This window comes from Pteronotus mesoamericanus, unplaced genomic scaffold (genome assembly GCF_021234165.1).
Source record: "Pteronotus mesoamericanus isolate MK-2021 breed Mesoamerican mustached bat unplaced genomic scaffold, CSHL_Meso_final contig_752, whole genome shotgun sequence".
NCBI classification, from domain to species: Eukaryota; Metazoa; Chordata; class Mammalia; order Chiroptera; family Mormoopidae; genus Pteronotus; species Pteronotus mesoamericanus.
The window spans coordinates 50,380-121,532 of NW_026555251.1; the positions used below are offsets into that span (position 1 = coordinate 50,380).

The 71,153-nt window shown below is 48.2% G+C and overlaps 2 protein-coding genes across 2 annotated transcripts; one reads left to right on the top strand and one right to left on the bottom strand.

Moving 5' to 3' along the window:
- The first annotated feature begins 7,840 nt into the window (after positions 1-7,840).
- Positions 7,841-8,797, top strand: LOC129079089 (olfactory receptor 2B11). The gene has a single exon (XM_054584059.1). The coding sequence runs from the start codon at positions 7,841-7,843 to the stop codon at positions 8,795-8,797; it is 957 nt and encodes a 318-aa protein (XP_054440034.1).
- Positions 8,798-27,306: 18,509 nt separating this feature from the next.
- NLRP3 (NLR family pyrin domain containing 3) lies at positions 27,307-53,849 on the bottom strand. Its single transcript, XM_054584060.1, has 9 exons — positions 53,567-53,849; positions 50,383-50,487; positions 48,136-49,900; positions 45,986-46,156; positions 43,795-43,965; positions 42,330-42,500; positions 30,934-31,104; positions 30,287-30,457; positions 27,307-27,406 (listed from the first exon to the last, which is right to left on the bottom strand). Exons 1-9 carry the CDS (start codon positions 53,841-53,843, stop codon positions 27,307-27,309), a joined length of 3,102 nt encoding a protein of 1,033 aa, XP_054440035.1. The 5' UTR covers positions 53,844-53,849.
- Positions 53,850-71,153: the final 17,304 nt, after the last annotated feature.

Below are 71,153 nucleotides of genomic sequence, written 5' to 3' on the forward strand. Positions count from 1 at the left end.
CCTTAGTGCATTGTTGGTGGGACTGCATACTGGTGCAACCACTCTAGAAAACAGTATGAGGTTTCCTCAGAAAACAAAAAATGGAACTGCCTTATGACCCAGCAATGCCACTGTTGGTAATATATCTAAAGAATCCCAAAACACCAATTCAAAAGAACCTCTGCACCCAGATGTTCATAGCAGCATTATTTACAATCACCAAGATTAGGCTGATTTGGAAACAGCCTAAGTGCCAATCAGCAGGTGAATGGATAAAAAAGCTGTGGTATATTTACACAATGGAATACTACACAGCAGAAAAAAAGACAGAATTCTTACCCTTTGCTACAGCATGGATGGCAGTGGAGGCTGGAGACTATTATGCTAAGTGAAATTAGCCAGGCAATGAAAACCAAATACCATATGATCTCACTTATAACTGGAACCTAAGGAACAAAATAAGCAAAAGAACAAAATGAATCAGAGAGGCACAGAAACAAGGAATAGCGCTGGCTGGTGTGGCCCAGTAGATTGAGTGCTGGCCTGCAAACCAAAGGGTCACCAGTTTGATTCCCAATCAGGGCACATGCCCGGGTTGTGGCCCAGGTCCCCAGTAGGGGGTGCTCAAGAGGCAACCACACATTGATGTTTCTTTTCCTCTCTGCCACCCTTCTCTGCTCTAAAAATAAGTAAAATTTTTAAAAAAGAAAAAGAAACAAGGAACAGACTGATAGCTGTAAGGGGAGAGTAGAAGGGTGGGACTGGTTGAAAGAAAGTGAAGGGATTAGTCAAAGAACATATAGGCATCACTTATGGACACAAACAAGAGTTTGACATTTGACTCTACAAAGTGGGGAGAGGGAAGCAAAGGTGGGAAAACTGGGACAACTGTAATAACATAAACAATTTAAAATTATTTTTTTAAAGGACATAAATGTTAGATTCAAAACCATAAAAACCCTAGAAGAAACATAAGCACTAGTATCTCAGACATTTCTTATAGCAATATTTTTTATGTATATCTTCAAGCAAGGGAAACAAAAAAAGTAATAAAGAAACAGGGCTATGTAAAAATAAGAAGTTTTTGCACATCTAAGAGAACCATCACCAAACGAAAACAACCCACTGAATGAGAGAACATATTTGTCCATACATCAGATGATGCATTAATATACAAAATTTATAAAGAACTTTAAAAACTCAACATAAAAAACAATCTAAGTAAAAATTGGGCAATGGACCTGAATGGACACTTCTCCAAAGAGGACATATAGATAGCCAATAGACATATGAAAAGATGCTCAGCGTCACTAATCAGAAATGCAAATTAAAACCACTATGAGATAGTGCCTCACACCTGTCAGAATGGCGACCATTTATAAATCAACAAACAAGTGAACAAACCCTGTGCACTGTTGGTGGGAATGCAGATTGGTATAGCTCCTGTGGAAAGAATATGGAGTTTCTTCAAAAAGATAAAAATGGAACTTGTTATGACTCAGCAATACCACTGCTGGGAACTTATCCAAAGAGAGCCAGAACTCTAATTCAAAAGAATATATGCACCACCATGTTCATTGCAGCATTATTTGTAATAGCCAAGATTTGGAAGCAGCCCAAGTAGCTTGGAGACATCAGCAGATGAGTGGATAGAAGAACTATGGTACATAGACACAATAAAATACTAGTGAGTTGTAAAATAGAAAAAAAAAAGTCTGTTTGTTAACAGCTTGGATGGACCTGCAGAACATTATGCTAAGTGAGATAAGCCAGTGAGAGAAAAGCAGGGAGCAAAGGATCTCGCTCATATGTGGAATCTAAGGAACACACCAAACTAACTAGCAAAATAGAGAGACTCATAGATAGATGGAGAGCGGGCTTACAGCTCTAGGGGTGGGGGCTGGGGAGTGGAGGTACTTGAGCAAAAAAGAAAAAAGACTCATGAACTTGGACAACAGTGGTGATTGTGTGGTCAGAGGGTAGATGGTGGTGGAAGAAGGTATAAAGGAAAAAAAATAACAATAAACTATTTTTAAACATTTTTTTAAAAAAATTTAAAGAAGATGGAGAAAGGAAGATTAACAAATATTTCTGCAAGGTTTCTCAGCATCTAATTCAATGCATTCTCCTCCCGCATCCATCAGGGAAACTGGAAACTGTAACTCACAGGGAGCCTTGCTGTCTGGAGTCACAGGGACTGTCCTCAGTGCACGTGGCAGGACAGGTATCTGCAGGGGGTGAGGAGGTGATGTGACATGACCCAAAAGGGATCCTGCATCAGTCTCAGTCTTGAGAGTTTCCATCTACAATAAACCAGCCATTTCTCAGCACAAAACTGTCGATTCCATCTTGTTTTTTCAATGACAAGATATTTTAGCCTCACTATCTCTGGAAGTTATCCCAGCTGGGTGTCAGGGCAGTTCCTAAGGCATCCCATGCCCTAGGTCTGGCTTTCCATGGGAGAGAGCACAGCAATGCCGAGAATCAGGGAATGTTCCCACCATCGCTCAAGCACAACCTCCCAGCTACCTTTGGGGAGGCCCTCTCTCTTCCCTCTAGTCCTGGACAGAAGTCTTCCTGAAACCCCAGAATATGAAAATGAAACAGCTGCCGTGATCTCACCTGATGCCCACCCAACATCTGGAACGAGAGGCCACAGGTGGTCAAGTCAACTCCTGGAGAGGAAAAGGAACTCTGTAAAAGGTGTCACTGTTCATGGGGGTTCCTAGTACTAGCGTGGGTTCACGGGACTCACAGCTCATGAATTAAGACTTACACCATTTCATGCAGGCTATCACTAAGGACTCTTCTGTCCCTCTTCTCCATGTGACAAATAGAACCGGCACTGAGAGCATGTGTAGTTGTCAGGAAAAATTTTCAAAATTATTGCTCTGTGCCAATCACTATTCTGAGTGCTTTACAAAATCCACCTCATTCACACTTGCAGCAGCCTGCAAAGGGCAGTGCGCGTGCTCCCCTGCTTCTCTGATCTGTGCTGGAGACCGCCAGCCCCCGCTGGCCTGTGCTAGAGACGAGGGGCCAGTGAGGCACAGAGAGGCCAGGTAACCTGCTCAAAGGCCCACAGACATGAGTGGTGAGCTTGGTGCTGACGCTCCATGTGCAGGACCCACACCTGACTGAAGGATGTGCTATACAAGTTACGCTTCCACTCTGACCTTAGGGCAACCCCCACCTGCCCTAGAGAGTTAAAACTACAGCATCCTCATTCCTAATTATTGGTCCATCTCCTTGGGTCTTCTAGGATTTGCCATTAATTGCAAGTACTCCAAGCTCACACTACATCAATTACCAACTAACCCTCAGACACTAATTAAACAAAACATCAGGGATAATTCCCAGCCAGAGGAGAGCAAGGCTTTCCTCTCAATGTCTGGGGAGAAAGAGCAGAGCCTTTATAGAAATGAATGGAGAGAATGAGGTCAAGTTTAATCTGAGGGATAAACTTAAAAGGGAACACAGCACAAGGAAGGCTTGTCGCCTAAGAAGCTTAACCTCAGCAGCAACCTCCATCAAGATGAGCATGTGAGCTCGCTCCACCAGATCTGAGTCCCTGTGGGCACTCCAGGGGCGCCAGCTATAGAGGGTCCGCAGAGCTCGCCCGTCGCCTGAACGGAGCCCAGAGCCCCAAGCCTCCCCAGCAAGAGGGCTGTGATGGAAGGCAGACTTTTCTAGACTGAGAATACCCTCTCCACACCTGCTCAGAAGGCGAGACTCAGGTAAGGGCAGGGTCCCAGCAGCCTCATCCAAGAAAACAGGTTATGTCTTCCTGGAATTCAAAGAGCATTTCCGATGACCCATCCCTAAACATCCCTCCCCAGCTGTGACCATCACAGTCTGCCTTTGTCCCTCACCCAGGCCCTCTGGGAGCTGGGCCCACAAAGGTAAGTGCCTAGTCCTCTGCTCCAGACAAATGGAAGTCACAATACAGTAGGTGGATCAGGCCGGAGTAGTATGTGCACTGGTCTGTGCTGGAAACCAAGGGGCAAGGGAACAAAAGTCAGGTGAGTCAGGGACCCGTGGCTGTGCATGGCGCAGCAGCACGTGTAAGAGCATGTACTTCAGGCTAGAAGACAGATGGCAGGAGCAGTACATGCCATCCTTGCCTCTAGGTAGGCCAGCTGTGTAACAGTCATCAGGAGGGTGGGTGTTGCCCAGGTGTGTGAGGACCCTGAGCCTCGTGTCTGCTGCTCCTCAGTGTTTTTGATAGTGCTGAGTCACCGTCACAAAAGCAATATGAAGTCTAGCATGGCTGTGAAAGGGAGGAACAGAGTGAGTTATGAAACAGTACCAGTCCCCAGAGAAAATAGGTTCTGAGCTGAATTTTAACAGCTAATTGAAATATTTAAAGAACAAACAAAGGCCATGGAGTGTGAGTGGGGAGCTGGCATGTGCAGGAGGGACTGTCACTGTCACAGTGACAGGCAAGGTTTACAGGAGCTGGCAAATTCCCTGCGTGGTTTGTGTCCTGTCCTTGGGGTCCCAGGGGCCAGCCCTGCTGTGTCCCAGCATCTCCTCCTTTCCCTCCCGCCACCACCAGAGAGAACCACAGACAGGCCCTGGACACCGCGTGCCATACGGAAGGAGCTGTTTGTTAACAAAATCAGTGATCATTCCATGAATTAATTGCGTTACACATTTAAGTGCTCTGAATGACACATGTAAGACAGACGCTGGTTTGTAAGGAAATATACAATGTCCACAAGCAGTAAAATTCACCATATTGGAAATTACTAACAAATGATAAAGCGCATTATTAAGTTTTCCATTAGGCAAGTTCTTTACGTGTCAGCTCCACGGGGTATTTAATGAAAAGTCACATATGTACCTGGGTCACAGGTTACACATCCGGGACCTGCAAGGAGGTAATGTCAGCTTTGTGGGAACCGGCAGTGGGGCAGCCGTGGCTCAGCCCCTGGAGTCATGCCCCAGCACTGACCTGGAGGAGGAGGACGTCCCCAACCCTTCTGAAGTCTCAGTCGGCCTGTGTTCCACCAGGGTGCACGGCCGACAGAGGGCGCTCCAGTGCTGGCTCATTGCCCTCCCACCGTTTGTTAGGGAAATGTTGCTTAATGTCTGAAATTAAAGCCTTTTTAAAAATTATGCCCCAGCCCCTCATGAAGACACGGTTATCAGTGCTCCTCAAACCTTTGACGTGGAGACCCCAGGGGATGGTCCACGCTGGGGAATCAGCCAGGGTGCCGAGGAAGCTGCAAGGAGAGCCCAGGTGCCCTGGGCAGGAAGGGACACTCCCCACAACGGGACGCGGTGGGCCCAGCAGTACCGGGTGAGTGAGAGCAGATGGCAGCGAGCAGGGGCAGAGTGCACATGGTACCTGCAGACCCTTAGGGTGCCAGCCTATTCCTTGGTTTCAGTCTGATCAGAACTTCCATCCAAGAATCAGCTCGTCCTCTGGATGGGAGAGACACGCTACTCAGGAGAAAGGCACTGGTTTCTTTTTGTGGCGGAAGAGCCCCTGCTGATAGCTGTGAAGGAAAGCGTTGTCACTGTAAGCCTTGTCCCCCGGACCCTGCCTCCCGCAGCCAGCCGCAGCTGTGGCCTCAGCAGTTAATGGGTCCTGCCCCTGTCATCTGGGCGGTGGGTTCAGGCTGAATTTTAGGTTGAAGGGCGAGGCCTTCGGGGCTAATGAGCAATCGAAGCCCATGGCCTCCCCATCGTTTTCCCTCCCCATGAGCTTACACGTTTCCAGAGTCCTCTCTCGTTTGTTGGAGCAAATGACATGCTCTGTCAAGTGTCAGGCAATAGGATGACATGTCTGCATGTGTCCCAAGCATTCTGAGTGACACAGAGAACAATATACATCACAGGTCCATCCGTATGTTCACAGCCTGGCCTGCCAGCAGGCTGTTGTAAGGACGGTCATGAAAATGGCCCATGGGTGTGATGGTGTCAGAAGAGACTGCCAGGGACCCACGTGGAAAGAATGCAGCCCGTACTCTCACCACATGACTGTTGATGGAGACGGCCTCTTCTGTGTTAGGCACCTGGCAGACCCAACAACAGCCTGACTCGGAAAGGCGACTGTGCTGTGAAGGTGAGTGTCAGCTGGGACAGGGAAGGGACTCCTGCAGCGAGACAGCGGGCGCCAAGGGGTCCAGACGGCGCTGTCTGCCCAGGCCGGCGGGGGTGAGGGTGTGCACAGCTGTGCCTAGGCCACGGCCACTGATGAAATGCGGTGAGGGAGGAGCAGGACGTTGTTAGAAATCACCTGGCTGCTTTCAGTCAGGGTGACCGATGCAGAGACAGCAGAGATTAAGCAGAAGGGGCTGGCGGGGGTAAGGGGGCAGGAGGCCCAAGGAATGGCTGACAGTTCCATATGGAATGCCACCCCCTACCCCCCGCCCCCCGCACTGCTAACAACAACAGGGTGAGGGCTGGACATCAGTGAGGAGCGGGCAGCCGGAGAGACAGCCCTGGAAGGATTCTAGAAAGGGCTGACTCAGGAAGGATTGTGTTCACCCAGAAAAGCGAGGCAGCGCCTTGGGGAGCTCCTCCAGTTAGGGAGTAGGAAGACAGAAGAGGGTTAAGGGGGTGCGGAGGCTGGGTCTGAAGCGGAGCTCCCTGCAGGAATGGCTGGATGGTGGCGGGCAGGTGTGTGAGGGGCACGCACACCCACACGTGCCTGGTGCACTGCACTGGAAATTACAAAAATCATCTCCCCTCACTTCCCGCACCCCTTTCCTTCTGGTGACATAACTCTCCTCTCTCAGGCCTTCTCTCTGCCTCAGGCATTTGCACTGATGCTATTCACCAACTGCTTTTTAAAAAGCAAGCTGCTGGAGGGAATGATGGTGAAGAGCCACACCTTAGCTTTCAGTCTTGGCTTTGCTGCCTGCTGCTGGGTGAATGATCTAAGGGAGACCAGCTATTGTCCCCACACCACTCTGATCTCACTAAAACTGGGTAAAAGATACAGAAGTCACTGAGTCGTGAAAGGACTAAATCAGATGCCATATGGAGGTGTTATAGCGGTACCTAGCTCATGGTGAGCACCTAATAATTTGTATTTATCAAGTGTGGCCTATGTCTACCCTTCTAACTTTTTAGTCCCTTCACCCTTTTTATCTTTCCTCTTATCTCTGCAACTTTTATTTTTCCTCTTATCTCGAGCACACCTTTCACCCTGTGCTCGAAACCTCTCCTATGGGGTCATACCAGGTACCGTGATCAAGTCAGGGGCAGGAGTGATTGAGCTCGTCCACCCGAGGACCCAGAGGATGTCAGACTGTGCTCTCCTTGTTGCCACAGTGAGGGACAGTGCTGTCTGTGTGTGAGGATCATGGAGGGAGCGACCAGCGCGGCGCAGAGGGCCAGGGTGTGTCATAGTGAGGACCCCCCATTTGCTTACAGAGCCCCTGTGCTTGCTTCATGCCACCTTTCACCTCCCTCCTACCTCCACCTCCAAAATGCAAAACGAGAGCCTAAGAAACTGGTAAGTTCCTTGTCAATGTGTGTGTAGAGATAAACATTCTACAGGCAATGGAGCTATGGCAGACTTTGACCAAATCAGAATTGTCCACACACTATGCTTTCACGAAGGTCATTTCCCTGTATCATCTGGAGCTGAAGCAGGTGTTCTCTGACCTTGTTCCAGGTGCAAATATGAAGTTCAGACAGATTAAAAGGTGTAGTCAGGGTCACAGAATAGGAGGGAGAGCATGTCCTGTCCCTCATTCTGACCCCTCATCTCATTGTCTCCCAGAGGAAAGTCAGGTGGAACCTGTGTGGGGAAGCACAGGCACAGGCTGAGGAAGGCAGTTCCTTTCTAGGGTTTCATTCCTTCCAACTTTGATTCCTCACAGGTGCCGGAAAATGCCTCACCATGAGAGCTGACAACCAGAGCTTCCTGGGGGGCCCTCCGAGGGATTTCATCCTCCTGGGTGTTTCTGGCAGGCCATGGCTGGAACTCCCTCTCTTCGTGGTCCTCTTGGTGTTGTATATTCTTGCCATGTTGGGGAACATTGCCATCATCCTGGTGTCCCAGCTGGACCCCCACCTCCACAGCCCCATGTACCTCTTCCTCAGACACCTCTCCTTCCTAGACCTCTGCTTTACCACCACCACAGTCCCCCAGATGTTGGTCAACCTGGGCAGCTCCAGGAAGACCATCAGCTACGGGGGCTGCACGGTGCAGTATGCAGTATTCCACTGGCTGGGGTGCACCGAGTGCATCGTGCTGGCTGCCATGGCCCTGGACCGAATTGTGGCCATCTGCGAGCCCCTGCGCTATGCCCTCATCATGCACCGTCCTCTCTGTCAGCAGCTTGTGGCCGTGGCCTGGCTAAGCGGCTTTGGCAACTCCCTAGTTCAGGTAGTCTTGACAGTGCAGTTGCCCTTCTGTGGGCGGCAGGTGCTAGACAACTTCTTTTGTGAAGTGCCAGCTATGATCAAGTTGTCCTGTGCTGACACCGCCGTGAATGATGCCACGCTGGCCGTGCTGGTGGCCCTCTTTGTGCTGGTCCCTCTCGTGCTCATCCTGCTCTCCTACGGCTTCATCGCCCGGGCAGTGCTCCGAATCCAGTCCTCCAAGGCTCGGCACAAGGCCTTTGGGACCTGCTCCTCCCACCTGGCGGTGGTCTCCCTCTTCTACCTTCCTGCCATCTACATGTACCTGCAGCCCCCGGCCAGCTACTCGCAAGAGCAGGGCAAATTTATCTCCCTCTTCTACTCCATCATCACCCCCACCCTCAATCCCTTCATCTACACCCTGAGGAACAAGGATGTGAAGGGAGCTCTTAGAAAACTGCTGGTGAGGCTGTGGTGGCTCTGCAGAAGATAAAGACCTGAGCTGGGGCCCACTCCACGGCCACAGACCCAGCAGGTGGAATGGGTGCTCAGAGAACCTCTCACTTAAGGGGCCAATAAGGAAACAGTGTAAGTTGTTTTAGAGGTTTCAGAATTTTCCCTAATCCCCTGTCCAAAGCATCGTCTCCTGTGCAGTCACAGTGCCTATGTTCTATCTATACCCACAGTCTTCAATTCTAAGAGACCACATGTTTTTAGAAATTGTTAAAAGAGAATTGACATTCAGAAGAGGAGAAACAAGATGGCGGAGGAGTGAGTGGAAGTCACACTGACCTCCTCCCAGGACCAACCTGGAATTACAGCTAAATTGTGGGGAAATCACCTGGAAAAAAACAACTGAAAAATAGCGAGAGAGGAGCCTTATAACCTCGGAGACAGAAGAATCAGCGTTAGTGCAATCTAACTGGTAAGGAGTGTGGTAGAGACTCAGGAAGGTGGGCAGGGCACCCACGGTCAGCAGCACCAGAAGGATATTGAAATGGCCAGCTGGATCCCCCTGAGAAGAGCGGCATCTAAACCATAAGCAGGGATCTCCAGCCTACAGCACCAGAGCCCAAAAAATACACAGGTAACAGCCAGCTGCGAAGAGCAGCAGAGTTGCTCTCTGCCAGAGACAGCCGGCTGGAGATGCAAAGAGCTATTTAAAAGGCCAATGCATAAATTTTTATTTGCAGCCACTTGTCCTGGTCTCTGGTGGAGGTGGGGGCAGAGTGGGCTGGAGACGCCGGAGGAGAGACTGGAGAAGGAGGCCTTGAGGGGAGAACTGAGAGAGTGGCCAGCAGGGTCCCAGTGCTGACTCATCCCCCATACGGCCACAACCATTTTGCTCAGGCAGACCACTCCCCTGAGCAGCAACAGCGTAAGAGGACACAATAACCCCGCCCTCAGGAAGGACTCTACCCTGCCCTGTGGTGTCTCTAATTTGGCTTGCTGAGTGCAGAGTGATTAGATTAACAGCTGAAGGAGACAGCCACAGACAGTAGATTCCTGAAAGTCTCAGACTGCCTAAGGTCAGACAGGGGCAACATCTGACATCATCAAAGGCAGATCCAGGAAAAAAAAAAAAAAGCAGTCTCATACCATAGAAGTTGACACCACAAAGTCAGGAAATCAAGACATCAATTTAAGAAGCAGAAGCAAAAGAGAAGAGCCTCACAAATAATGGGAAGACAAACACCTCCACATTGAAGGGAAAGGAGGAATCCCCAGAAAGAGAACTAAATGAAATAGAGGCAAGTAAACTATCAGATATTGAGTTCAATGGTTCTAAGGAAGCTCAATGAGCTCAGTGAGCTCAGAGAGAATTACCAAAAATTACAGAGAAACTACAAGAAACTTACTGCAAACTATATCAGCATGAAAAAGGACATAGAAACTATCAACAAGAGGCAAGAGGAAATGAATACAATTTCTGAATTGAAGAACACAGAAGAAATCAAAAGCAGGCTAGATGAAGCCGAGGGTCAAATCAGCGAGCTGGAGGATAAGGTAGAAAAAAGTTCTCAGAAAGAACAAGAAAATGAAAAAAGACTGAAAAAGAATGAAGAAGTGTTGAGGGAAATGCAAGACAACCTAAATGTAATAATATCCGTATAATAGGGAAGAGGAGGAAGGGATAGAAAACCTGTTTTAAAAAGTAATGATAGAAAACTTCCCTAATTTGAGGAGAGAAAAAGTCACACAAGTCCAGGAGGCACAGAGGATCCCATTCAAGAGGAACCCAATGAAGCCCACTCCAAGACACATCATCATTAAAATGGCAAATATCAAAGACAGACAGAGAATCCTAAAGGCAGCAAGGGAGAAAGAGATAGTAACATATAAAGGAGTCCCGATATGGCTAGCAGCTGACTTCTCAACAGAAACACTACAAGCCAGAAGGGAATGGCAAGAGATATTCCAAGTAATGAAAAGCAAAGACCTACGACCAAGACTGCTCTACCCAGCAAGGCTCTTAATTAAAATGGAAGGTGAAATAAAGGGTTTTCCAGACAAAAGAAGGCTAAAGAATGCATCTCCACCAAACCAGCATTGTAAAATATGCTAAAGGGACTGCTTAAGGAAGATGAAGAAAAAGAGTCTATGAATACCCAGTCCATTTCACAGTCACCAATACTTGATATTACCAATATTTTTAATACTTATTAATCTGATTGTGACAATGATATTTTAGTTGTTACTTTATTATTTGTTGAAATTAAACCTGTTTTTGTATAGTTCTTGTGTATTTCTATTATTTTTAAAAAGCTTTTAATTACATTTTGGTATTCTTTATCCATTTATTGATTAAAGGTTTGTAGAATTTTTTTCCCTAAAAAAAAGACTATTAACCATTTTCTAGATGTGTTGCAAATACTTTCCTATTCTATTACTTGTCCTTTAGCTTTTTATATGTATATTACTATATAGTCTTAAATGTTTAGTATAGTCATATTGTCAATATTTTACTTTATAGCTTCTGGGTTTGAATATTTTACTTCAGGGTAAGAAAAATATTATTTTGGACTTTCTCCAAAGACTCCTTAGGTTTTACATATTGATTTTTAACTCACCTGAATATCTTTTTGTATAATGTGTGAAATCAGGCTCTATTTTTGTTTTATTTCAAGTAATAGTGGTCCATGCACCTTATTTGTTGAATAAGCCTTCTTTTCCCCCATTGATTTGAAATATCAATTTAATCATATATTACAATATTAGATATATACATTTGTTTCTAGAATGCTCATTTTATTTCATTGATCTACTTAATTATTTCTTTGCTGGTGTCAGGTTCTTTTAATTGCTGAGACTTTATAAAGGATTTAAATTTTTTAATATTTGATCATGGGTCTTGACTTTAAAAAAATAAAATCAATCTGCATTTTAATAAAAATCAAGAAAGAAGGAACTCCTACCTTTTGCGACATCATGGATGGAACTGGAGAATATTATGCTAAATTAAATAAACCAGCCGGTGAAAGACAAATACCATACAATCTCACTTATAAGTGGAATCTCTTCAACAAAATAAACTAACAAACAAAATAAACCACAGGTAAGGAAACATGGAGCAGACTGAAAGAGACTAGAGAGGATAGGGAAGGAGGACAATGGTGGAAAGAAGGAGAAGGAATTAAACAAAGAACATGTATGAATGAGCCGTGGACATGGACAACAGAGTGGGAATTGACTGTGGGAGAGGGGGCAGGGTGGGATGTGTGGAGGAGGGCAAAGGGGGAAAAATTGAGACAACTGTAACAGAATAAACATGATTTAAAAATAAAATTTTAAAAAATGAAAAAAATTGACGTTCAATAAGTATTTGTCAAATTATTTCAATCCTAAATTTCTGAATCTCCTTTTAGTCTTCCTATTTTTCCTCTGTGTTTCTCCCATACGCCTCTTTCTAATCTTTTCTCTTCCCTTCCCATTACTCCTAAATATACATAATTTGAAACTGAAACTAATCTTATAATGAATTTATATTCTTTAGATATTTAAATCTCCATAAATTTTACGTGACTTTGAAAGCAATTCCAAAAATGAAATTGATTACTCATTCTTCCTATGAACTGAGATGGTGCTTCTTTCTGTAGTTCAAATTTTGTTCTATAGGAAGTCTCCTCACCACTAACTGTGACCTAGGACAAGCATGTCAACCATGGTTGTATAACACTGTGTTAGATTTAATGGGTACAGATCAAACAGCATAGTTTATTACCTAAAACCAAGAATACTTTCTAGCTAAGTACACAAAATAGAAACACAATCAGACTGAAGGACAACACAACTTTAAATTAGAAGTTCAAAGTCATTGTACTAGCTAATATTTGTAGAAGCTTCCAAGGCACAGACACTAGATTAACTGTATCTTGTACACCATCTTGTTTAAACTTCAAGCAGCTTCATGACATAATAATCACTTGTATGAGGCTTTGTTGTCATGGATTATTAGAGGGGCTGCGATGACTGGGCCACAGCCCCCCATGACCGAGGGAACAGAGACCACACTGAAGTCCACGTGCTGCCTCCAACTAGGACAGAGCCATGAGGCTGGGCCCTTATGCTTGCGTGCTCTTTCATGTTCTCAATTTATTTATACTTAATTCATTTGCTTTTATCTCCCTGCCATAGATGTCACATATTAAGCAAGCATAAAAAGTAAAGTACAACTATAATAATACATAACAATTAAGACAAAAGGGAAAATCGAAGAATTTTTATTGGAGTAAAGGCAAAAAGGAAATACAAATCACAAAGTTGCAGGATTTGATTTCAGAAACTTGGAAGGGCCGTGGCTGTTCCTGGTACCCAGACCACAGGGCAGTTGTCTCAGGGCTGGCACCGAGCAGCCCCTGGTAGTAGCTAAAAGCCCTTCAGAAGTACCTTCATGAACACACATAATGACATATACGGGCTTTGCTTCTAACTTTTCCCAGTAGCAGAGGCCAAGAGACAATTCGGTGAAAGCAATGTGATAATGGATACGAAGAGAGGCCATCCGTATGTGCACCTGTGGAATGACCTGGCCTAACTCCAGGGCGCAGTGAGAGCAGTGAGCACTCAGTCTCTCAAACTAGATGTGCTGGATTAAAGGTGGCCTCAAAGCCTCTCCTGCTCCTCACAGTAACAGGTGGCAACCATTCGGATGAAGTGACGATGATATTCTAGGTCTTCAGAGCAAGAGCCTAAGAAATCTGGCAGCTTCCAGCCAGTGCCACTCTCTCCAGGTCCCTCGGTCACCAAGGGAGAAGTCTAGCTACCCTAAGGCAGCCATGCCAGCGGGGTGGCCACCTGAGCAACCTGCCCACCAGTTAAACGCCGCCCAATGACTTCGGTGAAGGAGCAGCAGAAGCTCTGAGTGGAACTCAACCTGAATTCCTAACTCACGATTGTGAAATAGAATAAAACATTTGCTATTCTAAGTCACTAAGTCTGGGGTGGTTTGGCAGGGGGCAATAAATAGCTGGGACGCCAGGAACCCCTAGAATATTAAATATCAGAGTTGTGTAAAACCACAAGATATACATGGTAAATTTTCCAGAAACATCAGTGTTATCCATGTTGTAGGGGAAAATATTTAAATGACTGCTAATTAAATTAAAGCATGCTTTCATGATAATAAACTGACATCATAGATAGAAAATGTGGATATATTTTTATAATGAAACCCAAGACTTCAACTATTTGTAAGCTTCTGGTGCTCTGCTATTACGGGAAGGGCGCTGGAGTCCACTGTCCTCTGCTTTTATGGAATAGTGTGAAAAACACTCATGAAGAGGAATGGACACAATGTGTACTCTCCAGGTGCTCTTTCAAAACTATCATTGTTGCAGAAGTTGATTTAAAACGTGTTCTCATGCAGCCTCCTTTTCCCAGTTAATGGGAAAACTGTATTTTTCATTCTGTGTATAGTTTAGTGAAATTCTTTGGGGTAAATTTAACCATGTTATGCTCCTTCACAGGAACATGTGAGTCTTGCCGCCCTCACTTCATTCTGGGGTGCAGGCGCAGGTAAGTAATTCCTTGTAGCATTTCTCTAAGTGCGTGTTTTGCCAAGGGTGCCAAGGTGCACGCTTTGTAACACTCCACTGCACTACCATTGAGAGCATAGTTCAGAGGGGCATTTTTATGCTCATCACATTTGACCTTCTGGACAACATAGTAACAACCAATGGCACTGCGTTGATGCTGAAAAGACATTCCTGCCGGTACATCATGAGAATTCCTTCTTTCATTCCCTAACTTTACCCCAAGTTCACATGAAACACCCAGCAAGAACACCAGAATCATGATCTTAACCTCAAGCTTATTGAGATTTATTGTCTTCCTTTCAACCTGCAGTCCCATTTGCTGCATGAAGATTTGCTTGACACAGTAGAAGTGTCAGACATTCCCCTCCTCCTTTTCCTCACTCCCCGCTCCTGAATCCTCTCTTAATCACCCGGGCACACACATTCAATTCTCCTGTTTGCTTCTTTACATCTGTACTCCATTCCCAGTAATCTGTGCTGACTACAAAGCTACTACTGTCTCTTGACAGCAAGTTGACCCCTGTCTCTGTGACGCAGACATGGGACTCTGAGGAGAAGACTTCTGCTTGTTGGTTGCTTCCTGTAAACTATTCTGGCTTACAGGAGGCCCTGCCCTCAGTCTGCCAGGCTGCAGGAGAGAGGAGGACTTACTGTATCCTGTTGTCCTTTGTCTCAGTGCCATCTCAGCAATGCTGCTTCACCCTGGTGGTGGCAGCTCATTCTGGAAGCATCACCTGCACAACCAGCCTTCGTTCCCCTCAGGGCACCAACATCAGCTCAGCAGCTCTCCCTTCTCAAAGTCCAGGAGTCGACTCCATGGGACCCTCCTCCAAGCGTCCAAGTTCTAATGAATCTGATCTACCTGCTTGTGAAAGCCACTCCCTCCATGAAGCTGGGTTTTTTTCTCTTTTCATATATCCAGTCCCTGATTAAACATTGTTCTCAATATGTGCCCTTGCATCAGCTCTGACTACTGATGACTGATATCCACAGTGACCTGTCCTCAGCAGCCCTGCACGGCTTCTGCCAACTCAGTCCCATGGCTTCTTTTATGAAATCATCAATCTCATACTCAGTCCTCTCTTTCCCTGCTGCCTTCTCTTTCCCCAGCATTATTGCCTTTCCAAAGAATCTGCCTTCTCATGATGTGCCCAAGTAGAACAGCTTCAATTTTGTCATTTTGCCTCCAGTGATGTTGCAATCTTAATTTGCAACAAGGACCCATTGCTTCATCTTTCTGGTGGTCCAGGTCTCCCTAGAGCTCTCCCCCAACACCACGTTTCAAAGGAGTCGATTTTTCTTTCCAGCCTCCTTCTCTGTCCAACTTTCACATGTGCACATAGTAATCAGGAATGCGAGGGTGTGGATGGTCTTAGCCTTGGCCCCTAACGACGCTTTTGTCCTTGGTGACCTTTCCTCACTCTCCCTTCGCTGCCTTTCCGAGTCTGAGCCTTCCCTTGATTTCTTGGCTGCAGTCTCCCCTTGCACCGACTGAACCAGTCTCAGCCCATCTTTAACACTTTCGCTGTCTGCACTGTCTGTGTTAAAGGTGTGTGTTTCTCCTGCCGTCATGGTTTTTGTCCTGACGTTCCAACGCACTCCTGCTCTGGCACTTCATCCGCAGTAGTTTCACCTCACTGCCGTTTGCTCCCGTGGCCTGGTGCCGTCTGCGTGTCTGAAGTTACTGCTGTTTCTTCCACCGGTTCCCACTCCTCCTTCCTCTGGGTCGAGCCCAGTTTTCCATGTATGTTCTGCATACAGATTAAACAAATAGATAAAGTGCGCCCTCGTCTGACCCCCTTGCCGACAGGAAGCCATTCTGTTTCCCCATGCTCTGTCCTGGCAGGGGCTTCCTGTCCACAGCACAGGTCACGCACCAGGGCGGTGAAGTGCCGAGGCCGCCCATGTCTTCCAGAGCAGCCGTAGCTTTTCACCATCCACACAGTCAAAGGCTTCGCTTTTGTTAAGTCTTTTTTTGTTAAACTTCCTCTGTTAAAACAACTGGCCTGGTTTCTGTCACATGACTGTACTCTGGCTGCTGGCCCTTCTCTTGGATACTGAGGAGCGTGACTCTCACCTGACACCTCCTAACTAGAATGCGCAGCCTGGGCCAAGGCACCGAAGATGCTAATGGAGGGAGTTAACAATAACACATTCTTATGCTTGAGACGTGGACAATACTTCCTGAAACTAAGTGTATGTGTCTGTTAAGGTAATTCTGGAGACAGCTAAACATCATATCACAAGGCTTGAAACCAGACACCTTTTGCCTTTTCATGGTCACAAGAACAAACCTCTCCATCTTCCCTGGGTCAGAAACGAGAAACATCATTCCAGGCTGAGTGCTGCCCAACAGAACAGAAACTGAAATGAGGCCTTTAACCTGTGACTTTACTGTGACATTTAACCCTTGGGGAGTGAGGAAAGAGACATAAAAAGACTTCATTGTATTCTGGGTACTGCTCTGAGTACATTGGTAATTTTAAATCTGAAAACAAAACACATATATTCATCATACAGGGTGGGGCAAAAGTAGGTTCACAGTTCATAGGGAAAATAATATAATAATAAGTAATAATACAATAAACTCTGTTTCATACTCACAGCTGCAAACCGACTTTTGTCCCCACACTGTATGCATTTTTACACATAAAGAAAAGTGGAGGGACCTGCCCACGGTGGGAGGGGAGTGGAGCACTGGGACCCTACACGCAAACCCCAATGCTTCCTTCCCAACCAGGTGTCCAAAAAGCCAATATAGTGTTGGCACTAACACTTGAGTTAGCACAGGTCCCACAGGTTCAAGGGGCTCTGTCCCACCAGATCCCCCGCACTTCAGATGCCAACTGCAGGCCTTGGGGACCTCCCACACTTCTGACTCATGTAAACTTGCCCATTCTTCAGGTTCAGTGGCTTCCTCGCTGAAAGCACTGTATTCCTAATGACCATTTCATGAGAAACAAACAGCAAAATGGCAGAGCTGCACAGAGCAAGGTATGCTTTCGGGGGATGCAGAGCTTCTGTGATCTGTCCCTGGAGAGTCAGAGTGTGCCACCTCCCAGCATATCAGTGTGCACACCAACCAGGAGGCTGTGCCAAGCCTCGATGTCTTGTGGGGGTATCATTGATAGACATGATTGAGTGAATCATTGACCACGTGACTGGCACAATCTCCAGCCCCATTCTTTTAAAAATTATATTTTATTGATTATGCTGTTACAGTGGTCCCAATTTTTCCCCCTTTACCCCTCCACCCAGGCTCCCCACATTCCCTCAAGCAATCCCCACACCATTGTCCATGTCCATGGGTCACGCGTGTATGTTCTTTGGCTACTCTATTCCCTATGCTGTACTTTACATCCCTATGACAATTCTGTAACTACAGATTTGTATCTCTTAATCCTTTCACCTTTTTCACCCATTGCCCCCAACTCCCCTCCCATCAGATAACCATCAAAACATTCTCTATGATTCTATTTCTGTTCTGCTTGTTTGCGTATTATGTTTGTAAGATTCAATTGTTGATAGAAATGTATTTAATGCCATTTTATTGTTCATATTTTTTCTTTTTCTTAACTAAGTCCCTTTAACATTTCATATAATAATGGTTTGGTGATGATGAATTCCTTTAGTTTATTTTTTCTTGTCTGGGCAGCTCTTTATCTGTCCTTCAATTCTAAATAATAGCTTTGCTAGGAAGAGTAATCTTAGCTGTAAATCCTTGTTTTTCATCACTTTGAATATTCTTGCCAATCCCTTCTACCCTGCAAAATTTCTTTTGAGAAATCAGCTGACAGTCTTATGGGTACTTCCCTGTAGGTAACTAAGTGCTTTTCACTTACTGCTTTTAAGGTTCTCTCTTTCCCTTTGACCTTTGGCATTTTAATTATGGTGTGTCTTGGTGTGAGCCTCTTTGGGTTCATCTTGTTTGGAACTCTAGGTGCTTCCAAGACTTTTGTCTATTCCCATCCAGTTTGGGGAAGTTTTATGTTATTTTTTTCAAATAGATTTTTAATTTCTTCCTCTTTTTTCTTCTCTGTCCTCTCCTCCAGCATCCCCATGATGCAAATGTTGGTATGCTTGATGTTGTCCCAGAGGCTTCTTACACTATCCTCATTTTTATCCTCATACAGATGTTGTATCTTAGTAGTACCAGAAGTAGAAGAGAAAGAACAAGAGATCTAGAATGTATTTCAAGAAATAATGACCAAAAACATCCCTTACCAGTGAAGGAAAAAGAAGCTAGAAGCTAGAGAGTTCCAAAAAAGATGAACTCATAAATGCCCACAAGACACATCAGAATCAAAATGCCAAAGGTTAAAGGCAAAGAGAGAATCTTAAAACCAACAAGACAAAAGCAGTTAGTAACCCAACTATGGAATATTTATACAATGGAATACTACTTGGCCATAAAAAAGAAAACTTTACTGTTTGTGACAGCATGAATGAACATGAGGAATGTTATGCTAAGTGAAATAAGCCAGTCAGAGAAAGACAAATACCACATGATTTTACTTTTGTGGAATCTAAACAACAAATTGAACTAACAAGCAAAATGGGGACAGACTCATAGATGGAGAGCAGGCTGACAGCCCTGGTGAGGGGGTGGGTTAGGGGTGGAGGGATCAAGCAAAAAGGAAAAAGGACTCATGGACAACAGTATGGTGATTGTGGTGAGGAGGGGGAATAAGAGGGATAAACAATAATGGAAAAAAGTAATGTAAGATAAATTTTTTAAAAACACATAAGCAATTAGTTACCTGCAAGAGAGCTACCATTAGACTGTCAGCTGATTTCTCAACAGAAACTGTTGGGAAACTCCCTGCCTGGTTTCACGGGCTGTAGCCTCCGCAACAGGCAAGAGGGCCCCAAGGCTGAAGCTAATCAAGGAGGCCTTGGAAAAACAGGCCCCTGAGGGGACAAAACTTGTCCCCCTCACATCACCCTGCTTGGCCCTGTGATGCTCAGTTGTTGATGACAGGTAAGTTCTCTCATGAGGAGAAACAACCTAAGCCAGACATTGGCCGGTGTGGGCAGCAGACAAGGACTTGGGGGACACAGAGAAAGGGCAAAAAGGCCTGCACCCCTGGGCTTGGCTTGGAGATGGCTGGAGTCCTCATTCTACCTGAAAGAAGTCTCCTTATCTCTTGGCGGCTCTATCCTGCCCACCTGGCTCAGGCTTGAAACAACACTAAAGGCAGGTACAGCCCTAACTTGGATTGGGCGGTTCCCAGGGACAATCAGGCCTAGAAATAAGCTTCTCTAAGCATGCTTTGTTCTTCCCTCAAAAGCGTTGATAAGATGATAACCAGCTCACACTGGGAAGGAGATTTACATTATTCATAGACCCTGACCTGAGGCAGATCTCTTGTGTTCCTTTAATTGTTATCTATGATCTCTGTCTGTTTTCTGTAAACATAGCCTTTTGACATTGATTGATGAGCTTTGCTGTGTCGCTCCCCGCAACAAGAAACAATATAGGCCAGAAAAGATTGGCAAGAAATATTCAATGTGATGAAAGCAAGAACTTTTACCCAACATGGCCATTATTTAAAATTAAATCCAGACAAGAAAACAATAAAGGAGTTTGCTACCCCCAAACTGGTATTACAAGAAATGTTAAAGGGACTGCTTTAAGAAGTAGAAGAAGAAGGAAAAACACAAAAATATAGTTTAAACAAATAAAATGGCAATACATTTTACCTATAAATCATCACTTTCAATGTAAATGGCTTAAGTGCTACACAGTGTAGGTGAGTGGATAAGTTAACAAGACCTGTACACCTGCTGTCTAAAAGAGATCCACTTCATGAGGGAGTTAAGAGTACAAATTGGTGGTTACAGAATAGCCATGGGGATATAAAGTACAGTATGGGAAATGGAGTAGCCAAAGAACGTATTCGTTTTTCCCATGGACATGAACAAAGGTGGGGGGACTGCCTGAGGGAACTGGGGTTGCTGTGTGAAGGGGGGCAAAGGGGGAAAAATCAGGACAACTGTAATAACATAACCAATAAATATAATTTTTTTTAAAAAAAGATACCCTAACACAGATAACAGATGATGGTTCCTGAGCTTGGAGTGAAAGGACTAGGGTTTATAACAATGCAATCTTGGACCTGAAAGCAGTAATTTTGTTTAGAAATAGAGAAAATGAGAGACTGCAGGCAAAATAAATATATTTCAAATAAATGCATGATTACGGACAAAATATAGCTTGTTTGTGGAGCCACTGGGTGGTGACTGGTACCTTCTTAGAAACACAAGTAGGACTGCTGGGCTGCAACATAGAAGCCTGGAAGTGTGTGGAAACACAGACCACTGTGATCCTGAAAAATACTGCTAAGGAGTTGGGAAATACAGGAAAGGGAAGGAGGAAGTCACCAGAAAGTTAGTGCACCTTACCAGGTCCCTGCTGGAGCACGGCCCGGAAAGGGCTGCGTCCTCCCCTTCGTTCCCACGGTGGAGCCGGGCGAGCGCGCTCCAGACGTGCCTCAGAGCTCCGAGCAGGGCACTCCCACCCAGCTGCTGACAGACTGGGGCGTGGTGGGAAGGTGAAGGACACATAAAATTCTCCTTGAATAATTGTAATACTGATACAGAAATGCATTGTGAAGACTGTTTGTGGTCAGTACTATCAGCTAGAAAGTCACAAATAGGGAGCAGTAGTTTACATTGGCTTTATTACTGGTTGTACTGAGAAGTACCAGAGAGGGCTACTGCTATCATGTTGGCTTTGCAGAGAGGAAACTGATGGTCAGAACCGGCAGTGGACAGACTGAAGGTACAAATCAATACTTAGTGAGCGCTCTACTGCACGAGTCTCCTTGGGGGACGCTGAGATGAAGAAAGTGAGATTCTGGCCTCAAGGAACTGAAAATCGCATGCATGTGCATCACATCCTCCTTATTTGAAAGGATAAAGATCAGCATGTGGGTTTCCTCTGGTCAAAAGCTCTCTGCATTTCTGGAAGCCCTGAAAAAAAGTCTGAAGACATGAAGAGGTCAGAACACCCCAGAAGGGGGCCATGCGAAGGAAAGGCCAGTGAAGGCTGCAGGAGGATAGGACAGGACATTCGATTTTGGCAAACCAGACACCGCTCAGCTCTGCCTCCTCTAGATGGTCTTCTGTTCAATGTGACGCTCCTTCCTGCTCCGGAAGATGCTGGATGGACACACCCACGGCACCATCCCACGTGACTTCGTCCACTCGGGCTCTCCAATAGCCCCAGGCTGGAAGTGACCATGTCTGCAACTGTGTCTGTTCTTCACACTATCACCCTGGGGGGCAACACCACCCTCATCTTATGTTCCACCTGGGCCACCCCTCTACATATCTATGTGCTTCTTCCTCACCCAGCGCCCCTCCTGGGCCTAGGCGTCAACAGCACCTGCACCCCCAGATGCTGGTCAACCTCTGAGGCTGCAAAAGACCATCAGCTGTACGTATTCCTGGGACTGGGAGCCGCTGCTGCTCACTGTCTTGCCGCGCTCTGTGGCCGGGTGCCGACCCTGGCTCTGAGGTAACGGCGCACCCACACCTGCGTCACAGGCTGGCCTTCCTGGTCTGGACTAGCAGGATTTTTGGCACCTCGGTTCAGTTTCCCACCACCACGAAGCTGCCATTCTACGATCACCACCAGGTGAACGACCTTGCGGGGTTCCTGCTCTGATCCACCTGGCCTGTGGGGACACGTGCTCAAAAAGCTCCAGAGCTCAGCGGTGAGAACGGTACAGTCTTCCCGACCTGCTCCCCCCACTCATCGTAGTCCCCTAGGACACACGGCAGGGCAGTGATGGCATGCGGTCCCTGGGGGCCGGGGGGCGGCGGTGGGCGGTGGTGAGCAAGGCTCCCTCGGAGGCTGCCCTCCCACCCAGCCGATGGCTCCTCCACTGCGCCCTCCCCGCGGGCTGCCCCCAGCCCGGAGCCGCCTTCCCAGCAGGTGGGGAAGTTGCTGATCCTTTTTGCGCTGTGGTGATCCCCATTCTCACCCCCTCATCTGCTGCAGCTTGACAAACGAGGGCGCGATGGGGCTCTCCGGAGGCTCTTAGGACGGACAGACGGGCCCGCGAGGGTGCTGGGCGGGGCGGGGCGGGGGTGGGTGGTGGACCCAGCCTCGGGACAAGGCTACTGCTGTGCGGCTAGCGGCTCCCAGCACTAGGGGCGGTATCCCGCGCGTGCGGCCCGACGGAGCGCGGAGGCCGGGGGCCGACCCTGCGCAAGCGGAGGGTCACGTCTCTCCAGGCGGGCGCCGTGGGGGAAGCGCACCGCCGTTCCGCTGCACGAGAACCCAAGGCAGGGACTTCCTAGCGAGCTCTGGAAGGAGGGCAGGCCGAGGACGCGGCTGCCGCGTGAGCGCCGGGGAGACGCCCGAGAGGGCTGCGGCGGCCCCCACAACTCCGAGACCTCTGGCCTCTGAGGCTGTGTTGCGGGGTGTGTCGCTGTCCCCGGCGACACCGCCGCTCGCTGCAGAAACCCGACTCGGCCCGACTCTCCGCCGCTCCTCCGGTCCGCGGTCCCAGGCAGCCAGAAAAAGAAAGCATCGATTGGATCAAAGAAGCAAGAACAAGAAACAGAAAACGAGGAGGAAGAGGCGGTCTCCTCGCCAGCGCCCGCCGCGGCCCAACCGCTCGCGTCCACGCAAGGCTGGAGCCCGGCGAGCAGCGCGCAGGCGGAGCTGAACCAGGCTGCGCCGCCGAGCCGCAGAGCCGACTGGCGCGCGCGGGCGTGCCGCTGCGAGGCACTGGCTTACCAGCGCTCGACACCGTCAAAGGGATCCTGGCCGCTTTATGGGTTCCGCTCAACGCCGTCCCACATCTCCAGGTGTGGGGTAATGACAAGCAGCAGATATGGGAGTGCTCGTCCAGGAAATATCCTAAAGAAAGCAATAGTTTCAAACTAGTTACAATCTTACGACTAAGGCACTGTCACTGTGCTTGCTACACAGGATTTGTTTTAAAATAAACATTGTATTTTGAGATAATTGGAGGTGTGCATGCAGCTTTAAGAATTAATGAAGAGATCAGTGGACACATTATCCAGTGTCCACCAATGATAAGTAACTCCTAGCAAAACATCACAACCAGCATATTTGCATCAAAGGATTTTCATCCCAAGAATCCTTTATGTCGCCCTTCACGACCTATTAACCTAAAAATAAAAGGCCAAAGTGAGCAGCAACAAGCATTCATTTGAAATGAAAACAGAATAGCTATTCAGGAAGCACTGATTCAGGCCAAACCCCAAACAGTGTTCCAATAGGGGGTGAAGGCAAGGCGTTATCTGTGAGGAAGGGAAGGGGAACAGAACCATCAGGGAAGGAAAGAATTTCCGCAGGTGCCATAACATAATGACACTAATTCTAAACAATGTTGATTTCAGTCCAATAATCACAGGTCCTGTAGTCACAGCCACTGCTTTCTAGTTATCTTTGCAAACAGGTCTTTCGGACACAATGCTGCTGAGGCGCCTTCCAAAGGTTATTTTGTCCCATTTCAACATCCCGAAGTCTCATGCACGTGCAAGGCAGTCCTTGTGGGGTGGCAGCTCTGGCTCCATTTTAAATGGCTCCGCGTGCATCCCTTCCTACCAGCCACACCGGCTTCCCGCACAGCAGCGTCACCCCCCTCGAGTCCTGGCAACGACCCATCTGTTCTGTGTTTCTACACTTTTGTCAATTCAAGTATTTTCCACAACTAGAATTACGCAGCATGCACCCTATCAGGGTTGGCTTTTTCACTCAGCGTAATTTCCCTGGAGATTCATCCAGGTTGTCGTGTGTTCCATTCCTTTTATTGCCAGATAGTACTCCATGGTGGGACACCTGGGTTGTTTCCAGTTTGAGGCCATTATGAATAAAGCTGCTAAGAACACTTACGAACAGGCTTTTGTGCACTCATTAGCATTGCATCTCTAGGGCAAATGCTGAGTCATATGGTAAACACCAGCCTAATGTTGTAGGGAGCTGACGGATCCTCCCCAGAGTGACTGTACAACTTGTCCCCATCAGCAACCTGTGAGCAATCCTGTTTCTCTGCACCTTCACAAGCACGTAGTGTTGTCACTATTTTTATTTTAGCCATTCTGACAGATGTGCAATGATATCACACTGTGGTTTTAATTAGAATTTTCCTATTGGCTACTGATAATAAACATTTTCTCATCTTTTATAAGCATAGCTTTTTCCGTGCATCCTATATTTTGTCTATTTTCTAATTGGCTTATCTTGGTGAGTTAGAGATTTCCTTATATAGTCTAAGTATGTCTTTGTCAGATGTGTACGTGTTTGGGAAATGATGCCCCAGCGTATAGATTGAATTTACTTCATTTTAACAGAATTGCACAGCAGCCATTTTAAATTTTGATGCAGTCCGATATACCATTTTTCCTTTTATGGGTCATGCACTTGGTGTCATATCTAAAATCTCTTCACCAAGCTGTAGAAATTTTATTCCATGTTGTTTTTTTAAGAGTTTTATTGTTTTACACTTTGGGTTTAACTCCATAATCCATTTTGAGTTACTTATTGCCCACAGTTAAAGGTTTAGGTCAAGGTTTACTTATTTAACCTCTGGATGCCCAATTGCTCCAGCATTGCTTGTTGAAAAGAGCTTCTTCAACTTCAAGTCTGGAGTGTATGTGTCCAAAACAAGCAAGCAAAGAAACCCAGTGGCCTCACTGCCACGTTGTTCTTGGGTCCTGAGTCTCCAGCTGGTCGGCCTTCCTCTCAACTTTTAGTCTTATGTCTTTTTCATATACAATGTGCACAATTTTCAGTTGGAAAATCAGATCATTCTTTACAGAAGTGACATTCAATATACAAGGGAGCTCAGATAGACCCAAACAAGATGGACCCAAAGAGGCCCACACCAAGACACATCATAATTAAAATGCCAGAGGTTAAAGACAGAATCTTAAAAGCAGCAAGAGAAAAGCAGGTAGTTGCCTACAGGGGAGCTCCCATAAGATTGTCAGTTGATTCCTCAATAGTAACTTTGCAGGCTAGAAGGCACTGGCAAAAAATATTCAAAATGATGAAAAGCAATGATCTACAACCAAGATTACTCTACCAGCAAAGCTATCATTTAGAATCAAAGAGCAGATAAAGAGCTTCCCAGACATGAAAAAGAATGGAGTTCATCATTACTGAACTAATACTACATAAAATGTTAAAGGGTTGTCTTTAAGAAGAAGAAAAGATCATAAATTTGAACAGTAAAATAGCAATAAATACATATTTATCAACAATTGAATCTAAAAAACCCAAACAAACATAACCAGAAATAGACTCATAGATACAGAGACCAGTTTGCTGGTTCCCAGATGGAAAGGGGGATGGGAGGATGGGTGGAAAGAGAGTAAGAAGTGCAGATTGGTTGTTACAAAATAGTCAGAGGGATGTAAAGTACAGCATGGGGAATACAGTCAATAATATTGTAATAATTATGTATGGTGTCAGGTGCTAGATTTATTGGGATGATCACTTAGCAACTTATATACATGTCTAATTACTGGGTTGCACACCTGAAACTAATACAATAATGTATGTCAACTGTAATTGAAAAATAAAATGATTTTTTAAAAAGTAGTTACATTGTGGAGTCTTTGTGTCTATTTAGATAGTTCTCTGGGTCACTGAGGGGCAAGCTCGGAATCCATCTGAAGTTCCTAGTGCCCAGAAGTTTTTCTTTCTCTCTTTCCAGCATAGATTTGTATTTTTTAATACATTTTATCTGCACATCAAGGTGTTTGTACAAGGGAGGTAGTCTGCAATAGCTCACTTCACGGAGATACAAAAACCAGTATCTAGATCAGAGTTAACTTCAAGTGCTGGCTCTTGACAAGAGAGAGTTTGCACTCAACTGTAAGTCACACACTGCTTTCTTTACTGAGGAAGCCTTGCCATGAAAACAAGTCAGCTTACCTGCAAAGCATATCTGGTGATGTCATTGACTTACAGTCTTGCACAAGCCCCTCACGTCAGCAGTCCCCAGGCCGCACTCCGGGTAGCAGAGGTCTGGACAGCCCGTTTGACAGGGAAGGTAGTATTTCCACCCTGAGTAACTAATTCCTGGTGGTTCAGAGTTGCCCCATGTGTAGAGAAGCAATTATCAATATTTATTAATGATTTAATGCTATGTGAGGTGTGGTAGATTAAATGCTCCTGGATGAAGTGAACCCCAGATGATTTCTTATAACGAAAGGCAAAACGCACGCTCTGCAAGCCAGCTTTGCCTCGGCGTGCAGGCTCCGTCGGCTCGAAAGCCTTCCCTTGCGTGACATTCAGCCTCCTCTCCAACCACAGCTGCCATTTCCACCTTCTGCGTTAGGTGGGCAGATTCCGTTTTCCCTTCATCACAGTCGGATCATTTGGCAGAGATTTTGTAAATTCATAAAGCAATTTATCTTTAGTAGTTTAGATAAATAAGTAAAAAGATCTCTAGGCACCCTTTTTTAAAATTAAAGAAAACAATTTAACTCAGTAAATACAACCAGGTACAATAAACATGAATTATTTTATTAGAAAATATCACTGTTACAAAATTAAAAATAAATAAGTTGCTGCCACAAAATTGCAGCATATTATATAGTGAACTTGTTCCTTACGGTCAGTTAAGAAAAAGAAGACAGGAGTGAACAGGACAAAGAAGGGAAACAGACATGAGGGGAAGCAATTTGGAGAGAGTAAGAAGAGGAAGAAGAAGACAAGAGAAAGTGCTTCAGTGAATGAGATAGTTACATGAGGTCAGCAAGGGGGGCTCATCCTCTAAGTGCTGTCCCCAGAGCCACGCCACGGGGATGGTTTCATTGCCCTTGAGCCTTAGTCCGTGTAAGGAGATGCCCCTGGTCTCTCTCAAAGGCACTGATGACAAGCTCGCCCTCCGGCAGGCGGAGGACTGCGGAGCCAGCGGTGGCCTCCCTGCCTGCTTCACACCTGCCCCCGGGGTCCGGCGCCCCGCTCCCAGCACTACTGAGGAGGCTCAAAGACAACGGTCAACTCGGGCTTTTCTTCTTGAAGCGTTTCTAATGCGCAGATTGTCTCATAATTAAAATACATTTTACACAACCTGTAAAAGCAAAGAGAGAGCCTTGAGTTACACTCTTCAAATGAACACTCTCGGAGCTTTGGCCTCAAACGTCTCATCTCACTTCCCTCGCCCGCTCACGCTCCTCAGCGCTCCAGTGTTGCGCTGCATACCTGGTGTGGCTTGTTACGTTTGAATCTTCAAGTTTGAACATGTTTAAACATAAGAGAAGAGCATGATGAATCTCCTATGCCTGTTATGCAGCTTTGACAATTAACAGACAATCTGTTTCAATTAAACACAGCATGTCACCTATAAATAGTTCATGGAATGACACTAAATGAAGAAGACTTTTTAAACGTAACCACAATGCCACTATCACAGCTTAAAAAGTTAATAATTTCTTAATATCAACATATGCCCAATAGGTTTAAATTTCTTCAACTGATCATTTTTTTAATCATATTCATCTATCAGGAGCCATATAAAGTCAATAAATTGCAATTGCTTGTTATGCCTCTCAAGTCTTTTTCAACATAAATTCTTTCTCCCTCTTTAAAATTTCCCTTACCACTTAACGGAGATATCAGACGATCTGTCCTGCCTTATTTCTAACAACTGATGGTGCTGTGGAGTGAGAGTGTACGTGCCTCCAGAATTCCCATGCCGAGGCCCTGACCTCCCATGACGGTATTTGGAGATGCGCCTTCAGAGGCGATTAGAGTGAGACAGGCCACTGGGCCGGTCCTCGCGATGGGATCCGCGTTCCTCTAGGGGGTGATGCCAGTGTTCTCGTCTGTCTGCCATGTGAGGACACAGCACGAGGGTGCCCACGGCCAGCTCAGAGGAGAGCTTCCCCCAAAATGGAGCCAGCAGACCCCGGACTTCCCCTCCTCTGGAGCTGTGAGAAGCGAAGGTCTGTTGTTCAGGGGCCCCGTCTGTGCTATGCTGCTGTGGAAGCCAAGGCGACAGCACAGGCTGACTGCATCCGCATGCGCCCCAGTCTGTCGGGAGCCCGTCCCTCTTCCCCAGAGGGGCTTTCAGGGCTGGGTGAGCGATCCCCACACTGCAGCGGCTGGGCTTCATCCTGACCAATCCCTCCCTTTGCTCCTGTAGCTCTCTTAGCTCTGTATGCTTGGCTGGTCCTGCAGCAAATGCGCACCCCCGTGTCGGCCCAAGGATGCAATGCTGACTCGAACTTCTGTTCGAACCTGCTTTCCAGCCGGTTCTGGCCTTGAGGTCATGAACAAGGACAGAGGTCCCTGGGCTAATAGAATTTAAACTCCTGAGTAGGACATAGATGACAAATAAATGAGAAAACGGCCTAGCACACACGATGGTGGACAGCACTGGGGGGGGGGGGGGGGGGGGGCGAGAAAAGAGGGAGGAGCGCGCTGGCCTGCTGTTCTCGATGGGAGGGCAGGAAACACTCACCCGGAGGAAATCTTTCAGCAGATCATGCGAGGGGCGCAGGAGCAAGGCAGGTAGCTACCCAAAGGGGAGAGTCCCAGGCAGAGGGGCGAGCAGGGGAGAGTTCAGGGAGCCTGTGGCTCTGTGACAGCGCACGAGGCCAGTGTGCGAGCAGCAGGAGGGACAGGGCGAGGAGAGGACGCACTTGCAGAAGCGCCACGGTTAGAGCACACAGGGTCTTCAGCACTCGGGGTGAGTGTGACAGGCAGTCCCCAGTGCACGTCGGCGGGGGTCTCCTGTTTCAGCAGCACGCTCCCTCTTGTGGCAACAAAACGGATGCGGAGAAGCCCGGCAGAAGCCAGTGTGACAGTCCAGACTAGAGGTGACAGCGGCCTGACCCGGGGTGAGAACCATGAAGCTGGCAAGAGGTGGTCCGCGGGCGGGCCTGCCGTGGGAGCAGAGCGCACAGGCCAGGCCGACAGAGTGGACGTGCTGAAGGAAGAGGGGCATCGGAAGTGGCACCAGCCCTCTCTGGCCTGAGAAGTTCGGACAGTTACCAGACTGAGACGGGGAAGAAGCAGTTTCACACAGCGTGGAACAGCCCAGGTTTGGATCTGAACATGTAAGTCCAGGAGGCTTATCAGACACCCAAGTGGGCAGGGCAGATAAGCATTTGGACAAGGTATGCATGGAGACATAAACTGGGGGTACAGCACATACAGGGGAAAGCCAGAAGACTGGATGATGTGCTCGAGGGAGAAGGTGTAGAGAAGAAAACTGGGGCAGTGGCTGAGTCCCAGGGATTCAGCTTGGAGATGAGGACAACGAGCGGCAAGAAAGAAGACTGAGCAGAACCAGCGCGAAGTAGGAGGAAACCCCGAGGACAGCATGTGGCCTCTGCAGCCTGAGGAGCAGCCGAATGCAGTGGGGGCGTGGCCCTTGGTGTCAGCGGAGGACCTGGCCCTCGGCCGACCGGAGGCTGTGACGCTCCCAGGAGCTCTTCCTGGAGAGGCAGGAGCATCGCAGGGGCACCCAGGCGCGGCAGAGGCCGGCGGCCGTCCCCCACTGCGTGGGCTGAATGTGGCACAACTTCCCTGCTCAGTGTTTCTGAGACCCTCTCTCTCCTCTAAGAAATCCTGAAAACCAAGACCAACAACACCCCTCTATGCCACGACCTTCGCGGTCCGGAGGCACTCACTACAGGCAGGTCTAGTTCTGGGAAGTCCAAGCACCTGCAGAAAAGCAACTCCGTTTGGCTGCTTTCAGTGGGCCTTACATTTCCTTTAAGAAGGTGGAGGGAAAGTCTTTTCACTCCAACTGAACCATCCTGAAAGTCTGCATGAAGCTGAATACGTAGTTCATGACCCCTGTACCCTTTTATAAAATATCTGCAACAGCTGGCCCAGGCCCAGCTTCACCCTGGGTACAAAAAAACCACCTTGGATTTGGTAAGTGGCCAACTTTCCTGGGGACTTGGAGCCCGGCCCCTCACTCGCCGCGGGGAGCACTTACTGAAGGCTTTTCAGGAGGCAGCTCTGCTGCCTCAGCACTTCGCACAGCAGCATGACCCCGAGGTCGCCCAGGTCGTTGCTGCCCAGGCTCAGCTGTCGCAGGCTCTGGTTGGAGGTCAGGAGTGTGGAGAGATCCCAGCAGCAGTGTGAGGAGAGGCTGCAGCTGTCTAGTCTGCGAGAGAGCAATTCAAAGGAAACATCCCCTTATCCTCTCCCGTCTCCCCGAGCTTAGCCTGTAGCATTTCACATAAAAAGTGCAGGATGAAGAAGCGTGGAGCAACTGGATGTGCCGTGGTTATTCAGATGAGAGTAACTGTTTTTCCAGGCCACTGGATTATCCAGATCCAATTAGCAATAGCAGTTTCTGAATTGATTTTTCCCAAATTGGGTGTCTCCCCCTAAATTTCCTTAGAACATAAGAGCCACCATGCCACGCACACTCTCTTGCGGTAGAGAGATTGGTGGTGAGAGGAGCCCCCGCTGGCACCTGCAGGGAGAGCCACCCCCGCCCCACCCCCACCCCCACCCCCAGGTCAGACCCGTGGTTCAATCTCACAGGTCAGACTCTTAGGTACGGATGATCTCATTGTCACTTCCCCAACCCCGCCCCCACCGCCCTCCCATCAGGGGGCAAGCTAAGGAACTTACTCTAACATCTGAAGCTTGCAGTTGGGGTGTAAGAGCCCCTTACACAGCAGCTTCACGCCCGCGTCTCCAAGAGTGTTGCCCCGCAGGTAAAGGTGTGTGAGGTTCTGGTTAGCACTGAGCACCGAGGACAGAGCTGGACAGCAACCCGACGTGAGGCCCGCCTTCACCAGCCTGCAGAAGTGGGACAGGAATCCTCAGGGCGCAGCCTTCCTCGGGCACAGCTGTGTCACCGCGGAGCCTCCTATATCGGAAACTCTGCATCCTCCCTCTCAGCGGTCCGAGCCAGCCGCACGGACAACCCGAGGAAGCATAAATCCCTGTCTCTGGCCCCACAACACACACACGTGACGGTCTCAGTAGACGCCGTGCTGGGGTCAGAAGAACAGAGAGTGAAAGCAAACTCAGCCAGACGCATCCACCGCCCTCCCCTCCCCACACAGAGGCGCGCCGGCCGGGGTGCGCCGCGCCCCCGCCCCCGCCGCTCCCTCCAGAGGGACAGCCAGGCTGTGCGGCGCCCTGCAGGGTCGCGCCTCACTTGACTCGCACATCCGCCAGGCAAGGCAAGGTGGCCGTGCGTGCGACGGTGAGTGTCGCATATTTTGTACAGATGAGAAATGGTAGGCTCATCAAATGGCGTGTTTCTCTTAAGGTCAAAGAGCAGGCGTGCAGTGGGGAGGGAGCCCAGACTTAAGCCTCTGGGGCCCCCTGCCTGCTGCCTGCCTGCCCACGGACGCTCCGTCCGCCACAGGCCCCCCTGAAGAGACAAAGGCCTGGCCACAAGTTGCTCTCATTGGCGTTAAGATGTTGGAAGCACTGCTTTTGGGTCAGGTGAGCTTATTTTCTCACCCAACAAGAGCGCGAGGGCCCCGGAGCAGAGGGCCGCCACTCCCGGGCAACACCCAAAGCGCGCGACGCCTGACACCGAGGCGCCTGAGCGGGGCCTCCCGCGAGGCCTCCGGGGAAGAACTTCTGGTACAATCACATTTCTTCATGCGAGGATTTTCCACAATCCCAGGTTGTTGAGCTCTAACGTGTCTGAGAGTCAGGAACAGTGGGAACCCAGAAAGAAGTCGCTCAGGCCGGGGAGCAGGAACAGATGGGTCCGCCCCTGCTCTCCGCCTTCCCCTGAGTCAGCGCGAGCAAGAGCGGGCGGAGGCAGCAGGACGGGAGGGACGTGGACCCAGGAGGGACGAGCAGAAGCCAGGCAAGTCGCACGTGGCTTCTAGCACGTTTCGTCTCCACCTAAGAGGAATTTCACCTCTGGGTCCCTAGGAAACACGCAGAGGGGTTTGCGGGATCACTGGCTGTTCCAGGCCTCCTACTGTATCCCCTCTGAACCCACCTGCAGAGTGTAAGCGCCCACGTGATGGCGTTAGGAGGTGGAGCCTTTGGGAGGTTTGATCAGCTATGCAGAGCGGAGGCCAGGAGGGGGACCGGTGCCCTTGTAACCGAGACCCCGAGAGCACCCTCCCCCCGCCCCGGGTGAGGACTCAGTGGGGAGGTGACTGCGGGCCCTCAGCAGGAACCAGGTCATGTATCAGAGCCTTGCTCTTGTGCTTCTGGCCTCCAGACCCGTGAAAAAGTAAACGTTTGTTGTTTAAGCCACCCCGTGTATGGAAGTTTTGTTACAGCAACTCAGACTAAGAAACTGGCAAAAGGGAGAACATCCCAGGAGGCTAGAGAGAGGCATCAAAAAGGGGAAAAAAAAATATTTTGAAAGGTACAGAATGGCAAATAGTACTACTATTTCCAGAGAAGGACTAGAAGGGATTTTGAAACAGGTGCTTGAAGAGCACAGGGAAGTGGCGGCTGTCCGACGCAGACCTGGAGGCTGTGAAGAATGCCTCACATCTCCTCCCTCGGTTCTCTCCCCAGGGCCACCTTCCCCAGTCTCTCCTCTGGCCCCCTCTGGCCCCGCCTCTGCTGGAGCCCAGGGTGGTCCTTTCACAGGGCTGCTCACAACATGGAACCTGTCGGGTTCAGAGTGAGGATGGAGGAGAAAGAATCGCCAAGAGAGAGAGAAAGGGAGAGAAAATGAGAGAGACACATAGATATGAGAGAGAAACATCCATCTGTTGCCTCCTATAAATGCCCTGACAAGGGATCAAACCTGCAACCTAGGCAGATATGCTGAACGTGGAGTCTCCTGGTCGATTCTCCCTGAACTCTGGGAGGAAGCATTTACAAGTGAGAAAAAACATGCCCATGACCACTCTTTCTAGTTATTTAATCTTCTCCACGTTATTCAATGTATCAAAGTCATGGGAGATATGTCAAACAGTAAAAAAAAAATCAGCTGTTCAAAGAACTTTTACCTTAGTTTTCAAGGTTAATGGCAAGGTGCCCAATTAAGATGACCTGAGATAGACTGTGTCATTACCCAGAATTCTGACATCTGGACAGCATGCTGAGTCAGAGAAAACATCAGCATTATCCTATTACCTTCCATGGCCACCCAGTGACCTCAGATACTGAGGAGTCAGTGTTCAAAGTCACTGCTCATCCTTTCCAGTTGCCAAGTACCCATCTGCAGAGAAATGTATTTTGTAAACCAGCAAAAAAAGAATGACTCATATCTTAGTGATCAAAATGTTGGTAACCACTGAGACTGACGGATGGGTGCACAGCATGTAATGAACTTCTGAGAAAATCAAACAAGCAAGTCTTCCCAACCAGGCCACTATGTCAAGGGAAGGCAACCAATGCCATGTGTCTTGGTTTCAACTGATCCATTCAACGCCCACATTGACTGAGCAAAGATATCGTCTCATGCACCATATTAAGTTAAAAATATATTGTTTTTAAAAAATTTTTAATGATGCTATATACCTTATGTCACAAAAAAGTCTCACAAAGAAAACTGAGGAAGAAGATTCTACATTTGTTGAATATTTACTACGTACCTGGCTATGGGATGATGATTTTAACAGGATCAGCTCATTGAGTCATTACTAAACCAAGATACAGGTACTGTTTTAATCTGTATTTTTAAATGGAAAAAAGGCAGAGGATGAAAGAAATTACTTCAAGACTGAGAAAAAGAAGCTTCCTTGATGGAAGCTGGAGGTTGGAGAGTGTGGGGATGCTCTAGGCCAAGGCAGACGGTGCGCAGGAGTGCGGCAGGGTGGAAGAGCGTGCCAGGCTCTAAGGACTAAAGAAACAAATTCATTAAAACACCAAACAGAGTGGAGAGTGCGGTGGGCAAAAGGGTATAGCAGACATCTAGCGGTGGTCAGGGGCAGCCTTGCAAGCACAGGTCAGATATATGCTACCAACTTTACTCCGACTTCAAAGAAGAACTTTTCAAGGCATTTTAAGCAAAGACTCAAAGTTATCAAATTTGCATTTGAAAGCTCCCTCTGGTGTTATGTGGAAGAAACATTAGAGGTAGAGGGAACTAAAAGTTTTTTGGGTTTTGTTTTTCTTTTTTAAAATTAGAATTGTCCTCTCTTTACTGGCTAGTCAGCCTCCTGAAGTCTCCATAGTCAACAAGGCGTGGGAGCAGGCAGGAACAAAACAAAGAGTGAGGTGGGGAATGGGTTACAAAAGTTAAAGGACCTTGTAAATGCTCAGTGGGAAACACTTGTATAATATTGGGGTAAAGAGATAATGGCCTAAAGTTCAAGAAAAGAAAATTTGGCTTTACCTAACAAAATATAAAATGCCTGGGAGACTTCAGGCCAAGATGGAGGCATAGGTAGACACGCTTTGTCTCCTTGCACAACCAAAAGAAGGACAACAACAAATTTAAAAATGAAAAAATAACCAGAACTCCCAAAATCAAACTGTATGGAAGTCCAACAACCAAGGAGTTAAAAAAGAAACATTCATCCAGACCAGTAGGAGGGGTGGGGGCCGGCAGCTGGGGTGGAGAGGACGCATGGCAAGGCGGCAGCTGACAGACTGGGTGGTCCCACATTTGCATGTGGCTAAACTGCAGAAACAGCTGGGGAGCGAGACAGACCCCGCAACCCAGGGCTCCAGCATAGGCAAAATAAAACCTCAAAGCCACTGGCTGTAAAAGCCTATGGGGGTTGCGGTGGCAGGAGAAACTGCCAGTTACTTGAAAGCAGCCAAGAGCCAAGCAAGCTGCATTGTTCCTTCTCTGGCCCCTCCCCCACATACAGTGCCACAACACAGAGAAGTAGGTAGCCCTGCCCAGGTGAATACCTAAGGCTCTGCTTCTTACAACATTAACAGATATGCTGGCCCAAATGAAAGAACAGATCAAAACTCCAGAAAAAGAACTAAGCGACAAGGAGATAGCCAACCCATCAAAACACTGGTAATCAGGATGCTCACAGAAATGATTGAGTATGGCCACAATATAAAGGAAGAAGTGAAGGCTATAGAAAGTGAAATAGAGCAAAATATACAGGGAACCAATAATGAAGAGAAGAAAACCAGGACTCAAATCAATGATTTGGAACAAAAGGAAGAAATAAACATTCAAACAGAACAGAATGAAGACTCAAGAATTCAAAAAAATGAGGAAACACTTAGGAACCTCTGGGACAACTTTAAATACTCCAACATCCAAATCATAGGGGTGCCAGAAGGAGAAGAGGAAGAGCAAGAAATTGAAAACTTGTTTGAAAAAATAATGAAAGAAAACTTCCCCATTCTGGCAAAGGAAATAGACATATAAGTCCAGGAAGCACAGACAGTTCCAAACAAGTTGGACCCAAGGAGGAACACAGCAAGACACATCATAATTAAATCGCCAAAGATTAAAGATAAGGAGAGAATCTTAAAAGCAGCAAGAGAAAAGGAGACAGTGACCTACAAAGGAGTTCCCATAAGACTATCAGCTGATTTCTCAAAAGAAACCTTGCAAGCAAGAAGGGGCTGGCAAGAAGTACTCAAAGTCATGAAAAGCAAGGAACTACATCCAAGATTACTCTCTCCAGCAGAGTTATCAATTAGAAAGGAAGAGCAGATAAAGTGCTTCCTAGATAAGGTAAAGTTAAAGGAGCTCATGATCACCAAGCCCTTATTACATGAAATGTTAAAGGGATTTATCTAAGAAAAAGAAGAAGATCAAAACTATGAACAGTAAAATGACAACAAACTCACCACTATCAACAATTGAACCTAAAAAAACAAAACCAAAAACTAAGCAAATTAGAACAGGAACAGAATCATAGAAATAGAGATCATATGGAGGGTTGTCAGGAGGGAGTTGGAACAGACTGACAGCTGTCAGAGGGCAAGGAGAGGGGAGCTGGGTAAAAAAAGGTGAAGGGATCAAGCAATACATATCTATATATGGATTAATAAATCCATCTATCTACATGTGGTATAGAGGGGTATAAACAGGGACGGCAAGAGACTTGCTGGGGCAATGAGCACACAATGCAGTGTGCAGATGAGGTTTTATTGAGTTGTTCACTTGAAACCTGTATGGTTTTATTCATCAATGTCACGCCAATAAATTCAATTTAAAAAAAAGAGTGGGATGGAGTATGGCTAGTTTTTAATTAGGAGTTAAAATAATTTTCCCTGGCTGCTGTGGCTCAGTGGACTGAGTGCTAGCCTGGGAACCAAAAGGTCACCGGTTCAATTTCCAGTCAAGGAACATATCTGGGTTGTGGCCCTGGTCCCCAGTTGGAGGCATGCAAGAAGCTACCTCTCAATGTATTTCTCGCACACCAATGTTTCTCTCTCTCTTTTTTCCTCCCTTCCCCTCTCTCCAAAATTAAATAATCTTTAAAAAACATTTTAAAAACTTTATGTGTCAGAATATACATTTAAGTCCAACATTACTTATTTCTATAGCTCAAAACAATTCCAAGAGTCCAAAATGAAAAACGCAATTACACCATGCCCTGGATTTTTCAATGAAAGTGTATGCTTTTTGTCGGCATATTTTATTCAGGGCTATATAAATATGGCAGTCTAAAGGAGTTACTATTTCTGTCTTCAATTAGTCATTTGGTAGAAAAAAGTATAGTCACATGATAATTTTCAAAAGTAGAGAACCAGAGTAGAAGAAAAGAGAATAAATTGATAATAAAGGAACTCCTCAATAAAAAAAGATACATGCAAGTGACAACCCTGGCAGGCGTGGCTCAGTGTATTGAGCCCCGGCCTGCGAACCAAAAGGTCGCCAGTTACATGCCCGGTTGTGGGCCAGGTCACCAGTTAGGGGCAGATGATAGGGAACAAGTCAATGTTTCTCTTGCACATTGATGTTTCTCTCCCTCTCTTGCTCCCTCCCTTCTCCTCTCTCCAAATATAAATAAATAAAATCTTTTAAAAATATATGTGATACACTCAAACACACCCAGTGGAATATTAGTCAACCATTAAAAAGGAAGAAAACCCGGCCATTGGTGACAATAAGGATAATCCTTGAGGGCACTGTGATAAGTGAAATAAGTCAAACAGAGACAGACAAATGCTGTATGATCTCACTTATACATAGGATTTAAAAAATCCTTAAGCCAAATTCATAAGAAAAAAAAGAGATCTGATTTGTGATTAAAAGAGGTGAAGCTGGAAGCCAGGGTGGGGAAATTGAATGAAGGTTGTCAAAGGTACAAGGTACAGATTCCCAGTTATAGGCTAAATGAGTGCTAGGAATATGATGCCCAACACGACAGCTGTCATTGACACAGCTGGGTAAACTGTGTTTGCAAGTTAAGACAGTAAATCCTAACCGTTCTCATCAAATGAAAATAACAGCTTTTCATAACTATACGAGGTGATGGATGTTAACTAAACTTATTGTGGTAATCATTTCAAACTACAGGCATGTCGTGCGTTATGCTGCACACCTCACCCTTCACAGCGCTGCATGTCACTTATGTCCCAGGAAAACCAAAAGAGAACTAAGTGCCTGTTGTTGACGCCACTTGTGGTACTTTGTTACAGCAGCCCTAGAAAACCAACACATAGAGCGTATCGAGATGGCTGGGTGGGTGGGCTGCCAGGTGGGTGTTTAAGTATTTGTCTGGAAGATTGCTCATCAGCCTGTTGTCTCAGAAGTGGTCTGAGAAGACGCTGTCACTTCTCTCTTTGTGGATCCAAGTCTTATTCCCATAACTTCCAGGCCAGCACACAGGAAGCCTAGGAGTCAGCACTGCATGCTAACAACAAGTTAAAAGCTGAAAAATGGACAAATCCGCAACTCGTCTTTGATCTGTAAGAGATGTGAGGTCACAGAGCAAACCACTGCCCCAAAAGTGGGGAGAAAGAGAACCACACTTCTGGCTCTGAAGCCTCTGCAGGCACCAGCCTCGGCAGGGACCCCTGAACCGTGACTGACTGGCCAGAGGCTCGGTGCCGACCGCCAGAAGGTAAAATACCAGGGGCCCAGTCACAGGGGGCCTCTGCTTTTGTGAGTTTTACCTCCAGAAGCTCAATGAGGCCCTCACAGTGAACTTCAGATAAAAATCCCTTTGTGCTTTTAGCAGGAGGAGAGGGAAAACAGCTCCGTTCTTCTTAACAGGACTTGCTCACGGCAGAGACTGGTTACACAACGCCTGCCCTGCTGGGATATCTTTAGGGCCTACCTGACCTCAGGGAAGGGAGTGCTCCGTGTGAGCCCCTCCGGCGGCCTGTTTCTCCGAGGGGCAGGAGGGCAGGCTCTGAGAGGCGCGGAGGAGCCCCAGCCCAGAGGCCCAGGGGCACCAAGGCCTGAAACCTCACCCTAGGGTGACAGATGCATTCTGCCCCACACCTCGCCATTGTGCAACTCAAGGCCTATTTACAGAAGTTCCCCTTTACCCCATACAGCATGCTCAGCCATCTAGAAAAAATTACAAGACATAGTAAAAGGCAAAAATCAGAGTTCAAAAAGACAGGAAAAAATTCAGAATCTGACTCACATATTACAGCAATGTTAAGATGATCAGACCAGAAATTTAAAACAACTACGATTAATACACTAAGGGTCCTAATGGACAAAGTAGACAACATGTAAGGATGGTGGACAACGTCAGCAGGGAGAAGGAAATTCTAAGGAAGAACCAAACAGAAATGCTAGAGATAAAAATCCCTGTAACAGGGCTAAAGAATGTCTTTGATGGGATTAACAGTAGACTGTAAATGACTGATTAAAAAATCTCTGTGCTTTAGGATTTCAATACGAACTTCCAAAGCTGAAAGAGTTAACAGGAAAATAAAAACACTGGGGAAAAAAAGAACAGAAGATCCAAGAACTGTGAAACAATAAAAGTCAACATGAGACTGTAACATACACATAAAGGGAATTCCAGAAGAAAAAAAGGACAGAAGGGAACGGAGGAGATGCGTGAAACAATAATGGTGAACCATCTTCCCAAAATTAATGTTAGACCCCAACCACAGAGAGAGAAAGCTCAGAGAACACCAAGCAGCATAAAATGCAAAACAAACAAACAAAAACCTACAGCTAGGCATATCATTTTTGAAATACAACGAAATCAAATATGAAAGAAAAATCCTGAGAGAAACCAGAGAAAAATAATCCTTGTCTATTGAGAAGCAAATATAAGAATTACATCTGACTTCTCAGAAATCATATGAACAACAAGAGAATGAAATATTTAGTGTGGAAAGAGAAAAAAACATAAAAATCTGTACCCTGTGAAATTATCCATCAAAAATGGAAAAGAAACATAGACTTTCTCAGACAAAAAAATAAATGGGGAAAACTGCTGCCAATAAACCCACCTTGCAAGAGACTTTTTTTTAAAGTTCTTTACAGAGAAGTAAAATAATATAGGGTAAATGTACATAAAGAAAGCAAGCATCAGAAACAAATAGGGAAGGTAAAATAAAAACTTTTACTTTTCTTATTCTTAATTGATCAACTAGCATCATGTTCAAAATAATAATAGGAAAAAAGTATTCAATTATTTATACTGATGTGTAGATATACACTCATGTAGAAATGAAATTAATGACAGCAATGTTACAAGTAACAGGAGGGAAAAATTAGGACTATTTTGTTATTATGAGGTGTCTGTATTCCCTATGAAGCAGTATAAGATTATTTGAAAGTGGACTTGAATTAGTTGTAAATGTGTATTAAAAATTCTAGGGTAACCACTAAAAAAAAGAAGTATAACATATGCTAAGAAAAGAAAGAGAATAAAATCATATAAATGCTCAATTAAAACCACAAAAAAAAAAAAAAGAGAGGAAGACAAAAATAGGACCAAAGAAAAAAGGAAACAAATCGAGAACAGGAATAAATACGATAGATATTAATCCAACTATGTCAATAATTACTTTGAGTGTAAATGGCAAAAATAGACCAATTAAAAGACAAGTACTATAGAGTGAAAAAAAAACAAGACCCAACTATATGTTATCTACAAGAAACACACTTTAAATGTAAAGACACAAACAGATTAAAAGTAAAGGGATGGAGAAAAATACACCGTGCTGACACACACAATGGAGTATTATCCAGCCTTTCAAGAGGAAACCCTGCCGTCTGTAACAACATGGGTACCCCGGGGGCACTATGCGAAATGAGGCAGGCCTGACAAAGTAAGACAAGTATTGCATGACTGCACATATATGTGGAATCTAAAAAGAGAAATGAAACTCATAGTAACAGAGTGGAGTGCTGGGTGCCAGGGCTGGGTGGCTGGGGCAAAGGGAGATGCTGGGCAAAGGGCACAAACTCCGGGTCGGAACGTGAGCGGTTCTGGAGACCTGTGAGCGGCACGGTGACTGTAGTCAATGACAATGCATTGTACGCCTGTTATTCGCTAAGAAAGGAGAGCTCAAATGTCGTTACCACAAAGAAAAAGGTAAGGATGTGAGGTGATGAACTGTCTATAGAAATTAATTCACAATGTATATATACACATATCAAACCATCGAGTTGTACTTATTAAGTGTTATCATTTTTATTGGTAAAATAAAATGACACCTCAATAAAGATTGAAAGTTTTAAAAAGTAAAGCAGCGACCGCTATATCCAGTTTGGGCAGTGCAACCTTCACAGCAACAGAAGTTATGAGGGATAAAGAGGGACATCACACAATGATACAAGGAGCCAGCTCTCCAAGACGACATAACCATCTCTTCTTTTAGGTGTTCTGAGACCTAATTTCTAACACGGAGGAGGGGTGCCCACATCAACAAACAGTTCTCAGTCATAAGCAGGGTGCCCAGTAACCCACGCGGTACTGACTCTACCTGCCCAGAGGCAGCGTCAGGCTCCGCAGGCCGCGGGCTCCGCCCTGCAGGCCTGCACGCGCCAGCTGCGCCTCCACCTTTGCCGACCAGCCTATGTCGGAGAGTCCCGCAATTGCTCCTCGGGTTTAGCTAATGTGCTAGACTGGCCACGGAACTCAGAGAAACCTGTTAGCTACTAGATCGCCAGTTCATTATAAAGGGATCATCTTAGCATCAGCAGCTAGTGAGGTATTAACAAAAGAGAAGGGAGAAAACTGGCTGAGCCTGATCAGTTGGGAAACTACAGTTTCACAGACATTCCAGCGAACAGCTGGAATTGCTCCATCAAATGGATTAACCTCCGAGTGGGCAGAAAACACCAGCTTTCCATCCAGGTGGCCAGTTTCCCTGGATTAACAGGAGGAGGGAGAAGATGCGAGGGGAGCGCCTTCTTCTATGAGGCAGGCGCAGCAGGGGCCAAGATGGCGACCATAAATGGGAGGAGACATGCCTGAGAAAATACGGGGAGAAGATTGGATAGGGTCGGATAGGGTAAGGATGCAGGCCAAGGAAAAGCCAGGTAGGAGAACGGGGTGGCTGGAAAGCAAGCCCGCTCCCTCCGAGCCCACGGGATGCGGGGAGCCTGACGGAGGCCCCTCTCTTCAGCAGCTGCAGAGGCTGAAGCGCAGCAGCCACGGAGGGCTGGGCGGGGACAGGGACTAAGCTAGATCACTGGGGCCTCAGATGCCAGGGTAAGGGCACAGCAGCCCCAGGCCCCGGCCCGCTCCCGGGCTCGGTGGGGACAAGTGCGGACCTGCAGCCCTGGGAATTGAGATCAGCACCCCTCCGCAGAGCTCTCAGGAGCAGAACCAATGCACAGAAACCAACGATGGCACCCTGTCAAGACAGGAACCCTCTCCTATTGCTGTGGCCACGTTGTGCAGCAATGGCCACGTTATGCAGCAGTGGCCACGTTGTGCAGCGATGACTAACTTGCTTGGAAGTGTTCGCACATACGACAGGTGACTATCCCCATCGACGTTTTAAAAGCAAGTGGAGAATTGGGAAGCACAATCTTTTTTATTTCTCTTGACTCTGAGAGCCTCCAACTCTGTAGTCATAAATGCCTTGCCAGCAGTAGGTAGTATGTTCGAACCCCCTCAGAAACTGTCTCCTTTGTTCTCCACCCTCAGCCTCACCTGAGTATCCCCCACATTTCCCAACAGTGCATCTTTGAAGAGAAGCTTCTCTTCTGCTGAGACAGCATGAACACTTACCCCAGCTTCTGCAGTTTACACTGCGGATGTTTTGCTTTCTCACATAGAAGCCTAACTCCTGCGTCTCCCAGGGCATTTCCTCCCATGTAGAGCCTGGTCAGGGACTGGCTGGTGGTCAGGACGGACGCAAGGTCCACACAGCAGGCCATCGTGAGACAGCAGTCGATCAACCTTCCACAGAGATGTCAGAATGTTAACACAGGTGTCCCCCACGCTGCTGCGACCCCGGATGCGTGTCCCATCCCCACCTCTAGTCCAGCCACACACAGGGAGAGTGCACCAAGCTGTACAGCAGCTGTTGATTTCCTTTTCTGCTTGTGACCAAGTAAACCCCTCCTGAGCTCACGAAGCTTCTTCAACATCTTCCCAGCTCCCAACGTTTATTCTTGTGTTGAATATGCACAACATACAATCTGCCGCTGGAACCATCTTTAACCGTACAGCTCAGCGGCATTAAGCACACACACTGCTGTGCAGCCATCCCCACCGCCCGTCTCCAGAACTTCTCCATCTTCCCCAACTGACGCTCTGTCCCCCATCCCCTCCCCTGGGCCCTGCAGCCACCCTTCTGCTTTCTGTCTCTGACTCTGACCACGCTAGGGACCTCATTCACACAAATGGATCAAACAGACTCTCTCCTTCTGTGTCCGGCTTATTTTACTTCGAGTCATGTCCTCAAGGTTTCCCCATGTCACAGCATGTGTCAGAATTCCTTTTAAGTCTGTATTTGTGTATATATCACACTTTAAAAATCTATTTATCCATTGCCGGGCACTTGGGTTGCCTCCACCGTTTGGCTATTGCAAATAACACAGCCGTGGACATGGCTGTACAAATACATGTCTGAGTGCATCGTTTCCACTCTCTGGGATAGATCCCCAGCCGTGAAATGACTAAGTCATTTGGTAATTCTATGTTTAACTTTTTTTTTAAGGAACTGACACACTGTTTTCTGCAAGCAGCTGGGCCATTTAACATTCCCACCAGCTGCATGGGAGGTTTCCAATTCCTCCACATTCTCACCAACCCGTGTTGTTTTCCGTTTTGGTTTGCTTTGGTTTGGTTTATAATAACCATCCCGATGGGTGTAAATCAACCCATTTATTTTCAAGCGCTTTCTTCTCTGCTTCAAAATCTGAGTTTCCCAAATTCATTCAGCGGGGGGCGGCACGGATACCAGGTGTGTGTGTTGCCTCAGCACCACCGGTCCTGTTCAGTGCCGAGAACAGGGGCCTGTCGTGAGCAGTGTATCACACTGGCTGTACGTTTTCAGCGGGGCTGTGAATACCTTAAAAGCAACGTAATTCCTTTGACCGAGTTTCCCCTCCAGGGCTCAGTAGGTGGCCTTGCCCGCAGCAAACACGACCTGGCCGACACCCGGGGGCGGGGGACGGACGCCTAAGCCAAGGCCCTCCGCGCTCTCGCGCCCCGCCTGCGGCGCTCGCTGAAGCCTCGGCTCACTCACCACAGCTTCTCCAGCGGGGAGCAGGCGCGCCGCAGTCCCCCGCACAGGAGCCGGAGCCCGCGGTCCGCCAGCGCGTTGTGGCTCAGGTCCAGCTCCAGCAGTGTCGCGGAGCCTCTCAGCGCGGCGGCGAGGTAGGAGCAGCAGCGCTGGGAAAGGCAGCACCGCCTCAACCTCGGGCCAAGCACAGGAGCAGAGCGTCAGAACGCAGAACGCACGCTCGCGCGCCTCGGGTCTGCGCGCGTCCGGCGTTCGGAGCCCAAACAGGGGCCCTTGTGTTCTCACGTTACAAAGGGAAAATCATAATGAAGTTTTTGGGAAAGTGTCATCTTATCAGAACTCCTGAATACGGCCCAAGACATATAGGGAAGGGACACACAGGCAGTGAACTCCCTTCCTCATTAACGGTCAGCTCCCAAATTTGTAAATAACACGTTCCGTTCTGTTAATAAAAAGGGTAGGGAACTCCCTCCGACAGACGCTGAGCTCCCTTCGGTGCACATCTTCTCTGTGCCAACCTCATCCTGCCGTTCTGCTTAGCGGTTTAATCCCAGGCTCCATCCACACAGAGGGAGCAAGCAGCTAATTCTTGATTCGTTTTACACTGACACTTGCGTGCGTACACTCGCACACGTGCATACATGTGTACACACATACACACACTACAGCAATACCAATAATTTGTGCCCTTCACAGGAACAAGAACAATAAACAGCTCAGCTCCCTTCCAGGCCAGCAGCTCAGATGTCCAGGAGCTTTTTAGACCACCCCCCCCACCCCACCCCCATCTTCGCCAAGTAGGAGGAAGTGGGCAGTTAAACCTGTATTTACCTGCAAAGCACCTCATTACCGCCAGTGGTCGGTCCCTGCTCATGCCTCTGTCCCTGGAACCCCACAGGGACAGCACAGGGGCAATAGGAATGGGAGCATAGGTAGGGGGTGGGCAGTGGGGAGCAGAGAGGCAGCGAGACCCAGCCAGAGCCTTCAAGGCCAAAATCACAAAGGTTTGTAAGTTATCAAACCAGCACTTAAGCAAGTGGGACGTCATGACGAAGGTAGGATTTTCTAGATAACCCTCTGATCTCTGCACGGACCAGGGTTGGAGGGAAAGCAAACAGCCACTCTTCCTTCAGTGTGTATTTCTGAGCAGCAACACGTGCCAAGACACCGCTCTGGCACCAGGAAGACAGCGGCCGCAGACACAAACCCCACCCAGGGAAGCTGGGGAGCCGTCGCACTGCTCAGGCAAGTGCTGCTGGGCCTGGGCTGGCGGAGCGAGCATGAGGAAAGTGGACCATGGCTTGTAAAGAAGGTAAAACTGGGAGGATGGGGATGGGGTGGGTATGATGAGCAAGAGAGAGGGGTAGAAAGGCATTTGAGTGCCGGGCTTGCCCGCCACGCGGACATGCCATGGAGCAGGGCGGCGCGCGCTCAACACGGAGCGCGAGCCGGATCCGTGGGTGTGCTCAGAGCACGTACTTCAGAACACACCCGCCGGGGGTTTCCCGGGACAAGCCAATCCCCACAAAATGTGCTGAGAGGCTCCAGACTTCGCTCTATGTGATGAAACTCCCAGATCCCCACCTACAAGCATGACCCACAAGGAAACAGAAGATACTGGAGTTCATGCCTTCCTGTCACCACCAACAGATGACCTGTTTTCAGTTCCCCTTCATCCTTCTCTATCTGATACTTCCTAAAGAACAGGACTCCAGTCCATTCTGCTTTCTCCCTTGTCGTGGGCTGAACTCTGTCCCCCACAAAAAAAATTCATACATTGAAGTCTTAACCACTACGACCTCAGAATGTGGCTGCATTTGGAGAGGAGGCCTTTGAAGAAATGACGGCGTTAAGGTGAGCTCACTGGAGCAGGGCCCAGTCCAACACACCTGGCCTCCCCGTGAGACGAGGAGACTGATCTGCACAGGCCCTGGGAGGGCGCCGACCACACCCGCAAGAGTGGCCTGGTACGAGCCAGCCCTGTCCACACCTTCACCTCCCACTTCCAGCCTCCAGGGCTGCGGGAAAGGCGCATCTGTTGTTTAAGCCCCGCCTGTGGCCCGGTGTGATGGCAGCCCCGAGAAACCAGGAAACCGCCGCTCTGGCCTCTGACAGCGTCGTCAGGTGCTCACTCTCGTTCTTTCTCTCTCTCTCTCTCTCTCTCTCTCGCACACACACACACACAGGTCCTTACCATAGTCTCTGAATGTTACAGCCAGGATTCTGGAGCATTTCACACAACACCTGCACCCCTGCGTCCCCCAGAGGATTGTCACTGAGGTTCAAGTCCGTGAGGTTCTGCTTCGTGCTCAGAACAGAGAAGAGGCCCGGGCAAAAGCTGGATGTAAGACAGCAGTTCACCTCTCTAGAAATTGGAAGGGAGGAGTAAGGCGAGAAGAAAATTGGCCAGTAAGAGCAACAAACAAGCTAAGGGGCCAGGAGTAGTGGTCACCTGGTTGAGACGTCAGCCCCCCAGGGATGAGAAATGAGTCACCAAAACACAGGCTGCCCACCGAGGAGGGAAGGCGGCAGAGGCCTGGGTGAAGCCACCCTGCGCACAGCGTGGGGACAGCGTGAGCCTGGGACTCTGGCTGACCGCGAACTCGCTCTGGGCCCCCTCAGGTGCCTCCCCGCCCCCTCGGTGAGCGGCCCCTCTGCCAAGTGACACAGAGAGCAGTTCTCGTCCTGGCTGCACGAGGGCGTCAGCTGTGTTCCCGAAGGTTCTAGGCCAGGCCACGCCTGGGAATAATGTGGGCCAGACTCATCAGCGTCTCTAAGGCTTCCCAGTGACTCCCATGTGCGGCCTTGTTCAAACGCAGAGTCTGACTCCACAGGTCTAGGGCTGGGCCAGCACTTCTAACTGGCACTGGGTGGCTGCCCCTGCCATGGTCCCAGGAAGGTTCTAGAACACACAAAGTGCACGCCTGCCCTCAAAGGAAGGGGGCTGGGATCTGGAGGTGGCGGCAGGCTTTCCACCCCAAGCGTAGCTCTGAGTCTCTGTGAGCCTCCTCACAGTCCTGGGGGCTTGGTCAGGCCCCTTGTTTTCTCAGTCTCGCTTTTGGGGTCCAGTGAGTGGGTCCCCTTCTCTCACGCCCTCTCTCCACCTCCTCCATCCTCTTTCTAGCTATGCTAAGCTCCTTGCCACCATGGAAGCACATCTTGCTTTCCAGCCTCCCACCCTACGAGTCTTCTCACACTGGTCCTTCAGAAGCAGCCGGTGGGCCCCCGTCCCCCGCCCCCGCCCCCGGGAGCCTTGGGCGCACTCTGCAAGTGTCTTTGCCGTAGCCCAACTTTCTCAGTCTGCCTGTCACTCCCAACTGTCCCCACAATGGAACCTTAAGTTCCTGTGAGCAGGATTTGTGTCTTAGCCACCGCTGAAGCCCCAGGAGGTGATCTTTGGGGACCAAACAGTAAAGGTGCTGGGTAGGCAGAGAAAAGGAGTTGAAAATTCACTGCTGCCAGTGGAAGGGTCCAGCCTCCTTTCTACTTAATTTGTCCCATGTCTAGTGTCTCCTACAGAGGTCACACCCGTGCCCTCCCAGAGCGGCCACCTCCCCACAGCTCCTGGGGCCCTGGCAGTCCCTGGCAGGGACTTCAGAAGCCAGGTAACAGCTGCTCACGGCCCCAGTGCGGCCCTGAGTCCCCCAACCTGCACACGGGCAAGCAGACCCTGAAGGAGGCGCTGCTGGCGGCCGCCTGGTTCAAGCACAGTGTGGGGCTTCGGAGCGCTGACTCCTCTCTAGCCCTGTCTTCCTCAGTTTCCCCTTGTCACGTGTGTGCCAGTGCAGCCATGTCCCTCCCCATTGTCTCCTGCACACAGTCTCCCTCAGACCACATTCACGGGTCGTCCTTACCAGACCCACTGCCCAAATCCCTTCCCTTCCTCTCCCTCTGCCCCACTCCCGTCCCCCACCCCGCCCCACGTCAAGGCTCAGGCTTCACCCAGAGACCCCTCCCCGGCGTCCAGCGAGGAAGGCCCTCTGTCCTCTGTGACCCTGGGGCAAAGTCACTGGGCCACTTTTGCCCCTTTGGTGTTGACTGGCTGTTACACACTAGAGCCCCAAGTGGACTGCAAGCAATTTGAGTTTATAAACATTTTTACTCAGTCTCCTATTGTTTCCTTGGCTTTTTCTTGTCTCACTTATCCAGCTACCCTTTTCCTACGGGTCAGTCTCTGCCGATGAAGGGATCTACTGAGGGTGGCGGTGGCTGCAGAATTGCAGCGCTGCGGCAGCCGCGTTTGAAAGACAGTTGAGAAGAGGGGAGAGGGAGCACGTGCCAAAGGAAGGGTGGCTGAAAAGTGGAGGGCGGGTTCTACCACCTGCCCGGACCTGGTCTCCTTACCGATGAGAGGAGGCTGCGTGAGGGCCTCGGACGATGCACCGGCCCGCGTTACAGTGTTGAGCGGCCTCCTCCTCCTCCTCCTCTTCCTCTTCTTTGGGCGAGTTGTGGAGCCACCTCAGGGAGAGGGATTGCACACTGGGACAGTTCTTGATGCAGAAAGAAGAAACCACGTGGTCCATTCTGGTGGAGAGACTGACCTCTATTCTGGGGAAGTGGCTCATGGCTCCGCGCACGAAGTCAGCTTCCTGCATCTCGTACAAGCAGTAGAACAGCTCCAGCTGGCTGGGCTGTGCCCGCAGGGTCAGGGCCTGGGCTTGGGCCTCGACCCACCTCAGCAGCTCCAGCCTGATGTGCTGGGAGATCTTACAACTCAGCTTCTTCTCCAAGTAGGAGGTTCTCTCCTGGTTTATGAGGCCAAAGAGGAAACGGACGACAAAAATCAGATACCCCTTTTCAAACTTGCCATAGTTTTCCAGAAGGACTCTGACGTCTCGGCTGGGGAGCTCACAAGGACTCTGCGGCAAGTTCTTGGCCCCCTGGTGCTCCTCCTCTTCCAGCAAGTAGTACATGGCAGCAAAGAATTCCTGGAAGGTCATGTGCATGAAGCTATAGAACTTCTCGCAGTCCACCTCCTTCTGGAAGAGGTTCACCCTCAGGAACGCGGACACGTCGGCCTTCTGCAGGCCGTGGTTCCTGAGGTCGCCCTCCTCAAACAGGATCTTCTGATTCCAGATCCCATCGGCGGCCAGCGAGCAGAGGCCCCGAAGGCCGGTGGAGGCGAGCTGTCCCTGGCTCCCCGCTCGCGACTGCAGCAGGCTGGAGAGGAAGAAGATGTACACCGCGGTGGTGGTCTTGGAGGTCTGGGCGAGGCTCTTGCCACTGTCCATCTGCTGTTTCAGCCCCATGCACACGATCCAGCAGACCAGGGGGATGAAGCACATGGTGAAGAGGACCTCGTTCTCCTGGATCAGCCTGAAGGCTTCCCGGGCCTGCTGCTCGTCGGAAAAGTACTTAAAGAAATACTCCTTCTTCTTGGCCTCTGAGAAGCCAAGGATCTCCACATGCCGCGGACGGTCCAGCAGGTGGTGCAGCTTCTCTAGGGCCACAGGCCTCGTGGTGATGAGCAGTGAGGCCTCGGGGAGCAGCTTCTTCCTGATGAGGCTGCTCAGGACGATGTCCACACGCTGCACCTCCTGCCAGTCCATGCAGAGCTCCTCCGCGTGCTCGTCAAAGGCCCCCTGCAGCTCGTCAAAGCCGTCCATGAGGAAGAGGATCTTGGCCGGCTTCCTCATGATCTTGCATAGGGGAGGGTCAGAGTCAGGGCAGCAGCTGGCTATCAGGTCCCCCAGGCTCCTGTGCGTCCCCAGTCTCACCTCCCGGCAGTGGATGTAGAACAGGTAGTCAAACCTGTCCTGGTAAAGTGTCTCCGTCGCCCAGTCTAGCATGATCTTCCTGGCCAGGATTGTCTTCCCGATGCCCGCTGAGCCCTGGAAAACCACCGTGTGCACGGGCTCCGAGTACGGGTCCTCAGGCTCAAACAGCAGCTCCAAGTTCATGGAACTCTGGGGGCTGTCCGGCGTCTGGGCCAGGGTCCGGCCGATGGCCTTGAACTCCTGCTCCCTCTCCTGCTGGCTCGGGTACTCCTTGACGAGCCGCAGCCTGGTGTAGCGCTTGCGGAGGTTCACACTCTCTCCCAGACGGGCGTTCCTGTCTTTGATACACTGGAATCTGCTTCTCACGTGGTTTCTGTATTTCTTACAGTAATCTGCGGCAGAGACGGAAAGTGAGAGTCTGGGGGAAGCCTGAGCACGTCCCCCCGAGATGAGCTCTCTACAGTGGCCTGCTGTCCCTAGGGAGTGGACACTGGAGCCAAGAAATGGGGGTGCAGTTCCTCCCCGCTACTGGGTATAAACCTGGTGTGTCAACATCTCCCTACACACAGCTGAGCAGAAGAGCCAAGGGCCTGGCGCTGTCCCCAGCCAGATAATCATCTGTATGCAATGTTACTCCGATAGGTACTCTGAAGCCCATGCCTTTTAAAATCCAAAACACTCAATGTCCTCCCCTTGGTTTGGGGACTGCAAGGAGCCAGGTAAACATGTACTGTGTCCTCAGCTACTGGGATTTCCTGAGCTGGGCCTCTGCACCCCAAGGAGAGGGAGCCCTCCAGGGAGCAGCCCCCCAGCTTCCCAGGGCCTCCCAGATCTCATCTACAAATCCAGCGGAAAGCGCCTTCCCCATGGTTACCTTTCTTTTTCCTACAAATAGACATTCTGGAAAGGTACCCCAATAAGCCCATCCACTCCTCTTCGAGGCTGTCTTCCCGGCAGACCACAGACACAGGTGTGGGATCTGAAAATAAAGGGGAAAAATGCAAAGTGTCAAAATCTAGGATTCCTGACGAAGGCGATGTGACTGAGACCCCACACCAGGCACAGGTCAAAGGCACCTGCCGGGACATCGGCCAAACCAAAACACAGCTCAGAGTTGCAGATGGCAGGTGTGCAGCCAAAGGTCCAGCCAGGAGGCGTTCTGGCCGTCATTTCAAAGCCACGGTGGTGACCCACCCTCTGAGCTCGTACGCCCACAGCGTCCAGTCTCTGAATCTCCCTCCCAGACCTGGAAAGCAACCGGCAAACATGTGCGGCAGGCAGGTTTCTCTGGTCCTCACGCATCTTTGGCCGTCAGGCCCCCGCCCCCCGGTGGACTGGTTTGGGGTCTCTCCATGCTTGCCAGTGTCCCCAAGGTGGCCAAAGGCCAGGAGGATCACCTTTCCCTGACCCCAAATGCCTGGAACTCATTGGATCCATGTTCCAGGTCTTCAAGAGGGAGGATTGCCAGTGTGGTTTGTGTCTAACCAGGCAGTGCAGAATCCTGGCTGACTTCAGATTCACCTATGAAGCCTTAAAATTACTGATTCCAGGACTTCACCCCCGTGACGCTTTTTCAGGAATCACTATATTCTTAAAGCTCCAACCTGCATCCGCTGTTGAGAATCACAAATCTGAATAGTCACTAAACGACACATTTCAAAGAGGCGTTTCCCAGGAGAAACTCAGACTCAGCAGAGCAAGAGCAAGGTGCCGGGGGTGGGCACACAGTGCGGGCACCGGTGGGGGGCAGGAACCCAAAGGGGCACGGGGGGGCACCAGCAGGCCTCTGCTTATCCTGGAGGCACATACTGTTGGTGGCCTAGGCCACAGAACAAAATCTGCATTAACTCAAAGCAAAACCACAACTTACTTCTACCTAAAACCTGACTCTAGCCACTCTTCCCACCCCCAGAAAGAAGTTCTGACCCTGGTCAGATTTCTTCCACCTCAAGACCCACGTGTGGGAGCCAGGATGTCACAGTGGTTAAGAGTCAGGCTTGGGCCAAAGATGTGCCGGGCCTGGGCTCTGATGAGGACGCAGCCGCGGGCAACCAGAACTTACGGGCTCCCTTAACATTGCTGGGCAGTCAATTCCAGAATTCTTGTAAAACTGAAAACTTGTGCCCATTAAATAATGATCTCCCATCCCCTTCTCCCTGGAGCCCCCGGCAACCATTTCCTGTGCCTGCGAATTTGGCCCCTCGGGGCGCCTCTCACACAGAGCCCTGCAGCTGTCTCTTTGGGACGGGCGTGTCGCATTTCGCATAATGAAATTGAAAGTTCATTGGAAAGCACTGGCCGCATGGGGTTCTTGTGAGAAATGAGCAAGATCCATAAAAACTGTTAACTATGATTCCACTTGAATCTGGTTACGACACTTGCGAGTATGACATCTGGTTACTACACATGCGAGTATGACACGGTTATGACTGTGTCATCATGCACGATTTGTGTGTAACACCCACTGCTGTGCGCCCGCCTCGGGCCCCCCACCCCATGCTTCCTCTGACCTGCTGGGTCAGAGGAGCTCAAACCCTCCTCTGCACTAGCCCGACATTGGCAGCCGTGACTTTCTGGATCCCTCTGAGCACGCTTTGTGCCCTTCCCTTGCTGAGAAGACCAAGCCGGCGGCAGAGCCTGTGCCCTGCCCTGTCTGCAGAGAGAGGCAGAGCCTCGAACCCGCCGCACGGCCAAAGGAGCATCCAGAGGTTTTGCGTGCCTGTCGCACAGTCTGCGAGGGGACAGGTGGCCCTGAGCCAGAGACTCCTGGTGGTGGGCCCTGCGAGCAGGTCACGTGGTTGGCCGTGTGTCCTCACAGGGAGCTGCAGGCAGAGTCATAGCAAGTTTCAGATGCAGGAGAGATTTGGATAAAGTGGAACTAATCAAGGGAAGCTTCCTAGAGGTACGTGAGCCCTGACTCGGGTTTCTAAAGAGTTAGAAAAAAGCAAACTGCTTTCTTCTACCTACTCATGGCATGATCATGAGAGGGAGAAAGAGAATGAAGCTGAAAAAAATAAAAGAAATTATTAAAAAACAAACATACCAACTCTAATGCATCAAAAGATACCCTTAACAGAGTGAAAAGGCAACACCTGGATGAAATGGGAGAAAATATTTGCAAATCATATATCTGATAGGGGCTTAATATCCAAGATATATAAAAAGCTACTGCAAGCCAACAACAACAACAACAAAACACACAACTTAATTAAGACATGGGAAAAGGGCTTGAACAGACATTTCTTCAAAGATAAACGGCCAACCAGCTCATGAAAAGGCACTCCATATCACCGGTCAATAGGGAAATGCAAATCAAACCCCAGTGCAATATCATCTCACACCCACTAGGATAGCTACAATTAAAAAACAAAAACAAAAACATAAAACAAGTGTTGGCAAGGATGTGGAGAAACTGGAACCCCAGTGCACTGTTGGTGGGAGTGTAAAATGGTGCAGGCACTGTGCAAAACAGCGTGGCAGGTCCTCAAAAAACATAGAATTACCATGTAATTCAATAATTCTACTTCAAAAGAACTGAAAGCAGGGTCTCAAAGAAATGTGTACACCCATGTTCATAGCATCATTATTCACAAGAATGCAAAGCTAGAAGCAGTCTGAACGTCCACTGACGGATGAGTAGATAGACAAAATGTGGTATATACTTACCGTGGAATATTACTGTGCCTTAAAAAGGAATGAAATCCTGTTATATGTGACAACATGGATGAAGTTTGAGGACTTTATGCTAAATGAAATAAGCCAGTCACACTAAAAGGCTAGTTCTGAATGATTCCACTTATATGAGGTCCCTGGAGGAGTCAAATTCATAGAGACAGAAAGTAGGTGGCGGGAGCCAGGGGCTAAGGGAGGCGCTGGGGAATTGTTGTTTCATGGAGACAGTTTTGCAAGATGGGAAAGAGCTCTGGTGATGGATTGTGTGGCGACGTGAATGCGTTGAACACAACTGAAACGTACACTTAACGATGTTTAAGATGGTAAATTTTCTGTTATGTGTATCTTATCACAATTAAAACAAATACTTGCTTCCTTGTACTCACCCCACTCTGGCTCCTCCCTCTTGGCTTTCTCGTAAAGGTCTCTCCTGTTGATCGCAGCAAAAATCCAGACCGCCATGCCCCATGCCTTCTGCTCCCCGTTGAAGTCAATCATGAGGGTGGCTAGGTCCACAGGGTCTGCTTTCTCCGTCTGGCCCCGGGGGAGTGCAATGCAGCCCTCCTGAGGGGGATAGTCTTCTAGGTGCATCTTGAACTTCTTCAGGTCCATGTCCTCCAGGTCCTCCAGGTAGTGGGTCAGCTTGCAGCGGACGCTGGCCATGCCTGTCTGCAGCCCTGGTCAGGGCCTCGGGGCGTAGGTCCAGCTGGAGGAAGTGGGAGTAGAATCAGCATGTGGGTAAGGAAGGTAAAAGGACGAAGAGGCCCCTTTCAGGCCCCCTTTGCTAGAGCCAGCTCTCTCGTCCTTGAGCCTGTCAGGCACAATTAACTGTCATTCCTCGGAGCCCCTCTTCTCAGGACTAGAGAGATTACTGAAGGCATCCCCTGCGCAGGTGCTTTAAAACTTACACAAACAGGACATATCAGACTGGAGCGCTGGACCCTGAACCCAAGGATAACAGCAGGACAAACTGAAGCTGCACAATCAGCCAGAAGTCTCCTGACTTGCAGCTAATTGCCATGACTATGCAGCTGCACCCTTCTCCCCTATATCACCCAATACAAGCCCGCAGCACCAACTTTCTGCTGCTGGTGTATCTCTCCACACTGAGCCCCTTTCCCCTCGGGGAAAGTGAATGACAACTTCGCTCCCTGCACTTTCTTCTCTTTGTGAATTCTTTCACCAGCCAGCCTAACAGGGAGTCTCTTTCAAAGTCTACCCTTAGAGAGAACTACATGATCAGAAAGTAGGAAAACTGAAAGGAAATATATCACTGAACTGCAATGAATTTCATCTGCAGTTTTGAGAAGTGAGCCCAATGCCTACTAGACAGTTGTGTTCTTGGCTCCACCTGGGAGTGTCCTGAGCCAAGAAGAAAGGCATCCCTGTGGGGAGAAACGGTAATTATCCCAGAGACAGTCACAGCAGCAGGGTAGTGGGTGCCCAGGAAGCTACATGGCACCACCTCCGGGGGTCCTCGGGGCACTGCTGACTGGGCTACAATCCGGGACAAATGCATCACTATCCCTCAACTTCAGTTTCCTCATCTGTAAAATGACAGAGTGGAAAACATGGTTATTAAGTTCCTTCCAACGGAAAGACTCTAGTTCCTTGTTTCTCTGTTGGCCCGAGGAAAGGAGGTTGGGGAACAAAACAGGAGAAAAGGAAGTGAGTAACTGTGGCAATGCGAGAAAGATGGGGAGGGGGTGACAGTCCCAGATGCCCCCCGACAGCCGACTGCCAGAGAGGCTGCAGCGAGGCCGAACTCGGGTGCGCACGGGGGCAATGAGCGCACGTCTCTCTACCATGTCCTGGAAAATTCGTGGTTGCGATGAGAGCACCCCACACTGACTGAGAGTGGCTCAGGGGCTAGGCACGCCGGTGCTTCTTCCCCTCACCTGCACAAGGCCCCCCAAGGTGCATGCGCACCTCGTCAACCCCATGATGGAAGTGGAGACCACGTCAGAGAGGTGAAGCCAGCAAAGGGCAAAGCCAGGACGGAGACAAGACTCTTCAGTTTCTGAGCTCAGGCCCCTAAGCTGCGCTTTTCACATCCTGAAAAGGTGTGAGACCATTGGTTCCACCACTTACCTAGTTACCTCAGCCAGATTGGAACAGAAATGATCAAAGACAGTAAACAGTGGTTAAAAGGCAAAGACATTTTCCCAGCCTTTATCACACGGAGACTCACTAGTTCACTGGCTCAGGCTTCCGAATTAGACTTCAGTTTGCACAAAGACTAGAAATCAGCTCTCTCACTCTCTCACATCTCCTAGGTTTTGGATGGAGGGATGGACACGTGACTTTGTTTGGGTTCGATCCCTTCGTATTATAGAGTTGGGAAAAGCTCATCTGCTGAAGCCACAGACGATGATAACAGAGGGAGTGGTGATTCATGGTGCCCACTGCTTGGTGCACACCGCCAACATGCTCATCACCCCTCCTTGCAGCTGCACCCTCACCTCTCCACGTCTGGCCTCACGTGCCTGCCCAAGTCCATCCCCTCATGCACTGGGGGGGGCAGTTTGTCTTCAGACAGACCCACTCGCCCGCCACCCTTTCCCTCCACGTCCGGACTGCAGCTGTCCTCCGCGCTCCCCACCCCCGACCCTTCCCTCCTCCGTCCCCTGGTCGGTAGGATGCCCGTCCCAGCCCTCCACGGGGCCAGTCTGTGGGGGTCTGGGCACAGCTGTGGCACTGCTCCTGTCCCCATCCCACACCACACACAGGCACACAGAGCCCACATAATGAAATTACAAAAGAACATTCCAGAAATGTTGTTTAAGGGACACACAGCAGGTTGACAGAGGAAATCCCTCGTGAGTTCTGGCCCTGGAAACGCTCTCCCCACTCCTCCCCAGGCCCATGCGGCCACCCCGTCCCACGGAGCTGCACTCACCCAGACACTGGCTTCAGGAACAGCCCGAGAGGAAGCTTAGTGAATTTATAGTCTGAGACGAAACTTGGTGAACTGCAGTCATCACAGCCCAGCAGGGGCAGGAAGGAAGTGGCCTCAGTGTGGACTGAACAAGATTGCACCACAGGTGGAGGCAGAGGCGCACTGACGGTTACTCACATCGCTGGATTTTCCAGCCCGAGAGGCCAGTGTCCTCGAACACAGAGCGGGGCCTGGATGCAGCCGGAGGCGTCTGGCCTCTCCCGGGAGCCACGAGGCGGCAGGGTGGGAGCAGCGGGGCGGGAGGGTCGGCCCCTGTGTGAGTGTCGGTGGGACAGAGGCGTGCAGTGGGCATCCCCCCGGGGCTGGCGAGCGGCGGTCCCGGGCTCTCTGAGGCGTCACGTGGGGGCCATGGCGGGCAGTAGGCATTCGCTCCATTGGCTGTTCATTTTTAACCATTTTATTGAGGTAAGCGTACCCCATGAAACTATCACCATCCAGGTCAGAAACACATGTATCACCTCCCAACGTGCCTTTTCTCATTGATGATGATGATGACGACGACGACGACGACATGTATGTGTGGTGAGGACGCGGAACCTAAGGCCCACCCTGTTAGCAAAGAGTGAGCACACAGTGCCGTATGCACAGACACAGTAGAGTGCGGCCAGCTACAGGCCCGCCGCCGTGCAGTCGACCTCTAGGACTCAGGCATCTTGCACCACAGGAACCCAGACTGTACCCTTTAACTAATACCCCCTTTCTGCCTCCTCCCAGCCCCTGGCAACTGCCATTCTGCTCCATGACTTTGGCTATTTTAGATTATAAGTGGGGTTATAGAGTATTTGTCTCTTACTGACTATTTCACTCTGCGTAATACCCTCTAGATCTCTGCATGCTGTCACAAATGGCAGAATTTTATTCTTTTCAAGACTGCTTCCATGTCTTGACTATTGGGAATAAGCTGCAATAAACACAGGAGTGCAGACACCTCTCCAATCCCGATTTCATTTTTCTGGATGGGCGCAGACTCTGCACCCTGAATCACCGGCTCACTTGTCTGGTGACACTCACGGAATGTTCCCCCGAAGCCGGAGGGCACCGTGCCTCACCGGGGGTACGGGGCGGGCCTGCGTCCTGGCTCTCGCCATGGAGCAGCGGCAGGACCACAGTCTGACAGCAGCGTGAGTTCAGAGGGTGTGGGGAGTGGGCGGCGCTCACCACCCCAGGTGGGCGCAGGGACTCTAGAGCAAGTACAAGTGTCCGAGTCCGGCAGAGCGGCATTGGCAATGACTTTGTCTCTTTGTGCCTCAGTTTCCTCCTCTGTCAAATGGGACAAATGTTGCTGCCATAAGGACTGAGCAAATAGATAAATGAGAAGTCTTGGAAACGGAGCCTGATGGAGAGAAGCCAGTCGCAGTGGCCGGCTCCCAGTACTGCCACTGTTGCAGGTGCACACAGTACGGCCCTACTGCGGCTGGGGCAGGAGAGCAGCGGGTCCCTATCATTGCATCTGGGGGGCCAGGCCCAGAGGGGGCAGTGAGGACCCCGGAGGCAGAGAGGCAGAGAGAGCAGTAAGCTCAACTTCTGAAGGGAAAGGGGCGCCTCTGCACCAGGAACCAGGGATTTCCTTTTTAAGGATGAGGGAACTTTCTCTTTCCTCTTCATACCTTTCTGTGCTAATTAAATCTTTATTTTGTTGCCATGAACTAGCATTATTCAAACCAAATGTAACAATAAGTGAAAAAAAACCCAAACTAAACAATAATTGAAATTAACTAACACTGCTGTCTTCAGTGTGAGTCCTAAAATAAATCCTCCCATTAAATGGTTATCAGGCCCTGGCTAGTGTGGTTCAGTGGATTGAGTGCCATCCTGCAAACTGAAATGCCACTGGTTTGATTCCCGCTCAGGGCACATGCCTGGGTTGCAGGTTCGGTCCCCAGTTGGGGGCGTGCGAGAGGGAACTAATAGATGTTTCTCTCACATAACAGTGTTTTCCTCCCTTTCTTTCTCCCTCCTTTCCCCTCTCTCTAAAAATAAATGAATAAAATATTTTAAGGGAGTTCTGGCCAAGATGGAGTCATAGGTAAGCACACTTTGCCTCCTCACACAACCAAAAGAAGGAAAACAGCAAATTTAAAAATAAAAAATAACAAGAACTGCCAGAAAATCAAACTGTATTGCTGTCCAACAACCAAGAAGCTAAAGAAGAAACATTCATCCAGACTGGTAGGAGGGGTGGAGACAGGCAGCCGGGGCAGAGAGGATGCTCAGTAAGGTGGCAGCTGGAGGACCAGGTGGTCCCACATTTGCATGTAGATAAGCAGGGAGGAAAAACTGGGGAGTGAGACAGGGCTCTCAACCCAGAGCTCCATGGGAAAAGAAAGCCACAAAACCTCTGGCTGTAAAAACCTATGGGGGTTGCAGCAGTGGGAGATACTGCCAGCCTCAGAGGAGAGTCCACTGGAGGGGCCTACAGGGTCCCAGAACATGCACAAACCCACCCACCCGGGGAATCAGGACCAAAAGGGCCCAATTTGCTTGTGGGTAGCGGGGAAAGTGACCGAGCCACGAGCCCACCTCACTGCCACATTCCAGTCGGACAGCCACGGGGGGACCCACGCTCCAGGGAAGGAGCCCCGTGCTGCCTCCTGAGGAGCCACCTAAACTGGGGGCTGGACTCTGAGGCATTGGGGCATCTCACCTGTTCCCAAGCCCTGGCCTGACCTGGAGGCCCACAGGGGAGCAGAAAACTGGACCAGACAGGGCAGGCCTTTGGGGGGGTGGGGCTGCACCGCTGCAGGGCGGCCCTCACTCTCAGCGGGCACCCTCCAGAGTTTAGGAGCCAGAGGAGGATGGCAGATGGGCTTGAGGCCTTATAAGGGAGCCTTCCTGAGTCACCTGGTCCTTAAGGACCCCTGCTCCAAGGCTCCTGGTAGTTCAGTCCTCACCGCTGCCCTGACCCCACCCTTCCCAGGGCTTCCTCCCAGAAACCTGGAGCCTGCTGCCTCTGCCTGCCTGCTGCCCTGCGTGGCGCCCACCCCAGTGACCCTCCCCAGGCATTCATCAAGGACTGTGTGACCTGGGGGTTGAGGCAGGACTCTCACGGTGATTTGTTTACAGCTGGGTGTGACTCAGTAAAGTGGATTTAAAAAAAAAAAAAAAAGGAGCCAAGCAAGCCGCATTGTTCCCTCTCAGACCCCTCCCCCTGACAAAGTGCGACAACAGAACGATCTGGCCTGCCCCACCCTGACGAATACCTAAGGCTCTGCCCCTTCCAACATAACAGGCTCGCTGAGACAAAGAGATAAGGCCGAAATGAAAGAACAGATCAAAGCTCCAAAAATAGAACTATGCGACAAAAAGTTAGCCAGCCTATCAGATGCACAGTTCAAAACAATGGTAATCAGCATGCTTATAGAAGTGGTTGAGTATGGTCACAACATGGAGGAAAAAGTGAAGGCTATGCAAAGTGAAATGAAGAAAAATATACAGGGAACCGACAGTGAAGGGAAGGAAGCTGGGACTCAAATCAACAATTGGGAGCAGAAGGAAGAGATAAATATTCAACCAGAAAAGAAGGAAGAAACAAGAGTTCAAAAAAAATGAGGAGAGGCTTAGGAACCTCCGGGACAACTTTAACTGTTCCAACATCCGAATCATAGGAGTGCCAGAAGGAGGAGAAGAAGAAGAACAAGAAATAGAAAACTGATTTGAAAAAACAATGAAGGAGAACTTCCCCAATCTGGTCAAGGAAATAGACTCCCAGGAGATCCAGGAGGCCCAGAGAGTCCCAAGGAAGTTGAACCCAAGGAAACACACACCAAGGCACAGCATCATTACATTACCCAAGACTGAAGATAAGGAGAGAATCTTAAAAGCAGCAAGAGAAAAGGAGACAGTGACCTACAAAGGAGCTCCCATCAGACTATCAACTGATTTCTCAAAAGAAACCTTGCAGGCAAGAACGGGCTGGCAAGAAGCATTCGAAGTCATGAAAGGCAAGGACCTACACCCAAGATCACTCTCTCCAGCAGAGCTCTCATTTAGAATGGAAGGGCAGAGAAAGTGCTTCCCAGAGAAGGTCAAGTTTAAGGAGCTCATCATCACCAAGCCCTTATTATATGAAATGTTAAAGGGACTTCTCTAAGAAAAAGAAGAAGAACAAAAACTATAAACAGTAAAATGACAACAAACTCACAACTATCAACAACTGAACCTGAAAAAAAAAAAAAAGCAAACTAAGCAAACAACTAGAACAGGAACAGAATTACAGAAATGGAGATCAGGGTAGGGGGAGAATGTGGGAAAAGGTACAGGGAATAAGCAGCATAAATGGTAGGTACAAAGTAGAAAGGGGAAGGTTAAGAACAGGATAGGAAATGGAGAAGCCAAAGAACTTATATGTACGACCCATGGACATGAACAAAGGGGGGCGGGGAATGCTGGTGGGAGGGAGGAGTGGTGCAGGGTGGAGGGGAATAAGGGGGAGGAAACCGTGGGACACCGTGATAGCGTAATCAATGAAATATACTTAAAATATTGCTTGCCTCCATTTCATTTAGCTTTTGTTTTGGAGAATTCTCTTTTCTCTTATTTGGGGCCTGTTTTTATGTCTCTTCATTTTGGCTGCTTCTTTTTGTTTCTCTGTATTGGGTAGATCTGCAAAGACTCTGGTGTAGCCTTAGGTCAGACGCTGCCTATGACTGTCCCTGGGCAACCTGTTTGGAGATATGAGCAATGCACAGCTTGTGGCTCTCTGTTCTGGGCCTGGATATGTGCTAAAAAGACCAAGCTGTGCACCAAGACCAGCTCTGGTCCCAGAAGGGAAGGGGTCAGGTAAAATCTCAGAGCTCCCAGAGATCTGCCTTCACCTGCAGCCAGCTTGTAAGGCTTAGTCACTGAAATATTCTCCATCTGTACTCCTCATTCTGGCTTAAGCTCCACAGGTTTGAATGAGAGGGATTCCTGCTGGTAGGGCTATTGCTTCTTCTTGGGGTGATGCAGCTGGGAGGGGAGTGCTCTGCCTCAGATGGATGGCTCTGCAGTATGGGGGACGGCTGAGCACAGGGATCCCAGTGGCTGGCCCTTGAATTCTCTCCCCAGAGCCACTAGCCCCAGACTCTCCTGATGCATCTCTGATCCATTCTGCTCTCTCTCTGCCAGAGCCCAGGATAAGTGGTTGCAAATGATATTTTCAGTACTGAACCTTTAAGAGTCTTTCTGTGTCTCCAGCCATCTATCCCTGGTGAACAGAAACTCCACTGCTTTTCACAGCCAGATGTTATGTAGGAGTCTTTCCACGTTCTGGTGCTCTAGGCTGGGGAGCCCATCTTGGGGTTTAGACGTCACACATATTGGGGGACCCCCCCCAGCAGCTGAAACATTTGTGTGGAACTTTAGCCCAGCCAGCCTTCTTTCACCTCCACACTTCTTACCAGTCTTGATGTGGTGGTATAATTTCTTCTGTAAATCCTTGGTTATAAGGTTTCTCTCTAGCTAGTCTTCAGTTGGTTATTCAGAATGAGTTTTCTATAATTTTGTTGTAATTCCAATTTGGTCCTGGGAGGAGGTTAGTGCCAGCACTTAATTTCTTTAAGCCAATTAAACTGAACTCTTTTGTTAAAAAATATTTTATTTGTTTATTTTTACAGAGAGGGAAGGGAGGGAGAAAGAGAGGGGAGAAACATCAATGAGTGGTCACTTCTCATGCACCCCCAACTGGGGACATGGCCTACAACCCAGGTATGTACCCTGACTGGGAATTGACCTGGTGACCCTTTAGTTCATAGGCTGACACCCAAACCACTGAGCCACACCAGTGGAGATGAACTCTCCTTATACAAACCAATTTTATTAATCTTCTTCATAGGTACACATACATACACATTTTTTTAAAAAATCAACCATGAGATAAGTACAATAAGGCAAAATCACACTAATTTATAACAGCTGAAATAAGCTAAGTCTATTCATCCAGAAGGCATTATTTGTCCTTGATGAACATTTTTTTTTAACTATTTTATTTATTTATTTTTAGTGACAGGGGAAGGGAGGGAAACAGAGGGACGTCGATGTGCAAGAGAAACATCAGCTGGCTGCCTCTGGCATGCTCCCGCTGGGGACCTGACCTGCAGCCCAGGTATGTGCCCTGACCAGGAACTGAACTTATGACCGTTTACTTTGTGGGGTGACTTGGGTGCAGGTGCTGCTCAGGCAAGAGAAACTTTTTAGCATCTTCTGCTGCTTTTCTTAACATACGTTTCTCCCTCATGTTCCCCCTTTGGTTTACTTAGTGTGAGGCTGTTGTGGGCTGTGTTGACATTTCTGATTATCAACTGGAAGACCTTGGAAGTTACTGAGGCTTAAAAAAATGGTAATAGACTTTAAATTTTGCCAAATTTCTTTCTTTTTTCATTGCATTTTTGTATTTTTTATTTTTTCAATTACAGTTTACAGTCAATATTATTTTATATTAGTTTCAGGCGGACAGCATAGCAGTCAGACAATCTTACACTTTACAAACTGCTGCCCCTGACAGTTCAAGCACCAGCCTGGCACCGTGCATAGTTATTACCATAGTACTGGCCACACTGGCCATATGCCCTGTGCTGCCCTTAGCCTCCCTGTGCCTGTTTGTAGCTACCAACCTGTACGTCTCAGTCCCTGCACCCTTTCCACCTGGCCCTGTTGACCCCCTTTCCTCTGGCAACCGTCGGTCTGTTCTCTGTGTCTGTGAGTCTGTTTCTGTTTTGCTGTTTAGTTTATTCTTTAGATTCCACATAGGAGTGAAATCATATGGCATTTGTATTTCTCTGACTGGCTTATTTCACGTCTCATAATACCCTCTAAGTCCAACCTGTTGTTGCAAATGGTAAGATTCATTAGATTCTTTTTGCCAAATTTCTCATCATATTGTCATTAGATCCTTTGAAATTTTGTGTCAGGTTTCAGCCAGGACAAACAGAAATTTTAAAGCACCACCTGCTCAGATGGCCGCGGTATATTTTTTAGGACTTTCTAGATGTTATTTTTAGTGAATTCCATTGTCCTACAGAGCTCTGGCTCTCTCTCCTTACAACATCTCTTTCTTATGACAAACAACTTCCAGAGAGACCGGAACAGGAGACAAGAGAGCACAATTCAGTGAGGGCCAGCATGTTGGAAACTCTGCGAGTCGTGCCTCTGACCCCCACCCAGCACTTCTTACACATGCGGGCTGTGGAAAGTCCCTCCGGAGAAAATGGGATTCTTTCCCTTAAGGCAGCAAACTCCTGGGGCATCTTGCGATTTGCTGGCACCTTGGCAATGTCCCCCCACTAAGGGGAAAAAAACCCTCCCCCTCTTTCAAATAAAGGCCTTTGACCTGAAGCAGCAAGGAAGGGAAGCTTGGCTCCACGCGGGTTTCACCGTCGGGTGCAGCGGCCCGGGCGCTGAGCACAGGAGGGGCTCTGCGGGCACCGCAGCTCGTGCCAGCCAACCCTGGGCCGTGAGGCTGAGGCCGCTTCCCATGCTGCCTGGCTACGCCAGACAGGCCGACCTAAAGACAAGAGGCTTTCAAAGCGGGAGGCAACACGCACTTACGTGAGATAAAAAAATAAAAAAATAAAAAAATTACAGGACCCTGATTCAGGCAGAAACCAAAATAGTGTTCTCATGAGGAGATACAGGCGAGGGGTCTTCATGAGACAGGGATGGAGGAACAATGACCTCGGTAAGAGGAAGGAATTGCTGTTGGTGCCAGAAAGTAAACTGACGATGTTAATTTTATTTCATTTTATTATGTTATTTTTATTGTGTGTTTCCCATCACCATTTAGTCCCCTTATACCCTTCCCTGCAATCGCCGCCCTGTTGTCCGTGAACATGAGCCCTTTTTCCTCTTTGCTCAGTCCTTCGACCCCCTTCCCTCTCCCCGCCACGATGTTACTTTTAAACAACGTTTTTAATTTTTAGTCCAGTCGACATCAGTCCAGTGGTCATTAACATCTGCTTTCTTGTTATCCTTGCGACCAGGTCTTTGGGACACAGGGTTGCTTTCGGTCCTGTCCGAAGGTCACTCTGCCCCCTTTCACATTCCAAGGCTTGAAGCAGAAGACGCGTGAGGCAGCTCCGGCTCCATTTGAAAGTGGCTCCATTTCCATTGTTCTTTTTTACTCTCAGACCCCCTACCTCCGCTAGTAGCCTTTGTGACTCCTCATCCTGGGGTTTGGGCTGCAGGCGTGGCATTGAGCTCTGGGTCCTCACTCCAGCACTGGGAGGGCCCGGGTTCTCCAGAGAGACAGTGCCAATGGGATAAACATGCATAGTTAACATTAACATTAACGAATGTTATAGGCTGAGCATTTGTGTCTGCCCAAATCCGAATGACAGCATTTGGAAGTGGAACCTTCAGGGGGTTATTAGGTCATGAGGGTAGAGTCCTCACAAATGGGAGTGGTGCTCTTGAAAAGACCCCTCGCTCCTCCTGCCACGGGTAAAATGGTGGCCTCCTATGAACCAGCAATCACAGAATTTGCTAGTGACTTATCCTGGATTTCCAGTGTCCAGAACTGTGGGAAATAAAAGTGTGGGGGGTTTTTTAAGATGTATTTTATTTCTTTTTAGAGAGAAGAGAAGGGAGAGAGAGAGGGAGAGAAACATTGATGTGAGAGAGAAACATGGATCAGTTGCCTCTCACACACTCCCCAGTTGGGGACCAAACCCACAACCTAGCCATGTGCCATGACCAGGAATTGGACAGGTGGACTTTCACTTCGTGAGACAACACTCTGACCAACTGAGCCACACTGGTCAGGGCAAAAGTTGGTTGTTTAAGCTCTCCATTTGATGGTATTGTATTTTGTTATAGTAGCCTGAACAGACTAAGATACTCTATATGTATATACTACATATGTACATATATTATATATCTATATTTATTTCATTTTTTAAAATCCTCACCCAAGGGGAAATGTTTTTACTGATTTCAGAGAGCGGAAGATGGTGGGGGGTGGGGGGGAAGAGAGATTGAGAGAGAGAGAGAGAGAGAGAGAGAGAGAGAAACAATGATGCAAGAGAGAAACATGGATCTGTTGCCTCTCGCACATGCCCTGACTGGGGATCAAAGCCCCAACCTTCTGGTGGGTGGGACTACACTCTAACCAACTGAGACACTCAGCCAGAGCTATATTTATTTCTATATCAATACTCCATGCATACAGAGAGATACTTTAAATAACTGAATCATGTATTTGTGGGGCTGGCAAGTCTGAAATTGCAGGGCAGGCTCAACCAGAGAAACTTTGTTGCAGCCTTGAACTGCAGGCAGAATTCCCTCTTCTTCTGGGGACCTCAGTCTTTTCTCTTAAGGCTTTCAGCTGGTTGGATGAGGCCCACCCACCTTATGGGGGGTACTCTGCTTTACTCAACGTCTACTGATTTAAAGGTTAATCTCATCTAAAAACGACCTTCACGGCAACATCCAGACTGATGTTTGACCAAATACATGGGGACTGTAGCCTGGGCAAGTTGACACATAAAGTCCTCCACTGCAGGAGCTGCCAAGTATCTATTTCTGTGATTCCATCTTCTGGTGAATCTTTCATGTTCTTTAAAATTGTTCTTACATCACCCCACAGTCTTCTGTTGTTAAAGCTTAGGAGATAAAATCTGTTTTCTGAGTTCACAAATGTTCACACTATTAGGAGCTCAAGAAATCTCTCTCTCAGAGCTCACTCCATTATAAAAGCCCTTCATTCAAGGCCATTGTTCTGGACGCAGACTTGACTTGGGTGGTAAATGCTCAATACAGTATACAGACAGTGTGTTATAGAATTGTACACCTAAAACTCATGAGCCAATATCATCCCAATAAATAAAAAAGAAGTCTTAACAGTCTGGAGAAATGAGCTCTAGTCCTCAATGAACACTGAAGGGCGCACTCTGGGGAGGCAGAGTGCCCGCCCGGGCCCCTGGCTGACCTGTGCTCCGCAAACGAGAGCAACAAGTCCCCATGCTTTGGTCCGAAGAGCACCATCCTGATTGGTTGGAGTGAAGCTGCTCTGACTGGTAAATGTGAGCCCCGTCCACCACCAGGAGTCCTACTTAACAGGCACATTCGTTCTCCAGGGTGACGAAGCCTTTGAGAATTTCCTTTAAACAAGGAAAAGTGAACTGATTTCACAGAGTGCTGGCAAGGGGGTGAGGGGACTGGGGCCCTAAAGTGCTGCAGGTGGGAATGCAAAGTGGCACCAGCACTTGGGAAGGCAGGCTGGGAGTTTCTTACCAAGTTAACATACCCTTCCCATATCACCCAGCTGTTCCACTCCCAGTATTTACCCAATAGAAGTAAAACTCACGTTCACACAAAAGTCCATATGCAAGTGTTTGTGGTGGCTTTACTGACGATACCCAAATCAAAGCAACTGATAGACATTTGTGGTGCATTCAGGCCATGGAGGACAACCCAGAAACAACCAGAAATGAAGCACGAATAGAGGCCAAAACATGCGTAATGATGCGTGAAGAACCTGGGTTCGAAAGGTCACACCATAGCATTCGGCTTGTGACACTCTGGAAAAATGACAACTTTAGCTACAGAAACCAGGCCCATGGTTGCCAGGATCTGTGGGTGGGGACAGAGGTTGATTATGAAGTGGCACATGGAGAGACTGGGGAGTGACAGAAGTGTTCTGTCTCTCAGCTGTGGTGGAGGTTATGTCACTGTATGTGCTTGTGAGAACTCAGAAACTTGGACGTGAAAAAGGCCTGGATTTTTACTGCATGTCCAGTAACCTCATTCACTCCATTCACTCAAATGAAAACAAATAAAAATCCCCTGTCAAGAGAACTAAAGGATAAACTACAGTTAATAGAGCCCAACAATTTGTGGCATTAGATTATATACATATATACGAGGTCTGTTCGGAAAAAGTCCAGCCATTGTTAATATAAGGAGAACGGTTTGTGTGACATCAACACAACCTGGCAGCCAAGGAGAGTGGGCTGGAATGCGCATGCGTGAACAATGACGACTCCACTGTACTGGTCTGTGGGGGTGGCAGACTCCATTGAGTGAGCATGTGTACTGTGTAGCTGTCGCATTCAAAATGACTGAGCAAGGAGAGCAACGAATCTACATCAAGTTTTCCATTAAGCTTGAACATTCCTCCATGGAAACTATTGGGATGACTCAGCAGGCCACAGCTATGGCCAGCTGGTGATTAGCAGCTTCATCGCAACAATGCACCTGCTCATGCATCACGTCTCATGCAGAGCTTTTTGGCGAAAGATCAAATCACCCAGGTGACTCAGCCCTCCTACAGCCTAGATTAGGTGCCCTGTGACTCCTGGCTTTTCCCAAAACTAAAATCACCTTTGAAAGGGAAGAGATTTCAGACCGTTGATGAGATTCAGGAAAACACGGTGGGGCAGCTGATAGTGACTGGCAGAACTGGGTGAGGTTCCAAGGTGCCTACTTTGAAGGGGACTGAGGTGCCATTGTCCTATGTATAGCATTTCTTGTATCTTGGGTCTTCCTCAATAATGCCTCCATTTTTCATAGTACATGGCTGGGTACTTTCTGGACAGACCTTGTATTACTAGGACTGCATGAAAAGTACATAACTGTTCTAGCAGGGAAAAAACAATTCACAATTTGTTTTGATTACTCAACAATGAAATACTAAATCTCATCCTAGAAGTCAGAACCCTCAAATTTAGGTATCAATTTCACCATTAACTAGTTGACCACATCCTTAAAAGTCGTAAATTGACTTAATTTCTATTTCTTCATCTGTACAAATGCATGTAGCACTACCTGTTTCCTTCACTGGCAGGCTCTGATAAACATTCATTATTTCTTAAATATGTTTTTATTTTTAAATATGTATTTTGTTGATTATGCTATCACGGTTGTCCCACGGTTTCCTCCCCTTAGTCCCCTCCACCCTGCACCACACCGCCCCCCTTTGTTCATGTCCATGGGTCGTACATATAAGTTCTTTGGCTTCTCCATTTCCTATCCTGTTCTTAACCTTCCCCTTTCTACTTTGTACCTACCATTTATGCTGCTTATTCCCTGTACCTTTTCCCACATTCTCCCCCTACCCTGATCTCCATTTCTGTAATTCTGTTCCTGTTCTAGTTGTTTGCTTAGTTTGCTTTTTTTTTTTTTTCAGGTTCAGTTGTTGATAGTTGTGAGTTTGTTGTCATTTTACTGTTTATAGTTTTTGTTCTTCTTCTTTTTCTTAGAGAAGTCCCTTTAACATTTCATATAATAAGGGCTTGGTGATGATGAGCTCCTTAAACTTGACCTTCTCTGGGAAGCACTTTCTCTGCCCTTCCATTCTAAATGAGGGCTCTGCTGGAGAGAGTGATCTTGGGTGTAGGTCCTTGCCTTTCATGACTTCGAATGCTTCTTGCCAGCCCGTTCTTGCCTGCAAGGTTTCTTTTGAGAAATCAGTTGATAGTCTGATGGGAGCTCCTTTGTAGGTCACTGTCTCCTTTTCTCTTGCTGCTTTTAAGATTCTCTCCTTATCTTCAGTCTTGGGTAATGTAATGATGCTGTGCCTTGGTGTGTGTTTCCTTGGGTTCAACTTCCTTGGGACTCTCTGGGCCTCCTGGATCTCCTGGGAGTCTATTTCCTTGACCAGATTGGGGAAGTTCTCCTTCACTGTTTTTTCAAATCAGTTTTCTATTTCTTGTTCTTCTTCTTCTCCTCCTTCTGGCACTCCTATGATTCGGATGTTGGAACAGTTAAAGTTGTCCCGGAGGTTCCTAAGCCTCTCCTCATTTTTTTTGAACTCTTGTTTCTTCCTTCTTTTCTGGTTGAATATTTATCTCTTCCTTCTGCTCCCAATTGTTGATTTGAGTCCCAGCTTCCTTCCCTTCACTGTCGGTTCCCTGTATATTTTTCTTCATTTCACTTTGCATAGCCTTCACTTTTTCCTCCATGTTGTGACCATACTCAACCACTTCTATAAGCATGCTGATTACCATTGTTTTGAACTGTGCATCTGATAGGCTGGCTAACTTTTTGTCGCATAGTTCTATTTTTGGAGCTTTGATCTGTTCTTTCATTTTGGCCATATCTCTTTGTCTCAGAACACCTGTTATGTTATAAAGGGCAGAGCCTTAGGTATTCACCAGGGCAAGGCAACTCATGTGGCTGTGTTGTGATGCTATATGTAGGAGAGGGGTCCGAGAGGGAACAATGCCATTTACTTGGCTCTCAGCCAGCTCTCAGTCACTTTCCCCACTTCCCACAAGCAAATTGGGCCCTTCTGGTGCTAATTCCAAGGTGGGTGGTTTTGTGTACTTTTTAGGACCCCATGGATCTCTCCACAAAACACTTCTGTGAGGCTAGGAGTTTCTCCTGCCTTCCCAACCCCCACAGGTTTTTAAAGCCAGAGGTTTTGAGGCTTTCTTTTCCTGCACTGGACCTGGGTTGTGCAGTCTGTCTTGCTCCCCTGTTGTTCCTCCCAGTTTATCCGCACGTGAATGTGGGACCACCAGCTGCATCTCACCCACCCAGTCCTCCAGCTGTCACTTTGCTGCACATCCCCTCTGCCCAGGTGGCCCATCTCCGCCCTTCCTACTCATCGGGATGAATGTTTCTTTAGCTCCTTGGTTGTCAAACTTCCATACAGTTTGATTTTCTGGTAGTTCTGGTTGTTTTTTGTTTTTAAATTTGGTGTCCTTCTTTTGGTTGTGCAAGGAGGCAATGTGTATCTACCTCCATCCTGGCTGGAAGTCCTGGAGGCAAGCAATTTATCAGATATAGAGTTCAAAATAACAATTATGAAATTGAAGGAGAAATAAAGAACTTCCCAGACAATAAAAAGCTAAAGGAATCCACCTAACCATATTTCAGCAAATCTTAAAAGTCTTGTTCTGAGAAGAAAGAAAAAAACAGAGGAACTTAGTTTAGAAAATTAAATGGCAATAAATACGTATCTGTTAATAATCACTTTAAATGTAAATGGCTTAAATGCTCTGATCAAGAGACATAGGGTACTTGAATGGATAAGAAAATAAGACCCATATATATGGTGTCTATAAGACGCCTACCTCAGCCCTGACCAGTGTGGCTCAGTTGGTTGGGCATCATCCAGGAAAGTGAAAGGTCACCAGTTTGATTTCCAGTCAGAGCACTTGCCTGTGTTGTGGGTTCAGTCCCCAGTCTAGGTGTGTATGAGAGGCAACTGATCGATGTTTCTCTCTCACATTGATGTTTCACTCCATCTCTTTCTCCTTACCTTCCCCTCTCTAAATAAATAAATAAAAATTTTTAAAAGAGAGAGACCTTCCTCAGAATGAAAGATACACACAGACTAAAAGTACAGGAATGGAATAACTATTTCATGCACATGGAAATTTTTTAAAAACTGGGGTAAAAATACTTGTATCTGAAAAAGGTAGACATTAAAACCATGGCTATAGTAAGATACAAGGACACTACATAATGATAAAGGGAACAATCCAAGAAGATGATAACTATTTAAGGGTATGCGTCCAAAATAGGAGCACCTAAATATGTAAGCAAAGCTTGATGGACTTAAAGGAGACTCGGACAATAAAACAGTCACAGTAGGGGGTTATAACACCCTCTTGACATCAATAGATAGATTTTCCAGACAGAACGTCAACTAGGAGATGACAGCCTTAAACAACACACTAGATCAAATGGATTTCATTGACACCTTTAAAGCATTTCATTCCAAAGCAGCAGAACATAAACTCTTTTCAAGTGCACATGGAATGTTTTCTAGAATAGATCACGTTAGGACATAAAACATTCTCAATAAATTTAAGAAGATTGAAATCATATCAACCATCTTCTGTGACCATAATGCTATGAAACTAGAAATCAATCACAAGGAGAAAAATGAAAAATACACAAAGATATGGAAGCTAAATAACATATTACTAAACAATGAATGGGCTAACAATGAGGTCAAGGAAGAAATCAAAAGTCACCTGAAACAAATGAAAATGAGAACGCAACAATCCAAAATCCGTGGGACACGGGGAGCACTGTCCTAAGAGGGAAATTCATAGCATTACAGGGCTACTTCAGGATAAAGAAAAATC

What these genes read in the sequence shown, in the direction of transcription:
- LOC129079089 (XM_054584059.1), top strand. Translation starts at nt 7,841, where the DNA reads ATGAGAGCTGACAACCAGAGCTTCCTGGGGGGCCCTCCGAGGGATTTC.
- NLRP3 (XM_054584060.1), bottom strand. Translation starts at nt 53,843, where the DNA reads ATGGCCAGCGTCCGCTGCAAGCTGACCCACTACCTGGAGGACCTGGAG. An exon ending in TATTTGTAGGAAAAAGAAAG is followed by an intron (nt 49,901 to 50,382) that starts GTAACCATGGGG and finishes TCTCTGCCGCAG; the next exon opens with ATTACTGTAAGAAATACAGA. An exon ending in TCCCCGCTGGAGAAGCTGTG is followed by an intron (nt 42,501 to 43,794) that starts GTGAGTGAGCCG and finishes TCTCTGTGGAAG; the next exon opens with GTTGATCGACTGCTGTCTCA.